This window comes from Panthera pardus, unplaced genomic scaffold (assembly GCF_024362965.1).
Source record: "Panthera pardus isolate Hobbes unplaced genomic scaffold, ASM2436296v1 HiC_scaffold_24, whole genome shotgun sequence".
Classification (NCBI taxonomy): Eukaryota; Metazoa; Chordata; class Mammalia; order Carnivora; family Felidae; genus Panthera; species Panthera pardus.
Window position 1 is genome coordinate 79,838,885 of NW_026526810.1, and position 72,089 is coordinate 79,910,973.

General features: G+C 37.6%; 1 pseudogene; it reads left to right on the forward strand.

Annotated features, from left to right (window-relative positions):
- The first annotated feature begins 6,405 nt into the window (after positions 1-6,405).
- On the forward strand, positions 6,406-58,575 carry LOC109253279 (heterogeneous nuclear ribonucleoprotein A1-like 3; annotated as a pseudogene).
- Positions 58,576-72,089: the final 13,514 nt, after the last annotated feature.

The window sequence follows — 72,089 nt, forward strand, 5'->3', positions numbered from 1 at the left end:
AATTGATCATAATATTCTTTTATTATTGTTTTTATTTATGCTGTGTTGGTTGTGATCTCTCCTCTTTCATTCTTGATTTTACTTATTTGGGTCCTTTCCTTTTTCTTTTTGATCAAACTAGCTAGGGGTTTATCAATTTTGTTAATTCTTTCAAAGAACCAGCTTCTGGTTTCATTGATCTGTTCTATTGCTTTGTTTTGTTTTGTTTTGTTTTGTTTTTTTGGTTTCAATAGCATTGATTTCTCTTCTAATCTTTATTATTTCCTGTCTTCTGCTGGTTTTGGGTTTTATTTGCTGTCCATTTTCTAGATCTTTAAGGTGTAAGATTAGGTTGTGTATCTGAGACCTTTCTTCCTTCTTTAGGAAGGCCTGGATTGCTATATACTATCCTCTTATGACTGCCTTTGCTGCATCCCAGAGGTTTGGGGCTGTTGTGCTGTCATTTTCACTGGCTTCCATGTACTTTTTAGTTTCCTCTTTAGCTTCTTGGTTAGCCCTTCATTCTTTAGTAGGATGTTCTTTAGTCTCCAAGTATTTGTTATCTTTCCAAATTTTTTCTTGTGGTTGATTTCAAGTTTCACAGTGTTGTGGTCTAAAAACATGCACAGTATGATCTTGATCTTCTTGTACTTGTTGAGGGCTGATTTGTGTCCCAGTATGTGATCTATTCTGGAGAACATTCCATGTGCACTGGAGAAGAATGTATATTCTGCTTCCTTAGCATGAAATGTTCTGAATATATCTTTTAAGTCCATCTGGTCCAATGTGTCATTCAAAGCCATTGTTTCTTTGTTGATTTTCTTTTTAGATGGTCTGTCAATTGCTGTAAGTACGGTGTTGAAGTCCCCAACTATTATGGTATTATTATCAATGAGTTTCTTTATGTTTGTGATTAATTGATTTATATATTTGGGACCCATAACCAGTAAAGAAGTCAAATTAGTAATATAAAATCTCCCAAAACACAAAAGTCCAGGGCCATATGGCCTTCCAGGGGAATTCTACCAAACATTTAAGTAAGAGTTAACACCTATTCTCTTGAAGCTGTTCCAAAAAACAGAAATGGAAGGAAAACTTCCAAACTCTTTCTATGAAGCCAGCATTACCTTGATGCCAAAACCAGACAGAGAACCCACTGAAAAGGAGAACTATAGACCAATTTCCCTGATGAACATGGATGCAAAAATCCTCAACACGATATTAGGCAACTGGATACAACAATACATCAAAAAAATTATTCACCATGACCAAGCAGAATTTATACCTGGGCTCATTCAATATCCGTAAAACAATCAATGTGATTCATTACATCAATAAAAGAAAGGACAAGAACCATATGATCCTCTCAATAGATGCAAGAAAGCATTTGACAAAATACAGCATCCTTTCTTGATAAAAACCCTCAAGAAAGTAGGGATAGAAGGATCATACCTCGAAATCATAGAAGCCATATATGAAAGACCCAATGCTAATATCACCCTAATGGGGAAAAACATATCTTTCCCCCTAAGGGCAGGAAAAAGACAGGAATGTCCACTCTCACCACTGCTATTCAACATGGTATTGGACGTTTTAGCCTCAGCAATCAGACAACACAAAGAAATAAAAGGCATCCAAATCGGCCAAAGGGAGGTCAAACTTTCACTCTTCACAAATGACATGACTCTATCTGGAAAACCCAAAAGATTCCGCCAAAAAACTGCTAGAACTGATTCATGAATTCAGCAAAGTTGCAGAATATAAAATCAATGCACAGGAATCGGTTGCATTCCTATATGCCAACAATGAAGCAACAGAAAGAGAAATCAAGGAATTGATCCCATTTACAGTTCCACAAAAAAACCATAAAACACCTAGGAATAAATCTAACCAAAGAGGTGAAAAATTTGTAAGCTGAAAACTATAGAAAGCTTATGAAAGAAATTGAAGACACAAAAAAATGGAAAAAGATTCCATGCTCCTGGATAGGAAGAACAAATATTGTTAAAATGTCGATACTACCCAAAGCAATCTACATATTCAGTGCAATCCCTATCAAAATAACACCAGCATTCTCCACAGAGCTAGAACAAACAATCCTAAAATTTGTATGGAACCAGAAATCACTCCAAATAGCCAAAGCAATCTTGAAAAAGAAAACGAAAGCCCGGACTTCAAGCTGTATTACAAAGCTGTAATTATCAAGACAGTATGGTACTGGCACAAGAACAGACACATACATCAATGGAACAGAATAGAGAACCCAGAAATGGACTCAGAAACATATGGTCAACTAATCGGTAACAAAGCAGGAAAGAATAACCAATGGAATAAAGACAGTATCTTCAGCAAGTGGTGCTAGGAAAACTGGACAGCGACATGCAGAAGAATGAACCTGGACCACTTTCTTACACCATACACAAAAATAAACTCAAAATGGATGAAAGACCTCAATGTAAGAGAGGAAGCCATCAAAATCCTCAAGGAGAAAGCAGGTAAAAACCTCTCTGATCTTGGACGCAGCAACTTGTTATTCAACATGTCTCCAGAGGAAAGGGAAACAAAAGCAAAAATGAACTATTGGGACCTCATCAAAATAAAAAGCTTCTGCAAAGAAAAGGAAACAATGGATGGAATGGGAGAAAATATTTGCAAACGACATGTCAGATAAAGGGTTAGTATCCAAAATCTACAAAGAACTTATCAAACTCAACACCCAAAAAACAAATAATCCAGTGAAGAAATGGGCAAAAGACATGAATAGACACTTCTCCAAAGAAGACATCCAGATGGCCAACCAACACAGGAAAAAGTGCTCAACATCACTCATCATCAGGGAAATACAAATCAAAACCACAATGAGATATCACCTCACACCTGTCAGAATGGCTAACATTAACAACTCAGGCAACAACAGATGTCGGTGCAGTTGTGGAGAAAAAGGATCTCTTTTGCACTGCTGGTGGTAATGCAAACTGGTGCAGCCACTCTGGAAAACAGTACAGAGTTTCCTCAAAAAATTAAAAATAGAACTACCCTATGACCCAGTAATTGCACTACTAGGTATTTATCCAAGGGATACACATACGCTGTTTCAAAGCAATACATATATCCCAGTGTTTATAGCAACACTATCAACAATAGCCAAAGTATGGAAAGAGTCCAAATGTCCACTGATGGATGAATGGATACAGAAGATGTGGTATATATACATACAATGGAGTATTACTCGGCAATCAAAAAGAATGAAATCGTGTCATTTGCAACTACGTGGATGGAACTAGAGGCTAATATGCTAAGCGAAATTAGTCAGAGAAAGACAAATATCGTATGACTTCACTCCTATGAGGAATTTAAGATACAAAACAGATGAACATAAAGGAGGGGAAGCAAAAATAATATAAAAACAGGGAGGGGGACAAAACAAGAAACTCATAAATATGGAGAACAAACAGAGGTTACTGGAGGGGTTGTGGGAAGGGGGATGGGCTAAATGGGTAAGGGGCATTAAGGAATCTATTCCTGAAATCATTGTTGCACTAGATGCTAACTAACTTGAATGTAAATTTTTTAAAAAAGTAGAAGCCTCAACTGCAGTTAATATAACAGATGTTACGTCATTACTAGAGTAGATTTTTTTAAATATTTATTTTGAGAAAGAGAGAGAGAGAGAGAGAGAGAGAATGAAATGGGGAGAGGAACAAAAGAAGAAAGAGATAGAGAGAGAGAGAGAGAGAGAGAGAGAGAGAGAGAGAGAGACAGAATCCCAAGCAGGCTTGACACTCAGCACACAGCCCGACACGGGGTTCGATCACACATCGCAAGATCACAACCTATAATATTAAGAGTAAGAAGCTCAACGGACTGAGCCACCCAGGTGCCCATAGACTAGATTTTTAACATAGTCTCTGGTATGTCCCAATTGAGCTGGAGATACACTCTTTAATATTCCCATCAGGTAGGAGAATCAAACACAATACCTAAGAATATGTACACTGGATTAACAAAACACTATGCATTCAGCTTCATTCCTGGGCTGTTTACTCTCCTGCTTTGGGTCACAATATTCTCTTCCTTATCCTGAACAAGAAAAGATTAAAGAAAAAAAGGAACTATGGGAACTATGGTTTACCTTATCTTTTTCTTCCTATGTCATTATATTATTATTACAGTGGTTGGCTAACACAATAAAATACCATGAGAGAGAAAGGATATGATAGGGTTCTTCAGTTGTTCATGTTTCTGAGAAAACTATTACCATCTTTCTGCACTGGAAGTAAGTTCTGGTATAAACAGAAAGCATAGCCCCTTGGAGCTGTCAGCACTTGCCCAACTACTGATGTATGACGCTTACCTTGTACCCACATTGAGTCTCACTGAACTCCCATGAGTCCCGTGTCCACCCGATCTCCATGCTCATAGAACATCACAAATACTATACACAGTGGACATGCATACTGCATGTATTTCCTCTGCTCACACACATATTCCATCGTTCCATCAGACTTCAGTTACAAAACATGACTGCAAAGATAAAATTTTCAAGAATTCCAAGATGGCAGAACATTAAATCAAATTAAGACCCTTCTGAGCACTGGAGCCTCATGCAACTGCAACATGCAACACGTCACATTCCCTAAAGCCAGCCCTGCCAGAATGATGCTTGGTGGAAATTTTAATGAATAAATGCATTAATGAATCTTACTGAAAAAGAAAAAGGAAAGAAATTCAGATAGATAGGTTGATGAGATTTTTTAATCTATCAAGTTATCAAACACATTTTTTCAATGATAACACCTACAGTTTATGTATGTGTTATATGTGTATGAACACATACACTTTATGTTTGAAGGTACATAAAGTGGGAACTATTACACCACACTGGTGGACCATTTCTATGTTTCTGCTGTAAAGATTCTTAGCAGGGTTCACATTCTTTAACAATGCAATTCTACTTATGGAAATCCAATCTAAGGAAATATTTCAAAGTTTCAAACTTGAAATGTATATTTAATCCTAAGAAGGATAAATTGGAAACAACCTTAATGCCTAAGAGTGGGAGACTAAATAGAAAAAGTTTAATATGTTTATATAAAAAATAATAGGTTATCATATAAAGCACCTGTATTAAAAATATTTGTTGCTCTGTAAATACTTCATAATATTTAATGAAAGGATAGAAAATTATATACACATTATAATTCTGTTTTAATAAATATATGTAATAAAATATAAATATATAATATATAATAAAATAAATGTAAATATATAATAGTTATTTATGATAATATTAATATGTGTTTATTAAAACAGAATTATATATTATTTATATAATATATATTATATATCACATATGTTTTTAAAATTAGGAATCCAGGAGAACACTAATACTGCTGACTATAGCGGTGGGATTACAAGTGATTTAGCTTCTTTATATGTTTCCTACTTCTTCCTTGTACCATCCTTAGCTTCTTTTGAAATTAAACACATACACACACACACACATACACACACATGTTAAATATCAGAGAATTTTAGATTCAACGCATTTTAGAACTTTATTAATAGCATAAAATGCGTGTACCTGTCTCTGGTACATTTTTCATAATTTGTGTTTCTCTCTATCCTTTCAATTTCTCTGTGAAATCAATTGCCCTTAGTTCATGCTATTAAGCCTAAAAGAGGGAGATAAAATAGTGTGAAGGTAATAATATTTATATTGGCAAAAAAAAAAAAATCCAGACACTCAAACAGCCTGTATCTTTACTATTTTTACTTATGTACAGAACCAAAATTTCAACTGATCCTTGAGGCTTTAGCACAACACTTCTTATCCTGTCTCTCTAGGAGATGAACTCTGGCACGACTGATATAGCCAGGCACTCGAAACACTGTAGAAACAGCCTCAAGGATGCTATCGCTGCTGTTGTACGTAATTATTTCTTCTGTAATTGCCATTATACTTTCATAGAATTAAAAAAAAATTAACGCTTATTTATTTTTGAGAAACAGAGAGCTAGAGCATGAGTGGGGGAGGGGCAGAGAGAGAGGGAGACACAGAATCTGAAGCAGGTGCCAGGTTCTGAGCTATTAGCACAGAGCTAGAGGCGGGGCTCGAACTCACAGACCGTGAGATCATGACATGAGCCAAAGTCAGATACTCAACCGACTGAGCCACCCAGGCATGCCTATGTTTTCATAGAATTTTAAACAGTATTTATTCTTTTACATTTTCTAGTTTTGCTTATGTTTCATGGTTAGGAAAAGAAATAAATTATATCAGTACCATAAAGTGATCAATAGTTGAATATTCATGACAAAGATACCCACACATACATTCTTATTCATCTAAGTCCAAAGGGTTGCTTTCTGTCCATGGACATCACGGAGCAAGCATCATTAAAAGTCTCCCCTTCCACTTCTGTCATGTCTAAGTCAGAGTCTCCTAAGTCTTTTCTCCTAAGAAAAGCTGCAGAAGCTCTTCATCAGAGGTTTGAGCTTTGAAACAACTAATGAAAGTATGAGAAGCAATTCTGAGCAATGGGGAACGCTTATGGACTGTGTGGTAATGACAGATCCAAACACCAAGTGCTTCGGAGGTTTGGGTTTGCCACGTATGCTACTGTGGAAGAGGTGGATGCAGCCATGAATGCAAGGCCACACAAGGTGGGTGGAAGAGTTGTAGAACCAAAGAGGGCTGTCTCAAGAGAAGATTCTCAAAGACCGAGTGCCTTCTTAACTGTCAAAAAGACTTTTGTTGGTGGCATTAAGGAAGACACTGAAGAATATCATCTAAGAGATTATTTTGAACAGTATGGGAAAACTGAAGTGACTGAAATCATGGCTGACTGAGGCAGTGGCAAGAAGAGGGGCTTTGCTTTTGTAGCTTATGATGACCATGTCTCTGTAGATAAGACTGTCATTCAAAAATATCCTACTGTGAATGGCCACAACTGTGAAGTAAGGAAAGCCTTATCTAAGCAAGAGATGGCTGGTGCTTCATTCCAGACAAAGAGGTTGAGGTGGTTCTGGAAACTTTGGTGGGGGTCATAGAGGTGGTTTTGGTGGGAATGACAACTTTGGTCATGGAGGAAACTTCAGTAGGAGAGGTGGCTTTGGTGGCAGTAAAGGTGGTGGTAAATATGGTAGCAGTGGAGATGGCTATAATGGATTTGGTAATGATGGACGCAATTTTGGAGGTGGTAGAAACTATAATGATTTTGGCAATTACAACAATCAATCCTCAAATTTTGGACCCATGAAAGGAGAACATTTTGGAGGCAGAAGCTCTGGCCTCTATGGTGGCGGTGGCCAATATTTTGCCAAACCATGAAACCAACACGGCTATGGTGGTTCCAGCAGCAGTACCTATGGCGGTGGCAGAAGGTTTGAATTACTGCCAGGTAACAAATCTTAGCAGGAGAGGAGAGCCAGAGAGATGACAGGGAAGCTATAGATTGCAGCAGATTTGTGAACTCAGCCAAGCACAGTGGTGGCAGGGCCTAGCTGCTACAAAAAAAAAGGGGATGTTTTAGATATTACTTGTGTGTATGGGCAAAAAAACTCAAGGACTGTATTTGTGACTAATTGCATAACAAGTTATTTTAGTTTCTGTTCTGTGGAAAGTGTAAAGCATTCCAACAAAGGGTTTTAATGTAGATTTTTTTTTGCATGCATGCTGTTGGTTGCTAAATGTATAAATGTGTCTTTAAAAAAAAAAAAGAAGTCCAAATGGTCATTTCTACTTTCTATTTAATTAATAGGAAAAGCAATGAATCTAAGCTCTTAACTTATTCAAGCCACTGTGAGCAACTGCCTACCGAAAAACAGTTTGTAAATTATTTTGTAATGAGCTTTAAGTTGTGTTTGAACTTTTTAGTGAACAGAGAATACATCATCTCCTTTTCCCTAAATAGATAAACATTTCAAGTGACTCAAACTGAAAATGTTTAGGTCATGATGACCTACCTTTTCCTGGACTGATTCAATTAATAGAAAGTTTATATCCTCACAGAAGAGCATCTTCCTGTGTTGCCTCTCCACACATCAAGCTTAGGAGGTTGACATCAACCTAAGATTCTCAAGGTTGAATATAATCCCAAAGGTCATTGGGTCCATCGGTTCTCAAATGGATCCACTTAATTCGTGGCTCTAGTAGTTCTTTGTGAAACAAGTAAGATAAAGACAAAATAATGCATTTCATGAAGCTGATTTCATTTAATTCAGATTCGTGTCCTTTAATCTCAGAAAATACCCCTTCTACTTTTTTGGCATTAAAATACATTTTTTAATGAAAAGGTAATTAAAATTAAGCGGTTGTCTTTTCTTCTTTTTAATGTTCTTATTGAAAAATATATGACCCCGCATTAGTTTTCTTAGGAAATTCTGTTTCACGTCTAAAGTCCAAGATCAGGCAAACAAAGAGCTTGTTTCTGCCCCAGCCTGAGGCTGCTGGTGAACAAGTACCTGTGGGATATGATGGGCAGTGAACAGCTTTGGAGGCAAAAGGAGTAAGATTTGAAGTCTGTGTAACTTTAGAGTAATGACTTAATCTAGTTGAGTAATTTCTTTGCCTGTATCAGTTGAACTAATGTTACCTTTGTCTCACATTGTTGTAAAAATTAGAAAATGAGTGGTTGGCTGTCTCTCTGATAGTTCATTGCAAATGCCACCTTTCAAACAGGACTTGCTTTCTCTACCCTATCTAATGTATACCCTCTTTGTATCTCCTCACCCAGCCATTCTCTGTCCCACACATCAGGCTACTTATCATTCTCTGGATTCACTTTCTTTTCCCAACCAGAATATAAGATTCGTAAGGGAAGGGACTGAGTCTGTCCCATCCCATTGCATTCCCAGAATTTAAAACATATGGCCAAAACATGGTAGCACTCAATAAATATTCATTGAATATTGGATGAATAGAAAGTGTCTGACACAAAAAAGACTCAATAAATGTTAGTTCCCTAACTTTGGATTGAGGGGAAAAAAATCCACCTCCCTAATATGTTACATTGGTCTTCATCCCCTGTCAGAACCCATCCAAACACAAAAGGTATATCTCTTTCCAAACATATATTCCCAAGTGGGAAATAATTCTTTAGGTAATTGTTATTTGATAAGGTCATCTTTATTGGAACTGGCTACAATAAGAATGATTGTATGATAGTAACTTCAAACTGGGCTGTGGATGCATATTTAATTTAGTGAATAAAGAGAATGCCTAATCTTTGGGATTCACACAGATTGCCAGGGAAATGTCATTTAAAGCATTCCATTTTAAGAGCATGTATAATATCTGGTAATTGCTTGTATTAATTTGCATTTAAAATCAGTATTGAAAAGTCTCACCAGGCAGCCATCTTCAGCTAAATTGTCTTGTTCTGATAAACGCTATCATTAAAGAGTAAAATGTTTAACTTAACACAAACATGCTAAATACTAATATTAAAAGGAGAAGGAAGGAAGGAAGGAGGGAGGGAAGGAAGGAATGATGGAAGGATGGGCAGAAAGGAGAGGAAACAGGTTGCCATTAAGTAAAAACAAAACCATAAATAAGAAAATTAAAGGCTCTCTACATCTCAGCAACCAAGACCTCAGGGAAGGTCCTATATACCTGAGATGCCAGAAATGGACTTTCCTGAGGAGGCTGAGGGTCCAGCCCAACAGAAATGGGTTTTTGGCCATGATGCAAATACACACGTCTGGAACAAGGAAACAAGAAGCTAAGTGAGATAATCCCTGACTTAATCTTGGTTGTCATCCATCACTCACTGTTAGTACTAAGTTAGTACCTATATTTCAGAGTTTGTCAGTCATTAGAACACAACTTGCCAAAGCTCCAAATCTTTTCCTTTGGCAAGAAGATTGTCCTACGCAGCTGTGGGAAGTGGTGGCAAAATGGGCCAAGTAGCAATGGTGGAAACACAGCCAAGACATGGTGTGCTGATGCCTGTTTAATGCAGTGCTAGATACTGTAAAAGATATCTAGACTTCCAGTTCAGGATCCAATGTCTTGAAAGCTTGTAAATAATCAGTTTCATCCTTAGGAAAAGCTAATATTAAACTTGCTGAAAATCAGTGACTTTTCTTCAAAACATCAAAGAATGAAGATTGTAGGACAAACCACCATGCCAAAACCTGGAGAGCAAGAACTGAGATTTGCTCTTCTGGAGCAGAAGACAATGGGGCCAAAAATTGTAGAAACATTTAAATGGAAATTTTGATGAATTTCTGGAGGCTGAGTATGGACTAGCCTGACAACGAGAACATCCTGAGGCCTGCAGGTCTCATAGGACCGTCACACATTCATGGACTTCACCTCCAGGAACACCACCAGGTTTCCATGGTAAAGGGCCAAGAAAGATCACCTCATGGCTATGGCAAGGGGAAGACAAGAGTAACCATTGTGAAATATGCCCAGAGTGTTCTCCATAACCAAGGCCTACTCTCCAGAGCCTTATCACACACAGAGGTAGGGCATTTCTCCCACTGCAGTCTCCTCTAACCTTCCTCTCATTTAAAGGAGAGGGAAAGGAAGCTAAGAAACACATGTTAAGGTCTCAGCCCAGAGACACAAGACCACTGAATGACTAGGATTTAATCATAAGATTGTAGAAAGCTTCCTCTTTTCCATACCTTACCATCATACCAATACTATAATAACAGTGGATTCAGGAAAAAACTGCAAGACTGAGACTCTGCTTAAGAATGCATTCTTAAGGAACCCTGGGTAGCTCAGTCAGGTGAGCATCTGACTCTTGATTTTGGCTCGAGTCATGGTCTTGTGGTTTGTGGGATTGAGCCCCATGTCAGGCTGTTGGTCTCTGTGCTGACAGTGTGGAGTCTGCTTGGGATTCTCTCTCTCCCTCTCTGTCTCTGCCCCTCCCCTGCACATGCATGCTCTCTTTCCCTCTCAAAATAAATAAATAAACTTAAAAAACAAAGAAAGAATTCTTAAGGAAACTCAAAGACAACAGAGTTAACAACACAAAGGCGAGAGAAATGGAAGCTTTTGCTACTGACAGCTTTAGCAAACATGAAGCACAGTCCAACTACTAGCCAAATTAACATAAAACCTCACACAAAAGGCCTATTTACCTTAGTTCAATATATCATGACCAGCTCTCAATAACAAAAAATAAATTACAAGGTATATTAAAGGTGAGAGAGAACACAGTCTGAACAGGCAAAGTAAGCATCAGAATCATACTCTGGTATGACACAGATGTTAGTTTTATCAGGCCTGGTCTGGAATTTCAAATAACTATGATTAATATGCTAAGGGCTCTAATGGAAAAGGTAGGCAAGAACAGGTGAGTAATATAAGCAGAGAGATGGAAATTCTAGGAAATAATCAAAAAGAAATGCTAGAAATCAAAACCACTGTAATTGAAATAAAGAATGCTTTCATTGGGCTCATTAGTAGACTCGATGTAGCTGAGGAAAGAATCAGCGAACTTAAGGATGGGTCAATGGAAACTTTTAAAACTGAGATATAAAAAGAAAAAAGAATGAAAAAGGGGGAGAGAAATATCATCCAAGGACGGTGGGATAATTTCAAAAGGTAAAATATACAAATAATTGAAATGCCAGAAGGAAAAAAAAAAAAGAAAAAAGAGAAGGAGAAATACTTGAAGTAATAATGGCTGAGAATTCCATAATTAATGATACCAAACCACAGATCCAGGAAGCTCAGAGACCACCAAGCAGGATAAATATTCAACTACATATTTATATATGCATTTATATGTATGTTATATGCATAACATATTCAACTACAAAAATTAAAGACACATAAAAAGTCTTGAAAAACGCTGGGGTGAGAGGGAAAAAAATCACCCTTACTTACAGAAGAACAAGAATAAGAATTACAGTGGGCTTCTTGTTGGAAACCATGCAAGCAAAGAGAAAGAGTGGCACAACATTAATGTTAAAAGAGGAAGCCATCAGCCTAGAACTTTACATCCAGTGAAATTATCCTTCAAAAGTAAAGGAGAAATAAAGACAGATACCGAGAAGAATGAGCATCTGCTCCTGTTATTGCAGTGGCTTTTAGCTCCACTCACCTTCAAAAGGGAACAACGAAGGAGTTGGAAGCTGATCATCTTTACTGGAAACATCAAGCAGAGGAAGTAACAGAGATCAAGACTACCATTAGGAAAGATAGTCCCTAAGACAAAAAGGTCAAAATAAGAGAATTGTTGGTAGGGGTGGAGAGTTAATGCAGTGACGGAAACCAAGTGTGCTACACTAAGTATGCAATTTACAACTGGTTCCTTCTATTGCTAGACCTCATTTTCTGCTTAAAAGTGAGAATACTTTCCAAACACCATTTGGACTTAACTCCATCCTTTAAAGAATATTAAATCTATGATATCCAGACAAATACATGAATAACAACAAAACATCATTGTAGTAGAAACTAAAATGCTAAATGGTGAGCTATAAGTAATAATCTTTCAATCAAGTCATTCAAGAAATATTTATTAAGTTTCTACTTTGTCAGGGAATTTTCATTTAAATAGTAGAAACTAAAACACAACAAATAAATAAATAAGAGAGATATAAACAACACACAAAACCTAAAACCAGCAGAAGGAGGGAAATAATAAAGATTATAGCAAAAATAAATGATATAGAAATTAAGAAAGCAATAGAACAGATCAGTGAAACCAGGAGCTGGTTCTTTTTAAAAAATCAAATTTGAGGGACACCTGGGTGGCTCGGTCAGTTGAGCGTCTGACTTTGGCTCAGATTATGATCTCACAGTTCATGAGTTCAAGCCCCACATCAGGCTCTGTGCTGACAGTGCAGAGCTTGCTTTGGATCCTCTGTACCCCTTCTCTTCCCCCTCCCAGGCTCATCCTCTGTCTGTCTCTCTCTCTCTCTCTCTCTCAAAAATAAATTTAAAAAACATTAAAAAAATAATAAAATAAAATTTGATAAACCTCTAGCCAGATTCATCAAGAAAAAGATAAATAACTAAAATAAATAAAATCAAAAATGAGAGAGAGGAAATAACAAACACCACAGAAATACAAACAGTTATAAGAGAATATTATGAAAAACTATATGCCAACAAACAGGACAACCTAGATGAAATGGGTAATTTCCTAGAAACATATAAATTTTAAAAAGTGAAACAGAAAGAAACAGAAAATTTGAACAGACCAATAACCAGCAAAGAAATTAAAACAGTAGTTAAAAAAAAATCCCAACAAACAAAAGTCCAGGATGAAAGGACTTCACAGGATAATTCTACTAAATATTTAAAGAGTTAATACCTATTTTTCTCAAACTATTCCAAAAAAATAGAAGGGGAAGGAAAGCTTCCAAATTCATTCTAAGAGGCCACAATTACCCTGATACCAAAACCAGATAAAGACACCACTGAAAAGGAGAACTACAGGCCAATATCTCTGATGAACATAGATGCAAAAATCTTCCACAAAATACTAGCAAACTGGATCCAACAATACATTTAAAAAAGTATTCACCATGATCAAGTGGGATTTATTTGTGGCAAAGAGATTCAATAATTGCAAATCAATCAACATGATACATCACATCAATAAGAGAAAAGATAAGAACCATATGACCATTTCAATAGATGCAGAAAAAGCATTTGACCAAGTACAACATCCATTCATGTTAAAAACAAACAAACAAAAACCTTCAATAAAGAGGATTTGGAGGGAACATACCTCAACATAATAAAGGCAATATACAAAAAACCCACAGCTAACATCATACTAAATGTTGAAAAACTAAATGTTTTGCTACTAAGGTCAGCAACAACACAAAGATGTCCGCCCTCACCACTTTCCTCAACATATTCCTGGAAGTCCTAACCATAGCAGTTAGACAGCCAAAAGAAATAAAAACCATCCAAATTGGTAAGGAAGAAGTAAAACTTTCAGTTTGCAGATGATATGATGTTATATAAAGAAAACCCAAAGACTCCACCAGAAAACTGCTAGAACTGATGTACTAATTCAGTAAAGTCTCAAGATAAAAAATCAGTATACAGAAATCTGTTGCATTTCTATACACCAATAATGAAGCAGCAAAAAGGCAAATTAAGAAAGCAATCACTTTTATAATTGCACCAAAAATAATAATATACCTAGGAGTAAGCCTACCTAAAGAGGCAAAAGACCTATACTCTGTAAACTATAAAATACTGATGAAAAATAATTGAATATGACACAAAGAAATGGTAAAACATTCCATGCTCAAGGATTGGAAGAACAAATATTGTTAAAATGTCTAAGCTATCCAAAGCAATCTACACTCCCCATCAAAACACCAACAGTGGTTCGCCTGGGTGGCTCAGTCGGTTGAGCCTCCAACTCTTGATTTTTGCTCAGGTCATGATCCTGCAGTTCATGGGTTTGTTCCCTGCATAAGGCTCTGTGCTGATGGTATGGAGCCTTCTTGGGATTCTCTCTCTCTCTCTCTCTCTCTCTCTCTCTCTTTCTCAAAAATAAATAAATAAATATTAAAAAAAAAAACCCACCAACAACATTTTTCACAGAACAGAACTAAAACAAATAATTCTAAAATTTGTATGGAACCACAAAAGACCCCAAATAGCCAAAGTAACCTTGAAAAAGAAAAGCAAAGCTGGAGTCATCACAATTCTAGACTTCAAGTTATATTACAAAGCTGTAGTCATCAAAACAGTGTAGTACTATATTAAAAAAAAAGTATAGTACTGGCACAAAAATAGGCACACAGATCAATGGAACAGAATAGAAAACCCAGAAATAAACCCACAACTGTATAGCCAGTTGATCTTCGACAAAGCAGGAAAGAATATCCAATGGGAAAAAGATAGTCTCTTCAACAAATGGTGTTGTGAAAACTGTACAGCAACATGTAAATGAATGAAACTGGACCCTTTCCTACACCATACACAAAAATAAATTCAAAACTGGGGAAAGACCTAAATGTGAGACCTGAAAACCTAAAAATCTTAGAAGAGAACACAGGCATCAACTTATTTGACTTCAGCCAAAGCACTTTTTTTTCAGATAGTTCTCCTGAGGCAAGGAAACAAAAGCAAAAATAAACTATTGGGTCTACAACAAAATAAAAAGCTTCTGCACAACAAAGGAAACAATCAACAAAAGTAAAAGGCAGCTTACTGAATGGGAGAAGATATTTGCAAATGACATGTTGGATAAAAGGTTAATATCCAAAATATCTAAAGAACTTGCACAACTCAACACCAAAAATAAATAAATAAATAATCCAATTAAAAATGGGCAAAAGACACAAACAGACATTTCTCCAAAGAAGACATACAGATGGCCAACAGACATATGAAAAAATCCCTAGTCATCGGGGAAATGCAACTCAAAACCACAGTGAGATATCACCTCACCCCTATCAGAATGGCTAAAATCAAAAGCACAAGAAACAACAGGTGTTGGTGAGGCTGTGGAGAAAAAAGGAACCCTATGCACTGTTGGTGGAAATGCAAATTGGTGCAGCCACGGTGGAAAACTGTATGGAGGTTCTTCAAAAAGCTAAAAATAAAACTACCATTCAGCAATTGCACTACTGGGTATTTACCCAAAGAATGCAAAAATACTAATGGAAAAGGATACATGCACCTCTATGTTTATAGGAGAATTATCTATAATAGACGAGATACAGTAGCCCAAGTGTCCATCGATTGATTGATGAATGGATAAAGAAGATGTGACACACACACACACACACACACACACACACACACACACACACACACACACAATGGAATATCATTCAGCCATAAAAAAGAAAAAAAATCTTGCCACTTTCAATGACATGGATGGAGCTAGCGAGTATTATGCTAAGCAAGACAAGTCACAGAAAGACATATACCATATGATTTCAATTATATGTGGAATTTAAGAAACAAAACAAGCAAAGGGGAAAAAAGAATGACAGAAACCAAGAAATGGACTCTTAATTGTAAAGAACAAACTGATGGTTACCAGAGGGCAGGTGGTAAAGGGATGGGTTAAATAGGTGATGGGGATTAAGAAGTGCACCTGTCATGATAAGCACCAGGTGATATATAGAATTGTTCAATCACTATGTTGTATACCTGAAACTAATATTACACTGTATGTTAAGTAACTAGAATTTTTAAAAAAGAGATATTTACTGGCACAAGTTATGCAGAGAATTAAAATTAGATGATGTGATTGATAAGAGACAATAGATGACAAATGGATAAATAGATATGTAGCTGATAATGATGTACAGACACTATATAAGTTGAAACTTAAGTAACAAGAAGAAACTAGCTATGAAAAGATTGGGGATTATGTTTCAAACACAGGGAACAATTTAATTAGCGAGATGTGAAGTAGGAAATTGGATATGTAAGCCTGGATTTCAGGGCAAAGGCCACAACTGGAAATACAGATTTGTGAGGCATATGGATGGTATTTAAAGCCAAAAGACTGGTCGTGCAGAGTAATTATATAGAGTACAGGATTGAGGTCTTGCATACTCTAAGTTTTCAAGGTTAAGCAGCATAAATACCTGCAAAGACATCTGTGAAAGCATAGTAAATGAGGTAGGAGGAAACCCCATTTTAATTCTACTCAACAGAAACCTAAAGAAAATGTTTCAAGAAGAACTGAATCATTGTCACTGAAACATGAAGGAAAATGAGAACACAGAAATGACTTTTGATACTGACAACATGGTGGTTAAGATGGACCTTGACTAGGGTGGTCCTTGTAGCATAATGAGAACTAAAAGCCTGAATGGAGTCAGGTATGGAAAGAAGTGAAGTGAGGCTGCACAGATGGTACCTCAAGAAGTTTTGCTATGAGATAGAGTAGAGGGATGGGCAGTGTGGAGTAGAAAGAAAAATCTATTCAAGTTTAGAAAGCCTCATGGTCAAGACAGTGCTTGAGCCAAACCAGTTGAGGACTGTTTGAGAAAAGACAGAAGACCTATTCGAATACAGCCAGCCTCCCTCTGTCTCCTCCCTGCAGCTTCGGGCTGGAGCTTCCTTCTTCTGAGGGGGTAGTGTGGTCCTACTTATGGGAGAAGTTGTGAGCCATCATATTTGTTTCTTAATTTACATTGTGGAGAGGGCACTTTTCCTCCTAAACATTAGGCTATCTAAGCAAATGTAATGTAAAATTTGTGGTAACAACTGAAGTTTCATTACTAACATCAATAAATGATTTCAATATCTGGCTTCAATTCCCATTTGGGGAAATTGGGGGAAATATGGCATCCCATCAGCAGTAGCAGAAGAATCTAAAGAAAGACCCATTTGCCTTTCTGGAAAAGCTTCCCCCAACCTCTTTCAGCCAAAGAAACATCACAGACTCTCCATATAATTCTCTGCCTAAACAGGAAAATAGCAGGTAGTAATGGGTTAGTGTCTGCCATGCCCCAAATTCTTAAACTCAGGAAAAAGATCTCTTCGGCCTCTACAAGCTGTGTCTCTCATAAAATCAGTATTAGTCAGGGTTCTCCAGAGAAGAAAAAAAACCAATAGGATGTATAGGTATATAAATGGATAGGTGGATAGGTTAGATAAATGATAGATTAGATAGATAGATAGATAGATAGATAGATAGATAGATAGATAGATAGATGATAGATGATAGATAGATAGATAGATAGATAGATAGAGATAGAGATTTATTTTAAGAAACTGGGTCACAGGATTGTGGAGGATGACAAGTTCAAAATCTGCAGAGTAGGCCTAACCCAGGGAAGAGTCAATAATACACTTGAAGCCCAAAGGCAGTCTGCTGGCAGAATTCCCTCTTTCTTCAGAGAGGTCAGTTGTGCTTCTATTGCGGTCTTCAACTGATTACATAAGTCACACTCACATTACTCAAAGCCTAGTGATTTCAATATTAAATGAAAATATGCTTTCACCCAAAAAATGCTTTTTTTTTCACCCAAAAAATGCTTTCATTGATACCTGAAACTAACGAACATTGTGTGCCCACTATACGCAAATAAAAAAAAAAAAAAAACTTTAATACTTTCACTGAACCACCTAGAAACTGTTTGACTATTTAGTTACCAAGGCCTAACCAAGCTGACACATAAAATTACTACCACAAGTCCACCCCTTGTCAACTTGGCACCCAAACAGATCTTAAATCATACTTAATCTCCAAATAAAGATAATAGCAGGGTCACATTTCCACCTGTCATGATACAACTATCCTGCATACACCAGAAACACACTAACATTTTCACCCAGAAGAGGATGCAAAATCCTCGGGTGAAGTGCTCATTCTGCCAGCAGATTTCAGTTCTCAGAACAGTGCCCAGAGAGGATCCCCAATAAAAAGACTAGCAATGAACACATGGTCTCCCAAGAATGTCAATTTTATGGCTGCTATTTTAATTACTTGTCCTTTAATTACTTGTTTTCTGGGGCAATTGGTTTGCCACACAAAACTGTTTCTTTTAGCTGGTGAATTTTCTAACTTAGATTTTATTTCTGACTTTGATATAAATACTATGTAAAAGAATAAAAACAAAACTCATGAATTAGATTCAGAATTCATCTTGCATTTTCTTCCTTTTTCCATGTGATATTTTATCCCTTAGGGAGGAAGAGACAGAAATTTGTATTACACAAAAGATATTTTGTGCAAATAGCATTAAGTATTGATAACTGATTGGAGGCTTGGGAAAAAGCCAAACAGTTAAGTTGATATCAACGAATGTTCCACTTTAAAGACTCTGGTTTAACTGATAATTTAAGAACCAGTTTCTCAGAAGAAACTTACCAAAAAGAAAGGTACAGTGTTGACAATTTTGCACTTTATCGATCATAGATTTGCCTTCTGTCCTGGTTCACAAATGTTTTTTTGCCATGTAAGATTTTCAATATCCAAATCACTTGCTTGGTAAATGTAAGTTCTAATATCGTTTTTAAAAGAGTGTTTAGGGGCACTTGGGTGGTTCAGCCAATTAAGTGCCTGACTTTGGCTCAGGTCATGATCTCACAGTTCATGGGTACGGGCCCGCATAGGACTCTGCGCTGACAGCTCAGAGCCTGGAGCCTGCTTTGGATTCTGTGTCTCCCTCTCGCTCTCTGCCCCTTCCCTGCTCATGCGTGCACACTCTCTCTCAAAAATAAACATTAAAAAATTTTTTTAAAATAAAATAAAAGAGTGTTTAGATATTCTCTATCCCTTGCAAATAGCAGGTGCAAGACATATTTATGGAATAAATATAAGAAATAAGATAATTAGAAATAACAAGCGTCAGGGGCGCCTGGGTGGCTCAATGGATTAAGCTTCCAACTTCGGCTCAGGTCATGATCTCACAGTTCGTGGGTCGAGCCCCACGTCGAACTCTGTGCTGACATCTCAGACCCTGGAGCCTGCTTTGGATTCTGTGTCTCCCTCTCTCTCTCTGCCCCTCCCCTGCTCACACTCTGTCTCTCTGTCTCTCAAAATAAATAAACATTAAAAAAATTTTTTTAAATACTTTAAAAAAAAATAACAAGTGTCAATGAGGATGTGAACAAAAGGAAACTCTTGTGCACCATTGTGGGAATGTAATTTGGTGCAGCCACTACGGAAAATAGTATGGAGGTTCCTCAGAAAAGTAAAAATAGAACTAGCATATGATCTAGCAATTCTACTCCTGGGTATTTACCCAAAGAAAATGAAAACATTAACTCACAAAGAAATCTGTACCCCCATTTTCATTGCAGCATTACTGACAATAGTCAAGATACAGAAATAACCTAAGGGTCCATCAATGGATGAAAGAATAAAGAAAATGTGATATACAGAGAGACATAAAATATTATTCAGCCATAAAAAATAAAGAAATCTTGCCATTCACAACACAGATGGACCTTAAGGTCATTACGCTAAGTGAAATAAGTCAGAGAAAGACAAATACTATATCATCTCCCTTATATGTGGAATCTAAAAACATGCTTTCTTAAAAACCTCATAGATACAGAAAATAGACTGGTGGATACCAAAGACAGAAAGTGTGGGGTGTGTGAAATGGGTGAATGGAGTCAAAAAATGCAAACTTCCGGTTATAAAATAAATAAGTCATGAGGATGTGATGTACACCATGGTGACTATAGTTAATAATACCTTTTGTATATTTGAAAATTGTTAACAGTAGATCCTAAAAAGTTCTCACTACAAGAAAAAAAAAAACTTTGGTAACTATGTATGGTAACAAATGTTAACTAGATTTATTGTTATTATTTTGCAGCTTAAACAAAGATTGAATCACTATGTTGTTCACCTGAAAGTAATATGTTATTCATCAACTGTACCTCGATTTAAAAAGTCATAACCACAATAAACATGTAAACATAAATATTTTTATTTTTTTAATATTTATTTATTTTCTGAGAGAGTGCAAGCAGAGGAGGGGCAGAGAGAGAGGGACAGAAGACCTGAAGCAGGCTAGGCACTGATAGGCCGACAGCAGCCAGCCCAATGCGGGGCTGGAGTTAATGAACCGCGAGATCATGACCTGAGCTAAAGTTGGATACTCAACTGACTGAGCCACCCAGGTGCCCCTAAATATTTTTATTTTTAAAAACTATATTTAAAGAAAAAGAACAACAGGGATGCCTGATATTCAGTTGGTTGAGCGTCTGGCTCTTGAGTTCAGCTCAGGTCACGAACTCAAGGTTTGTGGGATCAAGCCATGTCTGGCTCTGCACTGACAGAGTAGAGCTTGCTTGGGATTCTCTCTCTCCCACTCTCTCTCTCTGCCCCTCCCCCACTCATGCTCGCACTCTCTCTCAAAATAAATAAATAAACTTAAAAAGATAGAAAGAACTATAGATTCTTCTTTCTTAACCCACAATCACTCACGGAATGTGCTTATCAAGTGTAATGGCAGGTAACTTGCCCAATTTCTCCTGTTGCCATACCTCATTGAATGTGGAGACATTCACTGTAATACCTGTAATTTTATTTACTATTAGGAAATTTTAAATGCTGTCAATTAATCTATGTCCTGTCATCAGTTGTAAGAAGAATCCCAGTTTTAGAAATATTAAAATCTGTCTCTCAGAAACAGTGGTACCACATTGACATTAATAAATCCAACTGCAAGATCCTCAAAAGCAAGGAAATTCATGTTGTGTGCCCTGCAGAGCCTTGTATATAGCAGACAATAATCAGGAAGGAAGGAAGGAAGGAAGGAAGGAAGGAAGGAAGGAAGGAAGGAAGGAAGGAAGGAAGGAAGGAAGGAAGAGAAATTAAATTTGTAAATTACAACCTCATACCAAAAGTAAAACTAGAGACTAAAAAAGGAACTCAAAGTTGCTTCATCCCAGAACTAGAGTGGTAGAGTGAAGTAGATTCAGGTCTAAGGCTGGAGGAGAGATGAACTGAAGGCTTGTTAGGTTCTCCAAACCTATAGCAGCTGCCACGTCACAAGGAACTCCCATTCTTCACCCAGTCCAGTGAGGGACCGCAAACTGTAATAGTGACATGCCGGTCCAGAAAGCAGTCTGCAGAAGTGGTGTTTTTAACACGTAAAGCTTGTTGGTTCTGTGCTGGAAGCTATCAAACCAGCCTGAGGGCAGGGCCTGGGCGGTGGATGGATTGGGACTGCGTGGCGGCCCACCGAAAGTGAAGCCGCATAATCATGCATCCCTACATCCAGCCCTTGCCACCCCCTATAAAGACTCCTCTACCTAAAGGAAGGATAGCCCCATATATTTCCCAGCCAAGGAGAGGGACAAATGGGTTCGAAATCCCCACTCCGGCAACAAAGGAATGTATCTATGGATACAAGTTACTCCAACCCCTAGGCCCACTTGGCCCCCAGGAGGCATTCCAGATGATAACTGGACCTAGTGGGTTAAGGTACAGAATGGTTCATTAGTTCCTAGGTATACATTGTCTCTTGGGAGCACATAAGGTGTGAGTTCCCAGGGCCTTCTTGGCTCCCTCCCGGCACCCCAGACCAAAGCAAATACTTTTGTTCTTTGTACCGCAAATGGTTCAAAGGGACAATTAAGAAGTCACGTCCCTGTAAATGTTCCACTTCAGGTGTTGAGAGCTAGATGACCTTGAAAGGGCATGAGGGAACGTTACAAGAAAATAACTATGTTGTCCCTTAATGGGTGATTACATAAAGGAACATTTTTAGAATTAGGTAATGCCAGAAAACATAGATGATGCACGGTATAAGGAATTTACTAACAAATATAATGCCACGCTTGCCACAATAAAGTGGCCAGTCTAACACACTGCTGTTGTCTTGTGTCCATTTGTTACTTTCACCAATGCCGTTCATCCTTCGGGAACCCCTGGACCTGCTAGACCTGGACTCTGGCAGTTCTGGCCCTTATTAGTGTTTGTACTGGGGTGAATTGTGTTCACCCATAATTCAACTCATTCCAGAACCTCAGAATATGACCCTATTTGGAAACAGGGTCTTTGCAGACATAATTAGTTATGTTAAGATAAGGTCATGTGGGATTGGAGTGGACCCTACATCCAATGACTGGTGTCCTTATAAGAAGGATATGTAAAGATATAGAGAAGAACAGAGGAAAAGGTCATGTGAAATTGGAGGCAGAGATTGGAGTGATGTATCTACAGCCAAGGAATCCAAGGATTACTAATAGGTACTAAAAGAGGCAAAGAAGGATTGTTTCTTAGAACCTTTGGACGAAACAGGGCTGTACCTCCATTTCAGACTTCTAACCTCCAGAACTATGAAAGAATAAACTTGTTTTATTAAACCACCCAGTTTGTGGTAATTTGCCATAGTAGTCCCAGGAAATTAATACAGTGTTTTTTAAAATAATAATAATTAACAATCAGAGTCTATAATTTTATTGTTTTAAAACTATTTACTAGGTTTTTTATTTATAATAGTAATACAGACTCAATCTAACAGATTAAAATATAGAGATTTATAAAGTTAAAAGCAGAAGCCTTACCTTTTTACCCTATATCCAGCCCCTGTGTAATTACACATTTTACCTTTTCCATGAATATACACATAAGCACTATTTTCTTTACAATAAATGGGATCATCCTACGCATGGTGCTTTTCAGCTTGTTTTATTTTCAGTAACTATATTATGAAACACATGGGCATATTTACACATCACTATGTAGAGATCAATATCATTCCTTTAAGAGGCTGTATAATATTCCATTAAGGGCACCATCTCATAATTCACAACAACCTATCAATACATATTTAGTGTCAGCTCTGAGCTAGGCATGGAATCCCTGCCTTCAAGGAGTAGAAGAGATAAATAAGTAAAAAGGAAATTATATTATAGTGTGATAAATGCTTCATGGGCACAAGCAAAGAGGACTGTGAGGGGCATGGAAAGGTGCTCTAGGCAGGAGGGGCAGAGTGTACAAATGACAGGAGATAAAAAAGAATGATCTCTGGGGGTAAAAGAATAATTTTTGGGGCAAAACAAGAAGCATCTCATCATTCTCACAAGTAATTGCAAAGAAAGAACCATCCACACAAGAGCTCTGGAAGGTTAAACCTAGTCAATTTTCCAGGTTTTAGATAGACTCATTTCAAGAAGAGAATGCAAAATTATTTAATGATCAGTTGGCTTAACACAATGCACTATGTGGCCTGAGTACTTTATCAGCGTAAGCAAGTATGATTTGTTCTACTGGTGCTTTAAAAGATGTGTACTTCATTATCATATGGGTCTTGGCTGCCGGCACATGGACCCTAATGAATCATCGCTTAAATTTCTAGGAAGCTTTTTCAAGGATGTGGCTCTGAGATGAGGCTCCAGACAGGTACCATCTTAGCAAATGAGGCCAAAGAGCACAGCTAAAGTGATCTTAATAGTGTTGAAGAATTCTAAAGGCAAAATCCTCAAGCTCAATCTAAATGAACCCCATAGAAGCATGATTTATTACAAAAGGACAGAGGAAAATGATGAGCCTTAATGAAGCACCTCGTAGTTTATGCAAATTGGATCTGATTCACCACTGATCTTGGACTCAAAATTCCCAGTGACTTCAAGCTAATCAACTTTAATCACTGGCATGCCTAATGGGTCTTTTGTCTGAGGTCTTGATGTACTGCCTGGCTTTATTATTAGCTGATGGGGTGGGAGGGCATATGCCTACAATCAGGAATGAAGCGGGGCAGACTAGATGCCAGGTCACTTCCCTTTGGAAATACCCGAAAGCTTCCTTCCACTTCATCCTTCTGAGTCCCATCTACTTCAGGGGGAAACAGATCTAAATTCTCCACCTCCGCTAATGAAAAAGGGCTCAATTGCATCAGGAAAGATTAGGACAGATCCCCCCAAATCAGTCCTAGAATGTAAAAGCTACTTGATAATCTAAGGGTTAATACAAATAGAATACCGAGTTCTTCATTTTACAGATCTTTGGAGTAAAACTGGCATTATTAGAGACTCAGGCTAGCATAGGAAGGAAAAGGAAGAACCTGGAAAGTACCTTTCAGAAAATTTTAGCTCACCTGATTTTTGTTTTTTAATCTGAGATAAATATGTAATGGGAGGAGTAACTGTGTTATGACGTATAAATTATCATCGGATTATTCCCTCAGAAACTGTTTGGGAAATGCTTGCAATAAGGGTGTGTGCGTGAGTCCTGGCTGAATGCTATCTGCTCACCCACATGGCAGTCAGTGAAAGTGTCTGCAGCAATGGAGTCCTGACTAGGACCAACATCTCGTCCAGTTCCCAAAGCAGTTTATCAGCTGCAGGCACAGAAAAACTTCCTCAGCTAGTTGAGAGTTGCCTTACAATCTCTCGTTCCTAGTCTTAGAATGTTTTCCATTTAGCAGATTCTGCTTCCGGGCTTTATTGCTGAATCAGGGAATAAGAACTAATTTCATGTCTCCTTTGAATCCTGTCAATCTGACTTATTTTGAAGAAGAGAAAATGGGAGCGTCAGTCAAAGCAGCACATTTCACAGTCCCTTAGACAGCTTAGCAGGAGGAATTCAACTAAATTACATTCCATTCACTGGGATGGATATTTAATTCAGTGCAGCAGCCAGGGGACCTGGGTCATGAAGAGGAGCTGGCCAAGCACATGCCCAAGGATTTCCCACACTGCAGGTTAAACCTGGCTTTAGGTGCAGTTCTGCCATGGTTGTCTCTGACCTCAGGCTTTGGATTCTATGAACAAATAAAAATTTATTAATTTTTAAAAGCTTATTTATTTTGAGAGAGAGAGAGAGTGCTCAAGCAGGGGAAAGGGCAGAAAAAGAGGAGAGAGAATATCCCAGGCAGGCTTCACATTGTCAGCACAGAGCCAGACATGGGATTCGATCCCATGAACCATGAGATCATGACCTGAGCCCAAATCAAGAGTCAGATGCTTAACTGACTAAGCCACCTAGGCATTTATTTTTTGTTTTTTGTTTGTTTGTTGTTTGTTTAGAACAAATAAAAATAATTCAAATGCCAATTTATATTTACCATTTTTTAAAATTTGGCCTGGTTTTAGCAAATTAAAGAAAATCACCTGCCATCTACTATGGCTATCATTTCAGAAAAGGACATTTTTTTAAATAATCAAACAAGAAGTTCTTAACTAAGAATTTTTCAAATTGAAGCAGAAAACTAACATTATGAAAACCTCACTACGTTGTCTTTATTTTTTCCATTTTTCTTCAAATGGGTAGAAAATTTCTCACACTAAAGTACCCTAGGGGACAAGACTAAATGTTTTCCTCCTGACTCAAAGAAGACAAATAAGGAGGGAAATGCAACAAATGAATCAGTTTGTAAGTTTGTACACCAGCCTGTCTGAGCCCTTCTCCAGCAAATGCTCCCAGGCATAACCTGAGAACTTTTCTGTCCTATGACCAGGCATTATGTCCCAACCCCCACCTCAGGACCCCTTCCGAAAGTCCATAAAATCCCACACTCCACACTGTCTTTTTAATAAGTATCATTTATGATATTCAAAACAGAAAACAAATTTTGAGAGAAAAATTCTATTTGCAAACCAATGTATACAAGACACAGAAAGAAACCTTAATCTGCTTCTAGTTCAAGAAATTCACACTCCATAATACCTGTTTTATCTCAAATTAATGTAAAGTTTTCTTTAAAGGTTTGACCACTTCTGGGGGAAGATGGCAAAGTAGGAGGATTCTAAACTTACCTGGTCAGTCACACAGATACAACCAATTAATACCCACGTGGGAAAAATGACACGAAGACTGGCAGAACAGACTCTCCACAGCAAAATGTAGAGAAGAGGCCACACTGAAAAGGGTAGGAAGGCAGAGACTCGGTGGAGAGTCAAACTGACCCATAGGACTGTTCACAGAAGAGAGGGGACTCTGTAGGCACAGAAAAGGGAAAGGAACAGACCCATACCGGGTACCCCAGACAGAGGGACACTCATTGGGAAGACAAATCCTTTTAACATTTGGTTTTGAGAACCAGAGAAACCTAACCACAAATTCTTATGATCAGTAGGGCTTAACACGTGGAACTTTAAAAATCGGTGGACTCAGCTCTGGGAGAGCCAGTCGGGCAATAGGGAACTGAGTTCGTTATTAAAACTTAAAGAGACCACCTTAAAGAGACAGCACAACAGCCCCACAGAGATATAGCACAGAGGCAGCAGTTTTAAAAATACCTGCGGTATATGGCAAGGTTTATTTAGTAACCTCAGAATATGTGCTGGAGGGGCAGGGATCTTTGACAGACTTCTTCAACAACAGAAGGGTTGATGGGCATGATTTCCCTCCCCTGCCCCCAGCCTAGATACATGGAGACCCGCAGCAACCAGCACAGCAGGAACACTCTTTACTTAGCTTGCTAACAGCCTGCCCCACCCCTGTGCACTTGTACCAACTGGCATTCCCCAGCCAGGCCTCTATTCCAGGTCTCCTCCCACAGCAGACCCTTGAAAACCTTGCTAATATCATGTGTCCTGACTCTGTGTTCTTCTGCAAACTTGTCCCATCCAGCCAAGCTAAGATAGTTTTCTAAAGTGGCTACAGGTCCCTTCACACAGCACACTAAAGCAGACCATACTGGCACCAGGCGACCTACCCCCACCTTCTCATGTGGAGCCACCCTCAGCATTTTTCCAAGCTACAGGTCCCTTCCCACAATGGAATGGTGCACATATTGTTAACACTGCACACCCCACCCTTGGGTTCTCCTGCAGACCTGCCTTCAATAGGAGTCCATCCAAAGCTGTGCCAAGCCCGGGAGTGAACAAGCAGCACTGACAGAGGCCAGCACCACTCGAAAGTGACACCTGTCCTAGGGACAGAGGATAATAACAACACACACCAGTCTGACTGTGGCCCCAGTAGTGGGCTGAGGGCAGACATGTGGTCTGACTGCAAGCCCCGTGCACCAATGAAAGCTTCTCAGGGTGGGGAGAGCACCTTGCAGTTCAGTGTTACTACAGCTCTGGCAAATACCTGGTCTGACTCAACTGAAGGCCAAGGAGGCCCCAGACTGGCAACAAGCAAAGAGAGCCATTACAGATAATAGTACTGAAGGCAAATATGGCTCCGCCACAATAGGACACAAACAACACACACAGGAGATACCCATGAAGCACCAGGTTCTGATGAATAGGGGACATTGCACCTAATGGTACTAAAGGGAATGGCCCCCTAAGGCCATTATGTTCAAGAGTAGGAGATATAGTTGACTTTCCTAACACATAGGCAAAGGCACAGAGTTAGATAAAATGAGGAGACAGAGGAATATGTTCCAAATGAAAGAATAAGACAAAATCACAGCAAGAAAGCTAAATGAAACAGCAGTAAGGAATATGCCTGATAGAAAATTTAAAGTAATGGTCACATAGATACTGGCCTTGAAAAAAGAGTAAAGGACTTCAGGGAGACTCTAAACAGAGATTGAAAGCACAAAAGAGAACCAATCATACATGGAGCACTCAACTGAAATTAAAAATACACTAGAGGGAAGGAGTAGTAGACTAGAAGAATCAGAAGAATGGATTAGTAACCCAGACGACAGAGTGATGGAAAGCAACCAAGCTAAACAGGAGAGGAAAAAAAAAAAAAAAAACTAACACAAAATGAAAACAGATTAAGAGAATTCAACAACACAATCAAGCATAATAACATTCACATTATAGAGACCCCAGAAGAAGAAAGAAGGGGTAAAAAATTTATTTGAAGAAATAATAGCTAAAAACGTCCTGAATTTGAGGAAGGAGACATAAATCCAAATCCAGGAGGCACAAAAGCACCCAACAAATCAACCCAAGGAGTTCCACACCAAGACACATAGAAATTAAAATGGCAAAAAGTAGTGGTAGAGGTTTTTAAAAACAGCAATAGAAAAGAAAACAGTTACATACAAGGGAAACCCCACAGGGTTATCAGCTGATTTTTCATCAGAAACGTTGCAGGCCAGAAGGAAGTGGCATGAGAGGCGCTGGGGTGCCTCAATTGGTTAAGTGTCCGACTCTTGGTTTCAGCTCAGGTCATGATCTCACAGTTTGTGAGTTTGAGCCCCATGTCGGGCTTTGCACTGACAGCACAGAGCCTGCTTGCAATTCTCTCTCTCCCTCTCTATCTGCTCCTCCCACACTTACATGTGTGCACCCCTCTCTCTTTCTCTCTCTCACTGTCTCTCAAAAATAAATAAATAATTTTTTTAATTAAAAAAAGGAAATAAGGAGTGGCATAAAACTGTCACCAAAGTGCTAAAAGAAAAAAAAAAAAACCTGCACCAAGAATACTCTATGCAGCAAGGCTATCATTCAGAATAGAAGGAGAGATAGAGTTTTCAAGATAAACAAAGGAATTCATGACCACTAAATCAGCCCTACAAGAAATGTTAAAGGGTACACTATGAGTGGAAAGAAAAGACTGTAAGCAGGAATAAGAAAAGTAGAAAGCAAGCACAAAAGCAGTAAAAGTAAGTATATCTATAAAATTAGTCAAGGGATTCACAAAACAAAAGGATATAAAGTATTACACCATACACCAAAAATGTGGGGTGGAGAGAAGTAAAGAATGCGTTCAAATTTAAGTGACCATTGGGCACCTGGGTGGCTCAGTCGGTTGAGCGTCCTACTTCAATTCAGGTCATGATCTCGCGATTCATGGATTTGAGCCCCGCGTAGGGTTCTGTGCTGACAGCTCAGAGCCTGGAGCTTGCTTCAGATTCTGTGGCTCCCTGTCTCTCTGCATTTGACAAAGTACAACATCCATTCATGATTAAACAAAAAACAACACTTCAGCAAAGCAGGCTTAGTGGGAACATACCTCAACATAATAAAGGCAATATATGAAAAACCCAAAGCTAACATCATACTAATGTTGAAAAACTAAATGCTTTGCTGCTAAGGTCAGCAACAAGACAAAGATGTCCACCCTCACAACTTTTATTCAATATAGTTTTTGGAAGTCCTAGCCAGAGCAGTTAGACAGCAAAAAGAAATAAAAGGTATCCAAATTAGTAAGGAAGTAGTAAAACTTTCACTATTTGAAGATGATATAATGCTATATACGGAAAATCTAAAAGACTCCATGAGAAAACGGCTAGAACTGATATACAAATTCAGTGAAGTCACAGGATACAAAATCAATATGCAGAAATCTGCTGCATTTCTATACAGCAAAAATGAATCAGCAGAACAGAAATTAAGCAAACAATCCCATTTACAATTGCACTAAAAATAATACCTAGGAATAAACTTAATTAAAGAGGTGAAAGACCTGCACTCTGAAAACTATAAAACACTGATGAAAGAAATTGAAGATGACACAAATGGAAAATATTCCATGCTCATGGATTGGGAAACAAATATGGTTAAAGTGTCCATACTACCCAAAGCAGTCTACAGATTTGATGCAATCTCTATGAAAATACCAACAGCATTTTTCACAGAACTAGAAAAAAAAATCCTAAAATTTCCATGGAACCACAGAATATCCCAAATAGCCAAAGCAATCTTGAAAAAGAAAAACAAAATTAGATGTATCACAATCCCAGATTTCAAGAGATAACACAAAGCTGTAGTAATAAAAACAGGGTGGTAATGGCACAACCATAGACACATATATCAGTGGAACAGAATAGAGAACCCAGAAATAAAACCACAATTACATGGTCAATTAATCTTCGACAAAGAAGGAAAGAATATCCAATGGGAAAAAGAAAGTCTCTTCAACAAATCTTGCTGGCAAAAACTGGACAGCTACATGCAAAAGAATGAAACCGGGCCACTTTCTTAAAGTACACACAAAATAAACTCAAAATGGATTGAGACCTAAATGTGAGACCTGGAAATATAAAAATCCCTGAAGAGAACATAGATAGTAGTTTCTCTGACATCAGCCATAGCAACATTTTTCTAGATATATGTTCTGAGGTAAGGGAAACAAAAGCAAAAATAAACTTGGGTCTATATCAAAATAAAAAGTTTCTGCACAGGAAAGGAAACAATCAACAAAACTAAAATACAATCTACTGAATGGGAGAAGATACTTGTAAATGACATTTCTGATAAAGGGTTAGTATCTAAAATATATAAAGAACCTATACAACTCAACAAAAGAACCCCCAAATAATCCAATTAAAAATGAGCAGAAGAGATGAACAGACATTTCTCCAAAGAAGACATACAGATGGCCAACAGACACACAAAAACATCACTAATCATCAGGGAAATGCAAGTCAAAACCACAATGAGATATCACCTCATACCTATCAGAATGGCCAAAATCAAAAGTACAAGAAACAACAGGTATGGTGAGGATGGGGAGAAAAAGGAACCCCATGCAATGTTGGTGGGAATGCAAACTGGAGCAGCCACTGTGAAAAACAGTACAGAAGGGCCTCAAAAGTTGAAAATACCTCAGCAGCAGCAACTTCTTACTAGACATATCTCAGAAGGCAAAGGAAACAAAAGCAAAAATGAACTATTGGGACCTCATCAAGATAAAAAGCTCTGCACAATGAAGGAAACAATCAACAAAATTAAAAGGCAACAGACAGAATGAAAGAAGATAATTTGCAAATGACATATCAGATAAAGGGTTAGATAAAAGTTAGAATCTATAAGAACTTATCAAACTCAATACCCCAAAAAACAAGTAATCCAGTGGGCAAGAGACATGAACAGACCCTTCAAAAGAAGACATCCAGATGGCTTACAGACACATGAAAAGATGCTCAACATCATTCATCATCAGGGAAATACAAATCAAACCACAATGAGATACCACCTCACACCTGTCAGAACGACTCAAATTAACAACTCAGGAAATGACATATGCTGGCGAGGATGCAGAGAAAGGGGATCACTTTTGCATTGCTGGTGGGAATGTGAACTGGTACAGCCACTCTGGAAAACAGTATGGAGATTCCTCAAAATATTAAAAATAGAGCTACCCTACGACCCAGCAATTGCACTACTAGGTATTTATCCAAAGAATACCAAAATGCTGATTCAAAGGGCACATGCACCGTAATGTTTATAGCAGCACTATCAACAATAGCCAAATTATGGAAAGAGCCCAAATATCCATCAACTGATGAATGGATAAAGAACATGTGGTGTGTGTATATATATATATATATATATATATATATGTGTGTGTGTGTGTGTATATATATATACATATATATACATACATATATATACATACATATATATATACACATATATATACATACATATATATATACACACATGCACACACACACACACATACAAACCTACATACACACACACTACAGAATATTACTTGGCAATAAAAAAGAATGAAATCTTGCCATTTGCAACAACATGGATGGAACTGGAAAGTATTATGCTAAGCTAAATAAGTCAGTCAGAAAAGATAAATATCATATGTTTTCACTCAAATGTGGAACTTAAGAAACAAAACACATAAACCCAGGGGAAGGGAAGGAAAAATAAGACAGAAACAGAGAGGCAAACCATAAGAGACTCTTAAATACAGAAAACAAACTGAGGGTTGCTCGAGGGGTATTGGGTAGTGGGATAGGCTAAATCAGTGATGGACATTAAGGAGGGCATTTGTTGGGATGAGCACTGGGTGTTATATGTAAGTGATGAATCACTAAATTCAACTTCTGAAACCATTATTACACTATTTGTTAACCAACTTGGATTTAAATAAAATTTTTTAAAAAATTAAAAATAGAATTACCATATGATCGAGTAATTCCATTACTGGGTATTTACCCAAAGGATATGAAAACACTAATTCAAAAAGATATATGCACCCCCTATGCTTACTACAGAATTATTTATGATGGCCAAATTATGGAAGCAACCCAAGTGTCCACTGATAGATAAATGGATAAAGAAGAGGTGATATATATATACACATATACATACATACATATATACATATATATATACATATACATACATACATATACATACATACATACATATATATGTGTATAGATAGATACACACACACATACCACGGATACTAGTCAGCCATTGAAGAGAATTAAATCTTGTCATTTGCAACAACATAGATCTAGAAGATATAATGCTAAGTGAAATAAGTAAGAGAAAGACAAATACCATATGATTTCATGCAAATGTGGACTTTAAGAAACAAAACAAAGGAACAAAAGAAAAAGAGACAAACCAAGAAACAGACTCGACTACAGAGAACAAACTGATGGTTACCAGAAGACAGGTAGGTGGGTGGATGGGTGAAAATAGGTGAAAGGGATTAAAGAGTACACTTAATCATAGTGAGCACTAAGTAATGTATAGAATTGTTTAATTCTGTATTGTACACCAGAAACTAATATAACACTGTATGTTAAATGTGCTGGGATTAAAATTTAAAACCAATAAAATAAAATAATAAAAAATTAAAATGAAATAAAGAAGCTTTGACCATCCATTGCTGATATTCATCACAGACAACTCTGTCACAAAGCCACCTGATGTGGTTCATCAACATGTTGTGCTACCACCACATGAGTTATTTCAATCATTTCCCACATTAGGCTCTGTGGGGTGTGAAAGAAGATTCCCAAGTGAGGTAAGCATTGTTAAAAGAGGTGTTCAAAATAGGATTGGGAGGATACTGAGGAAGCACAGCCTATACAAGTCTTTTGTTTCAAATTTTGGAACACCAGGGACTTCTTATTTTTGTCAATTGCAATTTGTCAGTCAATTGCACCTGAATTGTCCTCTGGAACACATTCTTCTACTTTGGATTGAAATAGAGATAATGTAACATCTATTAACTAAATAGCCTATAGCACATTATACAGTTTAACTCTGTCAGCACCAATCAGATTTCTTTCAAAACAAGTCATATAACTGTAGTTTTTGTGTTTATAAGCCTGCACTGCCCACTTGCAATTTGGAGCACACTTTCCATTTCTGTCCACTCTGTGTCTTTGAGATTGCAATCTCTAAGACTCCAAATAAGTGCTTTTGGTTGCTTTACAGCCCCTTCTTCCCTGTCGACAGCAGTTAGGAGAGTAAAACATCATAAGCTCCATGAGTTCATCCTTTGGATGTTACTAAATGTTCTGAGACTTTTTGATCTGTAATGTGGAGATCCAAACCTTCTCAACTCAGAGCATTATCGTAAAGATTAGATAAGACCAGTAAAAATACTGTGAAAACTGTAAAATTATCTACTCATACGAGGTATTATTGATGCTGCTTTTTAATGGAAAGAAGCAATAAAAAACAGCAATGATATTTCCAAAATAACCTCCAGAGTAATGATGATAATGTTGACGATGATGGCAACAAAAAGTTAACAATAAGAAAACAAAAATATTTCTCTAGGGCTTTTTTTGTGCCAGGTTTTATACTAAGAACTTTTCATGTTCTTTTTTTATGTAATCCTCACAACAATCACATGAGGTAAACACTGATGTTATCACAACTTAAAAATGAGAAAACTAAATTCTAAAGAATTAGGTAGCCTTGCCAATTTCACACAACTAACATAAAGTAGAACTGAGATCGAAGCTCTTGGTTCTGTCTGATTCTATACACTCTATGGGTGAGGCTTAGCAAAAAATTCTAAAGCCACCAAAAATACCTTAAAAAAATAAACATGAAAAACCTAGACTTAGGACAAAGAGAAAAAAATAAGCAGAGCTTGGCCTAAATCTTAAAGCAGATGGTATAACATTAACTCATGGCAGAAAAAGAATAGAAATATTCAACTATCTCCCTATACATGCCATCAAGAAGACTAACTGTCAAACTGGAAAAAGAATAATAAGTATTATCCTTAATAAGTATCATTTAGAAAACCAAAACTAAAATAGAATTGAAACTGGAAGGAGCCTCAAAAAAAAAAATGAAAGAAAGAAAAGAAAAGAAAACATACAGCCCAATGTTTTTGGTTTACAGATAAAAAAGCCAATGGGATTAAATGTCTTGCTCAAAGCCACACGTAAGTCCAAGGCAATGTTTGGATACAAGTGTCTTCCTGGCTCCGGTTTCAGTGCTCTTCCCACCTCCTGCATTTGAGGGATAATAATGAAGTGCAAATCCCTGCATTTAAATGAATCAAATCACACAGGGTACTGAAAAACAGAATTACACAATATCTGACGGTAATTTTTGAAATCATGGGAAATGAGAAATGTATTAGAAGGTAGTATTGTGCTTAAACTGTATAGTGACAAAAATAAGCACTATTAATTCAATAAAAGGTACTGTTTACCTGGTTTGGTCACTGCACCAAAATGTTTTCTTGAGCAGTAAGGAGAGTTTAAAGTTCATTTAGCTATGTATCAGTACCTAGAGAGTTCCTTAAATTTAAGACGCTATAAAAGTGAATTGAAAATGGGTACTCCTTTACTAAAGTTAAGAACTGTATGCATCTTATTATAGATATACTTAGCTATATCACGGGCCATGATTAAAAGAATCATCAACAACTTTTAAATAGAGTTTAGCAGAAATAATTAAAAATTAATGTTGATATTTTAGTAATTCCCTATAATTGTAATAACTATATTATGGTCAAAATAATTTCCAATTTTGTAGTAAATTATTCAGCCACCACATTTTTTGATGTCCAGGGTACAAATGAATAAATCCATATTACTGCCTCATCCTGGAAACATACATAAAGCTGCCCCTGTAAGAGGTCGTTCAGTGTAAGCATCTGCCTTTTTGACTTCCTAATAGTCATAACTAAGCGGATTCTCTCTAGAATCTGCAGATATTTGCAAGAAAAGATGTTCAATGGAATTGATGTTCTCCAAAGCCAAGCTATCACCAAAACTTATTGAAATGCAGAGGGCTATACCACTGTTGGTCTTTTTTAATTGTCTAGATTCTAGATGTTATACTCTTAATGATTTCTTTAATCTGTTGTTGTCTCCATGTATTGTATTCCAATGTGATTTTAGCAGTGGAACAATATGTCCATTTAGGCCCAGTTTTACATTTCAAACCTTATCAGTGGGGGGAAAAGCCCAGAAACAAAATAACATAATTGATGTGAGGTTCACTATTTGTTTTCTTAGTCAATAGCTTTCAGTAGATATACTGTGTCGTTATCAACAGGCAGCCAAGCATACCTGTAGATGGACTTTATTATACTTGCCTATGGAAAAGGAAAGCTATGCTTCTCTTAATTTTTAGTATGTTCAGTTGCAGGTTTCTCCCCCCAATTTCTCCCAAAAGTGAATTCTGGAATGCTATTTGGCCTCTTTTAAGTCAAACAACTGCAGTATTTACAATGGTTATTGTATGGTTATCCTCCATATTTGGTGAAAAGCCATCCAACTTTTTTGGTATTCTGTGGAAACAGACAATTTTATTTCAGACTGCAAAGCATATGATTAGAGTTCTAGTATAAATATACAATTCTTCATCCTGAGGAAAGGAAAAAATTTTATCTACTTTTTTAGATTCTTCTGGCTGTCCAATAATTAAATTGATTGGAGACCAATTAACAGGAGACAACCTAATTATGCACATATGTGCATGAGAAAATGAAATGCACAGTCAGGCAATTAAGGCTTATTGCCATTCTGAGCTAAGAAAAGGGGTGTGGGGGACCAGGACTTCAAAGGGAAGAAAGACAATTCATAGAAAGATGGGAAGAGCAAATGTTTGGGAAACTAATGTTTGTGGTGCCATGAAAAGACAATAGGACGCAGAGAGGACTTTGAACAAACAGGCCTTGCTGAGTTCCCCCCAGTCTTCTACTCCTAGCCCATATTCTTTATAGTTACCTCTGGTGATAGCTCTCTTCCTGGACCAGGCCATCTACCTAAATTCTTTTAGGCAGTTAAGGGGAATGTAAAAGCTCTTCTTAGTCTTTTGGGCTTTGATTGTTTTCAGCTTAAAATACTCTGCATGTCAAAGTGGTACATTCTAGGGATACTCATTCTGAATCCCATTAGGTCCTTCCTCTAAAACTTCCCTGGAGGGTTCCTATATTTTAAAAGCTGTGCTGGTTGCAGTGGAGAGAATTGGGTTAGTAGTCAAGAGGTAATAGATCTGCAAAGGGAGAAGTAAACATAGAGTAGAATGAGGATAAACAAACAGAAAAGAGCAAATTGAAGCACATTTCCCTACACACTATTAAACTAGCCTCCTGATCCTAGGAATAGATCAGTCCAAAAATGTGTCTGTGCTTCATTTTTCTCATGGAAAGTATTAACATTCTCTTTTAATACATGTAAGTTAGACACTATTTGTTCTGTTTGATTTAAATAGAAGCAGCATTTTTCAGCAATAATTGCACAAGCTCCTCCTTGCTGGGCAGTTGGGGTATCTAGAGCATGACAATTTTGGAGTACAACAGAGGCTAAACTGTTAACTTCTGACTGGAGTAGTTCCAAAGTTTGCATAGTGCTGTTGAACTCATGTTTTATTACCATGGAAAAAGATTGCCTTTTCCAATTCATAATTTCCAAATTTTTGGAATAATGTCCTCAATGCTGAAAAGAACTTGGAGTGGTGATACACAATTAGATTTTCTATGGTTTCTCACCAAACACATTTATATGAAACAATTTTTTTTAAGTTTATTTATTTATTTTGAGAAGGAGCACCAGCAGAGTGAGAGGAAGAGAGAAAGAATCCTAAGCAGACTCTCTGCTGTCAGCATGGAGCCCAACAAAGGGCTAAAACCCACGAACCATGAGATCATGACCTGAGCCAAACAAAGAGTGAGATGCTCAACCAACTGAGCCACCCAGGTGGCACAATTTTTTTTAAGTAGCCTAAGTTTGTAATTTAGCTTGCATTTAAGATAAAGTATCTTGTGACAGAAAGAGCCAGGCACCCGTCAACATCATTCTGATCACTTATGTGGGGACTTTTAATATACCTTATCACCACATAAGACAAGTGTGTTTCAAAGATAGGGTCAGAGTGGAATCTATAATTTCCCAGATCTGGGACATTCCATAACATTTGCTACTGTAACTGTTAGCATCCATACATCTATATTTTTCATGCAGTCCTGTCACTTTGAAAGAGAAAAAAAAGTTGCAAAGCATCTGATACAGGAGGCCTGCAGTCTGGCATTGGCAGCTGTAAAGCTCAGTTTTGTCACCTGGCTAAGTTAGTCCAGATTTTATGCCAACACATACATACTTGGGGTACCTGTCAGTGTAACCAGGGGAGCAACTGAGATACCCCAAGTCATAACAGTGATGGCCTGTGAACCATCCAAAATAGGTGGTGATTTGGCAAACATCTGCACTGTTTAAGGTAGTGCTAGAGTCATTTTTAATTTTGACAACTTCAAAGATGCCGTTTATAGAATCAAAACACAGAGTTTGATCGCAATATTGTCTGGTATATAAACCAGGAAAAGTCTAATGGCATGTCTGTTTTCAATACAAAAAGAAAATTTTTCATCTATTGTCTTTATCTGGGCAAGAAACAGTCCTTGGGCTCCTACAGACGTTTTCCTGGGCCCACATATCTTAGAAGAAGAGGTAGAGTGATGTTTTTCTATTCATGGATACCATACCCTGTTTTTCATCCATCTTCCATACTTAGTCTACCAGGTATTCATATCAGAAGGAACAAAGACTAGTTCAGATTCTTTTGTACAATCTAGATGTTGACATAACCAACAGTAAGACTGATTAGTTAATGTGGACAGGGTTTGGTAAAGTGGCACAAGGGGTGTTTAATCTGTGCTGAAAAAGTAACGGTTGTTATTTTTTAAGTTTATTTATGTATTTATTTTGAGAGAGAGAGAGAGAGAGAGAGAGAGAGAGAGAGAGAGAACAAGTGGAGGAGGGGCAGAGAGAAAATCCTAAGCAGGCTCCTCACTATCAGTGCAGAGCCCCATGTGGGATTTGAATTCACAAACCATGAATCATGACCTGAGCTGAAATCAAGAGTTGGACACTTAACTGATGGAGCCACCCAGTCACCCCAAAAGCAATGGTTATTAAGAGCAAGACTCAGTTGAAAAAGATCCAGTAGTGGAAACCTAAAGAAAGGAAGTAGGTAAAATACAGACAAGAACTCTTTGGTCAGCCTTCTAATAAATGATTAATAAATGTGGGGAAAATGTTCATTAATAAGAGAAGGTAGATTTCTGCTTTTTTGTTTCTGGCTTTTGGGATTTTTTTTTAGTGTATACATATAGGGAGTCTTTTAAAAGGGCAGAAATAGGTGGAAAGCAAAGTTTCCTAATCCATGCCCTTGGGTATGAAAGGAACAGCTTTGAATCCAAATGACAGCCCCGCCTTAGTTTAAAGCTAGGTTCTCTTTTCTGCTTATTATGGATGTTTGATAAAAAATACAATTGCTGAGAAGTTTGTTTTGCTTGCTGTTTACTATGAGCATTGTGAGACCTTTCCTGATTGTAACCCACTGTAGAATGGGCTGTAAAACTTCCTAAATGTAGTCTGATATGTAATGGAATGAGTGATTGTATACAAACTAACCAGCATTTCTCGCTTCTGTAAACCTGCTTGCTTAGCACATTCCTCACCTACCCCCTTCCCCCTTTCTTCCTCTCGCCACAAGTAAAAACCTCCCCTGTGCTATTTGTCTCTGTCTATAAAAACGCTATACCAACCCTAATCGTGGCCTCTTGTGTCACCGGCGACGAGTGCGCAGAGGACCAGGTTCGAACCTGCAATAAACGACCCTTGCCGCTTGGCTTTGACTTACGACTCTAGTGGTCTTTTGTGGGAGGTTTTGGAACTTCAGGCATTACAGGTAAAGCTTTTTACTTTTAGATGCTGGCTGCTTCTGGGTCCTGGGAATTGGCCCTGGAAATCCTTTATTTAAGGTCACTTGTAGGGATTGTCTCCCAGTTATCTTGAGAGTGATGTTCTGGGTCTATTTTGACATGGCTTGTGTGAATCCAAGAGGGCTTTTATTTTGATGGTAGTATATGTGGTTAGCAGTACTTCGTAAGTTCCTTCCCACTGAGGTGACAATGAGTACTTTCTTCTAAAGATCTTGATGTATACCAAGTCTCACTGAAAGACATGCCAAGACTTATCAGTCAATGGGGGCCATGCCTCTTTCATCTGATGGTGATATACTAGTTAATTCCTGTATATTGTCAGTCATAGTATCAAACAGCTCTCATGATGCTCACGTAACCCATGAACAGGTTTAGATATGCCAGTAGGCATTAGATGATCAAACTTTATTTCAAAAAGGGTCAATCCTTGTCTCTTATTTGAAGTATCCCAGATCTTTCTAAAGAGTAGGGGTAATGCTTCTGACCACTTAAGTCCAGTTTCTTGACAGAGCCTTCCTAAAGTCCTTTTTATGTCTAAAAATTTTATATTTCACTTGCCCTAATGATTGAGGATGATATGGGGTATGAAATTTTAATGAGTACCCCAGAGTTTTTGCAAGCAAGTGGTTTATCTCTGCTATAAAATGAGTTCCTTGGTCTTATTCAATCCATAAAAGAATGCCAAAATGAGGAATTATCTCAGTTATTAATTTCCTTACCACTGCTGTAGCACTGGCCTGTCTGGTCAGAGAGCATTCAGTCCATTCACTAACATGCAGACAAAAACTAAATAATGATAATAGCCTAAAGCTCAGGGCAAATCTATAAAATCCATTTGGAGTACTGCCAAGGACAGTGTGGGCCTAGGAGAACTTCCTGATGCATACTTATTTCTTCCAAAAAGTTGGTGAGATTTATAAGTAGTGCACTGAGAAATAATTTGATTAGAAATTTTGTGGATGTCAGGACAAAATAAACTGTCTTTTAGTTCCTTAACTATATACCCCATCTGGATCTATGTCCCTTTTGATGGGAGGTAAGTACGCATCAAAGAGTACGCATCAAAAGAAAAGGGGCTACAGGAGTCTGTTTGGCCCAACATATAATTCATTTGATAGTTGTTTGGCACACTTTTGTATCCATTTGTCTCTTTCAGATTGTGAGGCAACTGCCTGATAGTTAATGATAATCAGTCTGGGATAAAGGCAGGTTTAGAAACTGGGCAGAGAAAGGATAGGGTGGTTCATTTTGGGCTGCTTATGTAGCAGCCTTGTCAGCCCTATCATTTCCTAAAGATACCATATCAGCCTTAGTATTGGATGAACGGTGAAGAATAGCAATTTTGTGGGCACCTGGGTGGTTTAGTTAGTTAAGCATCTGGCTTTGGCTCTGGTCATGATCTCACAGTTTGTGAGTTCAAGTCCCGAATTGGGTAAGCTCAAGCCCCACTTTGGGTGAACTTGAGCCCCACTTTAGGTAAAAAAAGAAAACACGAGCCCCGCTTCTCTCTTTCTCTCTCTCTCTCTCCCTCTCCCTCTCTCTCTCTGCCCCTCGTTCGCTTGCACCCTCCCTCTCTTTCTCTCTCTCTCTCTCAAAAAAAAAAATAATAATAATTTTAGAAAGGAGCAGAATATCTTGCAATGGGGCAGCAATTATATGTCAATTAGTGATAGGAGTTCCCATGGAAGTTAAGCATTCACAGGATTTCCTAATTGTGCCCAAAGGATGACAGACTCCAAAAGCATATGTGGAGCCTATGTAAATAGTGGCAGTCTTCCCTTTTGCCAACATGCAAGCTCTAGTAAGAACTATTTGTTCAGAAGCTAGGGCTGATTTTACAGTGAGCAAAGAATATGTTTCAAGTGTTTCAAGTGGGGAAACTACAGCATAACCAGTTATTACGTTTCCCTGGAAATTTCTTTTACAGGAGCCATGGCAAAATAGAAGTAAATCTGGGTTGTCCAAAGGGTGTCTAAGAGATCCTCTTGTGGCTTTGAGACCATTTCTATAATTGCTAGGCAATCATGTGGAATGGAGTGCGGCTCTCCAGCATCAGGAAGGGGTAGTAAAGTAGTTGGATTTGAAGTGTTACAATGATGTGAAATAATGGAAGGGTTAGTCAAAAGAGCCTGTTCGAAAGTGATCTGTTGCCACATAGAGAAGTGCTATCTTACGAACGTGGAAGAGAGCAAACACAGCATGGGAAACACAGAGGTGAATGCGGGCGCCTGACACAAGATCAGTGGCCTTGTCAATTAAGGTGACAGCTGTGGCTACTACACACAGCATGGGGGCATACCTGAGGCCACAGGGCCTAATCGGCATGAGAAATATGCTAGACAATGTATTTGAGAGGCAAAAGTCTCTCCTAGAACACCTGTAGCAGTCTCAGTATTTTCATGGTAGTATAGATAAAAAGATTGTCAAAATTAGGTAAGAATTGGGAGTGTTGACAATGTTAATTTCGAGGCTTCAAAGGAGGTTGATGCTTCTAAAGGCCAGATAATGGGCCCTGGGATATTACCTAGTAGGAGAGGATGCAGAGGTTTAGCAAGGTCCCTAGAAATTTATATAAATGTTTTTTCATTTGGGGAAGAGGGACTGACAGAGTTGACTCAAGACATTTTGAGGTGAGCTTTTGAGTGCCCTGAGATACCTCATGTCCTAAGTATGTACCAGGGCATTGCATCCAGTGAAATTTAGATTAGGAGGCTTTAGTGGCCTTGTTTAACTAGTGCCTTTATGAGAATGAGGGGGTCTGTAAGAGCTCCCTGTTTAATTTGATTACAGAGCAAAAATTCATTAATATACCGAACAAAAGTGGAGCCTTGGTAAAGGCTACAGAATCCAAATCAGCTTGAAAGACTTGGAAAAAGATTGAAGAAGACTCACAATATCCGTGAAGTATGAGAGTCCACGTTAACTGTCTTCTAAATATAAATGCAAAAAGACAGTGAGAATCAGGATGCAATGGGATGAAAAAGAAAGCTGAGCAGAGGTCAATTACTGTAAACCTGGCTTCTTCAGCAGGAACTTGAGGTAAGACTAGTAGCTGAATTAGGGACTGGGGGGGCAAGGAATCGGAAGCGTTTATGGCCCTTAGGTCTTACACAGATCAAGAGATTTCATTCCCATCTGAATCAAATTTATCTTCTTTCTTTATTGGCAATATTGGAAAAGTTAGAGGGTGAGGAAGAAAAGAAAAGTACACCCTACTGCAAAAGAGTCTATTAGAAGTTCAACTCTTCAAGAGCCAAAGCATGAGAGACTCTTAAAAACTGAGAACAAACTGAGGGTTGATGGGGGGTGGGAGGGAGGGGAGGGTGGGGGATGGGTATTGAGGAGGGCACCTTTTGGGATGAGCACTGGGTGTTGTATGGAAACCAATTTGACAATAAACTTCATATATTGAAAAAAAAAAAAAAAAGTTCAACTCTTCATTCCACATCTCTGGAGAGAGGGTATGGGACCACTGATGGTAATAGTTTATTCTTTTTCCAAGCAAGGCACACAGACTCTGCGCTCAGTAACAATCCACCATTATTTGCATGTGTAGCCCAGAGACTAATTGGGACATCTTTTAAAGAGTCGGCCTCTTCAGAGGAATTTAAATCAAGATGAGTTTCCAATAAGGAAAGTAGAAATTTAAAGTTTGGTCTCAGGACAGCAAAATAAAAATACCTTATTCATTGCAGGTTATAGTGGCATTAAATTTACATTAAAACATCTCTACAGGGGCGCCTGGGTGGATCAGTCGGTTAAGCGGCCGACTTGGGCTCAGGTCATGATCTCGCGGTCCGTGAGTTCGAGGCCCGCGTCGGGCTCTGTACTGACCACTCAGAGCCTGGGGCCTGTTTCAGATTCTGTGTCTCCCTCTCTCTGACCCTCCCCTATTCATGCTCTGTCTCTCCCTGTCTCAAAAATAAATAAAACATTAAAAACAAAATTAAAAAAAAAATTAAAACAAAAAAATAAATAAAACATCTCTACCAAAAAAGTTGCTGGCCAGGAGTTGGACAGTAGAAAGCCATGATGGGTGTTAAGAGGGCCTAAGGATATTGGGGTTGGCTGAGATATGGTCAGTGAAATGGGTTGCTCAGACATTCCAATAACTTGAATAGAATCAGAGGTGACAAGTAAACATAAATCCTGAACAGATGATAGAGAAAGTCACACCAGTGTCAATTAAGAAATCCAGTTCCCAATGCTCTATGTTAAGTTTAATGGTGAGCTCCAGGGTGCTACTGAGGGTCAGTTAACCATGTCATTTGTGGGGGAACTGTCCCACAGGAGAACGACAAACCTGCTGGGGGTGATGGAGTCTAGGGGGATTTTTCCTTAAACTTGCCTTTCTCTTAAGTGCAGGACAATCTTTCTTCCAATGTCCTGATTTTTTACAATATCTGCAATTGTCTGCATAGAGGGAGGGATCTGAGTGGGCCTTAAGTTGCTCTCAGAGTCATGCTTTTGCCTTTCTAAAGAATCAAGCTGCAAAGCAAGAAGTCTTGCTTTTAACTTTTTATTCCTGCATTCCTATAATTTTCAACAATTGAGTCTCTGCCTCTATTAGGGCACTGGTGGTTAGGGCTGGACCACCCAAACATGGTATTTTGAATTTGTATACATCAGGGAGAAAATTTCCCACAAGAGCAGAAATTAAAAGGTTTCTATGTTCTGGAGCTTCCAGGCTCAATGCAGTATACCTTTAAAAAGTCTGTATAAAGTGCTCAACAAAGACTTTCAGATGTTATCTTTCTTTCTAAGTGCAAAATTCAACCTTAGACCAATTTACTTTCAGGAGGAAAGCCTCTACTATTGCTCCTATCAAACCCTGAATACCCGCCTGCAACTGAGCTATTTCCTGGTCATTTGTTGGAGGACCCGGGAGAAATTATAGCCATCTGTTTTCTCTGTGAAGGCGTTTTTTCCCCATGGGGCCATCTGACTTGTCTGATAACCACAGTATAACCACGGACAGGAAGAATACCTTGTAGCAGCCAGTCTAGATCCCTATGAGTGCAGTTGTGAATGGCCACTAATCTTTCTAACCCTTCTCTAAATTTGGTAGGATCTTCTGAAAGTAGAGGTAAAGGGTTTTATAATTTAAAAGATCTGCTGCTGTCCAGGGGATGTGAATTCTTTGTGGTGGAGGTCCAGGATATACCCACAAAGGACATTTCATAGGAATGCCTGAAGCTGGTAAAGGCTGATTGCGGAGCCCTGGAAAGTAAAAGGAATTGTAAGAGACAGCAATGCAAGCCCTACTGCCTGCCTTGGGTACTTTTGCTGAATTCACTTCCTGGCTTGTAGTAGGTACATGAGTAACCTGTATACCTCAAGCCTGGAGATCATGTCTGAGCACCGTCAGTGAATCTTGTTTACAAAAAGGGAAGTCAAAACAGGCATCTGGGTGTTTAAGGGATTTTCTGGGGAAATTGGAAGAGTTCTAGAATCTAAGGAAATTGGCTGAGAAGATGGAGCTGGGTTTTGAGAGGGGGTTTTAGTCCAGGGGCCCAGAGATCCAAAAGATCTTCTGCAAGGTCAAGGACAGACAGTTGGGAATAATGGGCATATAACAGGGAGGAGAAAGGAATTTATGTTAGATGTGGCTTTAGTTTTTTGTTCTGAGTCTAATTTCTTCTGTTCTTTCATCTTACTGAGAGCATCCCTAAGGCTAGCCATTATGTTTCTAGTATCTTTTCTTCAATTCGATCTTCCCATAGGTACCAATAGGATAGGTATTTAGGATGAGAGCTCTTTAAACATTTTTTCAAATATGGAAGTTTTTCCAATTCAAAAGCTCAATCCTTTGGCTATTGACAAGTAAGATCTTCAATGGTATATTTATTCCAATAGCAACTCCATTTAATAAGCCTTTTCATTGAAAGACCCAGAGGTAACTTTCCAGGCTTATAATAAATCTTTACTAAGGATGCAAGAGGCATCCCTGGAATGGGTGCAGAGGATGCTGCTCCCATGATCCAAAAAGTTCACTCCCAAAGATAGTCCAAGAGAGTAAAAGTCCTCCATTGCTACAGGTGGTAAGAATGGGGTAGTAAAAACAGTACCTCTGGTTTGCCATGAGAACACGAGACACCTCCAGTTTCAAACTTACTATTCTGTACCAGCAGGCAAGGTCTGTTGGAATGGGATTTCTTCCAGTACTAATAAAGCAATGAAGGTTAAGACAACAAAGCCCCTCGTGGACTGGGATCCCTTATGACAAACTCCCCTGAGAGCTGGCACAGTTGGACAAAGAGATTGCAGCTTGTGACTTCACATTTCAGAACCCCAGTCTCTTCAACCGGCCATCAGGACACATGCTGGTACATGCACCTTCCAGCTGGTGGAGACCAAAAAGAATGTTCTCCCTGGTCACAAAGCCAAGCTCTCAGGACATGTAACAAGAAACAGGAAAACCTCATGTAGTTTTTCTTATATGCACCTTAACAGCTTTATCTAAGCCTTGGGTCTCTCAGAGCCAAACTAATACTCAAGAAGAATGTGCTTCGGGGTTGGGAATTGTGTGCTATATTAATAATATACCTCACTGCACAAAAATTTTCTTAAGGTTGGCAGATGACCTAGTGTCAGTCTAACCCAATTTCTGACCAACTTACCCTAACACAGGAGTCTTTGGGTTAGGAAACAAGCACTTAAGTGCTTAACCTGTGTGCTCATCAATTTTGCCACTTTGGCTTCAAGATGTCCCTTAGCAATAGCCTTTACTTCATGGGCACATTAATCCACAGCAAAGTTTGTTTAAATAGATACTGGTCTGATGAGAACCATGAACTTATGTGAGGCCAGCTCAAATAGCAAGCTTGTAGTACGGATGCCTGAGTTTTGCATATGATTTCCCTCCCTATGACAACGCAACAAATAAAGAGAAAGAAAAACAGTGACCATCCCTGCAGAGAAAAGGATCAATAAAAATCAAGAGTACTCATAACAAATCTTTACTGAAGTCACTACACCCAAGGAACCAGTTCCACAAATAATTTTTCCTGCTAATTTAAATTTAGAAAAGAAAAAAAGTGACTCTCAACACTCTTGCTTCCACTGGACCCTGCAGGCAGAGATCCAGGAGACCGTTATGGTGAGAATTTTTACCTTCTGCCAGCTTTTTGCTAGAGGTCCCCAGATCTCTCAGCTACAGCAGCCAGTAAGGTTGATCCTGCTGACTAGGCCGACTGGAGGAGAGGAAAATTTTTCCTCTAACCTTCTTGGGTTTTCTGGCTGGCCTAATAATTAAGTTGATGTGAGACAGATTAACAGGAGAAGATAAATTTAATTATGTATGTACAGGGCCCCATAAGAATATAAGGCCTGTTGGTAGTCAGACGATTGAGACTTATATGCCATTATGAGTTAAGAAGGAGAGGATAAGGGTCTGGGACTTCAGTCTATAGGAAGATGGGAAAAGCAAATGTTTGCGGTGCCATGCAGAAAAAAAGGACACAAAGAGGACTTTGAACAAACAGGCCTTGCTGAGTTCCCCCAAGTTTATCACTCCTAGCCCATATCCTTTATAGTTATCTTTGGTGAGAGCTCTCTTCCTGAACCAGGGCATCTACCTAAATTCCTTTAGACAGTTAAGAGGAAGCTAAAAACCCTTTCTGAGCCTTGTGGGCTTTCATTGTCTTCAGCTCAAAATAGCCTGCATGCCAAAGTGGCGCGTTCTGGGGAGACTTGCTCTGAGCCCTGTCACTCCAAAAGGAAGTAGTGACAATCTTTAGTAATCTGACTTTTGTGGTTTAGTTTGGATTCTTCTATTCATTAAACATGTTCTACAGATTTTTCTTCTTCATGTCCTATGCTGCTCTTTTCAAGCCATCTATCTGTCTTAGGATATTACTTTCTTAGTTTGGATGATCATTGCTTTTTAAGGAAACTCACCAATTTTGGCTTATGATCCCATCTAAGCTAATGTTTGACCAATTAATTTCTATCAGTTGATTTCAGGATATTGCTACATAAACTCCCAAAGCAACTATCCTCTTCCCAATCACACGCCTCACTCTGCTGCTGCTGAGGCCTAGGGTAGTTTTTATTTCAGGCCCAATACTGGGATTACAATCTGATTTTCAAAAAAAAGGTAACAAAATGACTTTTGAGTTTTTTTGTTATGGCTATTATACTGATTAAGCAATAATTAACCAACTAATGTAAAAATTGATCAAAAGGCATAAAAATAGTGCATCTTAATATCAACAAGGCATTTTTTAAAATTTTTACTTATTTGAGACAGAGAAAGGCGGCGGGGGGGGGGCGGGTGGGTAGACAGAGAGGAGAGAGAGAGAATCCCAAACAGCACAGCCTGATGCAGGGCTCATTCTCACGAACCATGAGATCATGACCTGAGCTAACATCAAGAGTCGGAAGCTTAATCAACTGAGCCACCCAGGCACCCCAACAAAGTATTTTTTAAAAGTCTTATATAGTAACTTTAAAAAAAAAGATAGAAACATTTGGATAATAAAGCATCTAGGTAGATTCTTGCATAGTTGAATGACTCTTCCCAAATGGTGTTGATCCATGACCTCTAAGTTCTGCCACTGACCCAACTCTACTAACATGTTTAATTAATAATAATATGTAACATATATTGAATCCTTACTCTGGGCTAGGGCTAGGGACTTTAGGCATTTTGCATATTAACTGATTTACTCCTTACACAAACCCTATGAGGTAGGTACTATTACATCCTCCATTGTAAAGATGAGGAATTAAGGGTGAGAAAGGTAAGGGCACCCTTTCAAGATACACAGCTAGTGTGTAGAGCCAGGATTTTTCCCAGACTGCCTGACTCCAGAGCCCAGGCTTATTTCCACTCAGCTTCCCTGCCTCTCTAACCAATTATGCATAGATCCAGAAGTCAGTCTTGTTAAATCTGCACATAGCATAAGACCAAGCGAACTGGCTAATTTTTTGAATGACAGAATTGAGACAAGTGAAAACTAATAAGACAGAATTCAAATAGGATGAAAATGTTAAGCCTGCATTTAGATTTAGCAAAATCAATAGCATGCATATAAAAATAAGTCCTTTTGTAATAATTTATGTAAAAAAAATACTGAGTTGTCTCAGTTGACTAAAAGCTAAATATAAATCAACCATTTTCCTATAAAGAAATTTACGCTTGATGTGTTTTCAGACCAAGGGAAATAGCACTGTACTTTTCAGTGGTCAGATCATCTCTAGAGGACCGAGTTATACTCTGATATCTCAATTTAAGAAAGATCCTTGGCCATCTGGGATGTGTTCAGAGAAGCATAACTAAAATAGTAAGAAATCTTATCAAAAGCCTGATGGTTAAATAAAATATATTATGTTTGATGACAAAAAGTTTTGAGATGGACAGGGAAGAAAGACAGATAGCATTATCCACAGAAAAGAATTTAAATATTTGCTGATTATAAGATAGTCTTATGAAAGAGAAGTTATTCTGCAATGTTCCAAAAAGACAAACTAGGGTCAATGAGCCAAATTTACATAAAGCCAGTTTTCAGCATAGTACTCAAGAAAGAAGTTTCTCATAAGTAGAGTTGTCTAAAAATTAAATGGTTGACAAGTAGTGGGTAAAAGTAGTCTTTATGTATTGGACACACTTGCTAGAATATATATGAGCTTAATAAGTTGATGAATAGGATTCGCTTTAAAATAGTACGGCAAAGAAAATGTGGATGGGAGATAGCAGAAATAAGAACAGAAAAATATTTGTTTTGTTTGTTCATCATTGCTGAATACTCAGAGCTGACTCATACAATTCTTTCTACACTGCGTATAATTGAAATCTTTACTTATACAAAATGAACGCATTGCCTCAGTGGGTAGTGAGGTCCCATTTTTGTATATGTTCACATTAGTCTGGATGTCCACTTGAACAGGATATTGCAGAGTATACAGAATGTTGGACTTCAGGGGTCTTTCTAAGATTCTGATTCTGGAAAGGAAGGTAGCAAAGATGTGTGAAGTAATTCAAAGAAGATAATCCCTAGCCAGCCTCTTTTATTATTGACAGATTTTTGCTGCCAGCTCATCCTGTCTCTTACATGCTACCTTATTTTGCTCTCTGGATTACCTATTGCACTTCCTGATGGTTTGGATGCTGTCAAGGCCAATTACTGCACAATAGAAATTCTCATAGTAAACCCTATAGCTAAAAGACACTAAACTGCCAAACAGCCTTCAACTGACAACTTTCTCAAACATGAAACTTTCACACACAAAAATAGATTATTCTTTGAATAGAGAATCAAAATATTTTACCTCCCTTATAACTACTCTTTGAAATCTACTACTACATAATCACAAGAGGTCTCAAAATGGAGCTCCAGTGCTATCACATGTGAATTTGAGAGGATCACATTTGATCCACATTTGAAAGGATTTCAGAGGATCTTCCTGAAGAAGATAAATGAGTACCGCATTAGCCTACTTGTGACAACCTAGATATATAAATAGGTGAAAGTGGTTAGCCAGATATTTCAGTTTCTTAGGCATTTGGCAGTATTGTACTTCCTGGTCCTCATATGGTAATGGGGTCATGTAATTCTGGCCAATAAATTGAGAGTAAAGCATTGTCAAAGCAAGACCATCCAGATCTCTCTTTTCCCACTGGCATGGCCATCAGCAATGTTCAAAAGGCAAGTGTCCCATCTGTATAGGTCCCTGAATGAAAACTATGAGCAAAGCCCCTTTGAAATCCCATGCTGGCCATAGAGCTTGAGTGCAAAATAAGCCTTCATTGTTGTAAACTACTGATACTTTGGAGGTGCTTGTTACTACAAGTGGTAAGAAACTTTTAAAATGGCCCCCTGATCCCCTCCCCTTGAGTACGGGCAAGATTTGTGAATATGGTGAAATATCACCCCTATGATATGGCCAGAAGAAAGTTTGCAGATATGATTATGATCTTTAATCAGTTGACTTTGAGATAATCAAAAGGGAGCTTATCCTAGGTGAGCTTGACCTAATCAAGTGATTAGGTCCCTTAAAAGAGATAAAAAGTACCAGACATTTCAACTGGCTTGAAATGTCATTAATTGTCTATGGACAAGAACAGATTTAGGAGTTGAGAGCAGTCCCCAAATGACGATTAGCAAGAAAATGACTTGTAGTCATGCAGCTACAAGGAAATGATCTCTAACAACCAGTGAGCTTGGAAGAGAACCTCAAGCCTCAGATGAGATTATAGCTGCCATCTTGATTTTCAGGTTGGTGAGAGTCTGAAGAGAGAACCAAACAAACCCATACCCAGAATTCTGACCCACAGGAACTGAGAGATAATAAATTTGTATTGTTTTGTGCTGCTAAACTTGTGGTAATTTGTTACCACAATAAAAACTAACATGTCACAGCATATCTGAGTCTATCCTGGCTGATAAAAGGGAGAAATTAACTACCATGTTATGATTATTATGGTACTGGAAATATTTAGGAAAACAGAAAAATCAGATTGATGAATAACACATCTGTACCATGGAATACCAGACAGCAATTAAAATGAATGATGTAGGTCTATATGTGTTGTTATCGAACAATCTTTGACATATTTGTCCAGTGAAAACTAAGGTACAGATCATGTATACAACATGATCTCATTTGTATTTTAATGGGTATATAATTGTACATCCACAGACAATTTCTGGAATAATAAATAAAGAATTATTAACAATGACTATAGGGGGGTACCTGGGTGGCTCAGTCAGTAAAGTGTCCAAATTTGGCTCAGGTCATGATCTCATGGTTTGTGAGTTCGAGCCCCACATCTGGCTCTATGCTGACAGCCCAGAGCTTGAAGCCTGCTTCAGATTCTGTGTCTTCCTCTCTCTCTTCCCCTCCCCTGCTCGCACTATGTCTGTCTGTCTGTCTCTCTCTCTCTCTCACTCTTTCTCTCTAAAAATAAATTTAAATTTTTTTAATAATAAAAAAACAATGACTATATCAGAGAAGGGGAATTGGAAGCCCAAGGTAAAAGGAAGAATGACTTTTCACTGTATAAACATTTGCACTGCTTGAATTTTTATCATGTGCACACATTGCACTTCCAATTTTTGGAAAATGGATATAAATGAAAAACAAACTAATCAACCCACAGTTATTGAATATATACTGAATGCAAACCACTTTCCTAGGTACAGAGTTGCACAAAAGATGATGGAGTAGCTGTTTGTTTGGCAATGCATTGAATGAGTCAAGTTTGTAAAAGCTAATGGCAACACAGAGAATTATAATTTCTGTGTAAAACTGGGAAAACAGTCTGGCAGTTAATGAAGTCCCGAGAGGGCACAATAAGAAAGAGGATGCAGAGGCTGCAAGTATGGAAAAAGCTAGGCTTTGAAGGAAGGGCATCATCTCTGACATTGCAGAGTCAAAGTTGCCATATAAAGTGCTTTGTCCTCCATCCAAGCAAGTCTGAATCTGATGAGTTAGGTGCTTCGGGAGGTAAATTGGGTTTGTAGCAGACCTTGCTTGAGGCTTGAGTTCATCTGCTTGGGCCACCTCTGTTCCATATATCTTACAGCTTCACACTTCATGAAACCTTTCCTTTTCTGCTTTAGGACCTTTTACCAAATCTGTGGGAAGCCAGTGTCTGGAAGTGCTGGGAAGTTATTATCTCTGAAGGTTACCCTCAACCAACGACAATGGAAGCCACTAGATAAACGCTCCCACCAGGCCTAAGGGAGAATTCTGGATGGTATTCTGAGTTGAACCCTCATTGCCTACAAATAGAGAATTTAGAATGCAGCCTTTTTTTTGGCTTTTCCTTCTCCCATCTCACTCCTCCCTCTTTTACTCCTACTTCCTGAAACCACTTCCCAAATAAATTATGTGCACTAAATCCTTATTTGAAGCTCGAGTTTTGTGGGTACCCAAACCATGAGAGTGTTTGTTAAAGAAGGGGAAAAAGCATGCAGTTTTAAATGGTTGACAATGAAAACAACAGAATAGAGAATTGCTTTTTGCAACATTATTTCTAGTGACAGCCTAAGGTAGTTTTAAATCGTCATTAAAGATGTTCACAGTGCCTCTCTGGAAGGATTCTACAGTGAAATGGACGACATTCAATCCCAGAGAAAGCCTGTTGTGTTAAATCAGGCCTGTTCTAAGAAGGCTAACCTGTAGTTGCTCCTGGCAGTAGGCATTTCAAATACTCACTAAATTCTCCTTTCTTTCATTTTACCTCATTATGCTTCATTATGCCCCAAGTAACAGCAAATAATTCCTTTTGGCCCTTGCTATTTACTGCTTTCCAAGTACAGAACCAAATGCTTACCATTCTCTTCCTCATTGTCTAGCCAAACTTACTGATCGCCCCTGTTAACTTCATTTTGTTCAGTCATTCTAACTACCCTTCTGTGAATTCCTTCTTGCTGTTTACATGTTCTAAAGGCTCCAGGTAAAGGGTCTCATCTCAGAATTAAGGTACCTAAGACAAGCTTTGAAAAGACTTCAACTTGAATAACAACAACAAAGAAGAAAGCTCCTTTTTCCATCTTCAAAATCCTGGCTACTACATGCAAAAGCCAGTAGAATTTGTGACCCATTTAATTCCTCAGGGGAAATTTAGGATTCTCAGATTCCTCTCCATCAGAGCAACTATTACTGTAGATTTTCCTCAGATAGACCTGATCCCTTTGTGCTACTCCTTTTGATGTAGGTATAATTAAGTTGATTGCAGCCCCAGGAGGCCACTATATCTAAGGAAAAAAACCAGTAGCAATTCAAAATGATTGCTCTAACCTCCTACTTTTCTCTCTGCCTTGCTCACCCTGAGGATGGTTGTATGGCTTCAAGGCTCTCGCTGTTAATATTAGATAAGACTTTATTCTTTTATAAATCTTCATGAGCCTCTTCCTCTTTCTCCAGAATGGCTTTTTTGGGGGGCCCAACTGGTTTCTTTTGACAACCATCCTTCTGTCCTAAAGTTGCTCAGAACACAGAAAACCTGCCTGTCATCGTCCCCCACATTTGTTCCTCTGATCACCTCCTCTTTCATGTGTGCTTCCTCTCTGAGGCAATTTATTTTCTGAAGCTTACTAAGCAGAGGTCAACTTTATTGTAAATTATGTCCAGATCTGCAAGTTAACTAAGTAAAAGAAATTTAAGGGGAAAAAAAATCTTTAATCCTTCCTTCTAATTTTTAACTTCAGGGAAATAAAAGGACACATTGTAGTAAGTCTGGTGTCGCCAGATTTAAACAAAGGACTTAAGATAGTTTTTCTGAGTACATGTGATCGGGCTAGGACTTCATGTTAATACTTCAATCCGTATTTGGAAATTTTGTGACATATTATGTGATAATTTCTGAGAGCTCAGTTGGAGACCACTCTGCACACTGTATGAAAAGAAGTAGGATACGGAAGTAATGTTTGTGAAGTGGCTCTTCCACACCAGACACTTTTCGCACATGTTGGCCCTTTTGATTCCACAACAATCTACATCCTACAGATTATCAAATTTAGGATAAGTGACCTTCTCAATTTACTAATTACACTGACAGGTGAAAGAAAATCTATCCACTTTCCACTTCATCACACTGCTTTCAATAACAGACATACTTTCTCAATTGTTCTATGTGCTCACCATCATCACAGCCACCATACATAACTCAGCATATATAGAACACCTTCCTATTCTGTAAATGTTAGGAATATGGCTGGTTGAATAGGCAGAAAATCCAGACCTTCAACACTTGTCCTCTTTAGGGGAATGATAGGATATAATCTCTTGCTTCTTGCTAATATCCCTGTGATATAGGGAACTATCTTTCACAAACCCTATTAGAAAGCTGTGGAAGACAATGCTTGTTGCTTGGTTGTCATAACCATTGTTTCCAGTCCATTATTCCTAACCATAATCAAGTAAGTGGGCATAGAAAATCCTTGTGGCTTAGATACATGCCAGAGTTGGCTAAGGGATTTCTGGGAAAGCTTTTTCCTTCCTAATACGGATGACACACATTTCCTCTCACCTTATTCTTTTCTTAAATATGGATATAATGATTGGAGCCAAAGTAGCCACCTTTCAACCATGAAAGAAACACTAAGAAAATCAAGGAGATATGAGCCCTGACACTATTGAAGAGCTGAATCTACAATAAGAATAATAAACCCTCCTTTGTTTAAGCCACTGTGGTTGAGGGTTTTTTTTATTTACAGCCGAATACATTGCTAAGTGATACAGAAATAAAATCTTTTACAGTGCAAGTTTGATTCCATTAAGTGAGAATGTATTTTATCGATTGGTATCTATATGAAAAATAATCTAGATCAGTGTCATCCAATAGGCTTTCTGTGATAAGGGAAATGTTCTACATCTGCGTTGTCAAATATGGTAGCCACACATGATTGCTGAGCACCTGAAATATGGCTGGTGCAATTGAGGAACTAAATTTATATTTTATTTAATTTTAATTAATTCAACTTCAAATTTAAATAGCTAGTGGCTAACACTGGACGGTGCAATCTAGGCATTATGAGTCATGACATGTATGTCACGTTGGTGTTTGGGATGAAAAACCGAAAACTTGCACAAACCTACCTGAGGCAATTGAATTATCTGTTACTCAGCCTGAACATGGAAAAATATACAGTGGGGTGCTTGGATAGTTCAGTCAGTTAAGCGTCCAACTCTTGATTTCAGTTCAGAACGTGATCTTACAGTTGTGACTTCGAGCCCCACATAGGGCTCCACACTGACAGCACAGAACCTGCTTGGGATTCTCACTCTCGCTCTCTCTCTGCCTCTCCCCAACTTGTTCTCTCTCTCCCTCTCTCTCAAAAAAAAAAAAAAAAAAAAAATATATATATATATATATATATATATACATAAATACAAATATACAGCAATAACCCAATAATTGTAAAAAGTAGCCAAGTATTATATTGTAGTGTTTAGTAGACTGTCTCTATTGCCAGAGAGAAATTCTTTAGCTAAAAAGTTGCTTGTAGTCTAACTAAAACACAGTTAAGGTATATGTCTTCTGGATGAGAGAAAACAGCAAATTCTGAGCCTGAAAACACAGAATGCTGTTTCATTTTTCTGACAAGGCCTCTAAAGCACTGATACAAAGGAGTAATAATATTAAGAGACATCATAAGTTAAGTTCATTTCTTTTCATCCAAGTCATTACCTCTATAAGGACAGCAGTGAGCACAGCCTATGCTCAGCAAAGGGTGTCTTCTGGATGCCCTAATCCACTTCATTGGCAACTCTCCCTTCCAGACTTCATACCTGTTCCTCCAGTTATATCCATCTCCACTTTGGTGGTCTTTATTCCCTTATTCCTACAGAATGCTGTAAGTGAATCTTTCTAGAGTCAGTACATTATGGGCTGAATTATGTCTCTTCCCAAATTCACATGTTAAAGAACTTACCCCTGATAACTCAGAATGTGACTGCATTTAGACATAGTGTGTTTAAAGAGGTACTTAAGTTTAAGTGAGGCAATGAGGGTGAGACATAACCCAATATGATTAATGCCATTAGAAAAAGAAATGTAAAAAACAAAAAAGAAAAAACAAAAAACAAAAAACAAAAACAAAACAAAACAAAAAAAAAACAGATAACATACAGACCCAGAAGGTAACATATGAGGACACAGTAAGAAAGCAGCCATTTGCAAAGCAAGGAGAGAGGCATCAAAATAAACTAAACCTGCTGACATCTTCTACTTGGCTCCTGGCCTCCAAAACTGTGAAAAAGTAAATTTCCGTTAGTTAAGCCACCTAGTCTGTGGTATTTTGTTAGAGCATCCCTAGCAAATTAATATACAGTATCTGCCAACTTTCTCACGATCTAAAAAGAGGTTCTATTTTGGGAATTTCAGGCAATGTTAGATAAGGCACGAACATGGTGGCAATCTCACGGAGGACATATGTTTCATCATTGGAATTTTAGAGGTCTGCACAGTTCACATGTATGAAATTAGATCTTCAGTTAGTCAGATGTGTATGTGGGTAGCAGGAATGCATAGAGAGGGGATGGTAAAGAGAAATGAATCGCCTAGAAAAATCTAGAACTTAGACAGTTGAACACGAATTATTTCATACAATGGTATGTCTGAAAGAGACACTACAGATAATTTAGTTCAACACTTTCTTTGTATAGGTGACAAAACTAGGCCCGGAAAGAATAGCAGTTTGCCCAAAATCACTCAGTGGTTGGCAAAACTAGGATGGGGCCCAGGTCTCTGGTTCATGGCTCTTTCTTTGATTCCTTCCCATTTCAAGACAAGAACATACTTGTTATTTTCTTATTTTTTTTTACTAGAATTAAATTGCAAAATGCTTATAAATTAGAACTTGTATTTAAAAAGTTACAGCACACCTGGGTGGCTCAGTCGGTTGAGCGTCCGACTTCGGCTCAGGTCATGATCTCGCGGTCTATGAGTTTGAGCCCCACGTCGGGCTCTGTGCTGAGAGCTCAGAGCCTGGAGTCTGCTTTGGATTCTGTATCTCCTTCTCTCTCTGCCCCTCCCCTGCTCATGCTCTGTCTCTCTCTCTGTCAAAAATAAGTAAACATTTAAAAAGTTAGCTCAGTGTCTCAATTTTAAATCCACCATTTATCAGTTTATGTCCTTAGGCAATCATTTAACCTGTTGAGGACTCGGGTTTTTTTTAATCTGTAAATGATGATGATAATGGCTGCCCTTTCTATGTTACAGGACTTCTTAATTACAAACAAAAACATAGTGCATGAAAATATGCTTTGAATATCACAGTGCTTTATCATTTTAAGGTATAATAATATTATAGCTTATTATAGCTGAAGGTTAAAGTCTATTTTTTAGTACTCATGATGGCTTTACTCTTTAAAAAGTCCATGGTATCAAAATAGATACTTTAAAAATAACTTATTTTAAACCCAAACTGAGCACCAGAACTAGTCATCTCAAGGGCAAATATCCATGAACTCTGCAAGAGGTTTCAATGGAATGGTCCCCTGCATCTGCGTTTATGCTGCTGGAAGAAAGTCATTGCCTCTGGCAAAGAAATCAGGAAATCTGTCGCTCATTTCCCCCTTGATTACAAGATGATAGATAAGTGTTCATATACAGCTGTCTTTGGGGGCTTCAGATAAACATGTACTGTAAATCCAAGCCAAATGCTTGCAAGCTATTTATAAACAAAGTCTAAAAACTCAGAAACCCCAAAATCCTACACTCAGAAACCGCTCAGCCAACCTGGCCTTCCTCCTTGGGAAACTGGCCACACAAACAATACTATTTTATTAATTCCCCAGCTTCCTTATGAACAGTCTGTGAGAACTGAGCTCTTTATATCCAAGTCCATTTTTGGTTCTTCACTAAAGAATTTGTACAAGAACTTAAGTGGTATGTGGACCAGGCAATTACCAGAGAAGTCATATAGTGAGATGTGCCCTACAGAGCATCCATCTGCTGTATTTTTAATATTTTACTATTAAGTTATACATATGTATAAATTTATGCCACATATTAAAATCAATAAGAACAATAAAATCTTGCTGATAATCCACAGTTGAAATCAAAACAGCAGTTAAAAGAATTTTATCAGCTTCTGCTTCCAAGTTATTTTGCATTTAACTTTATATTTTTTAAATCACAATTCACAGGTATGAGTAGTATAGGTGATAAGAGTATGAGTTGCAATATCATGATACACATTAGCTAAAATGCCTCCCCAGTAAAATTTATTCTCCGGAGGGCAGGGGCCCTTTCTGTCTTATAGGGTGCCAAAGCCACAGCATAGGTGCTAACACATAAGCCTTTAAAAGAACAATTATTGGGGCACCTGGATGGCTCAGACAGTTAATTGCCCAACTTTGGCTCAGGTCATGATCTCATGGTTCACGAGTTTGAGCCCCGCATCGAGCTCTGTGCTCAGAGCCTGGAGCCTGCTTCCGATTCTGTCTCCCTCTCTCTCTCTGCCCCTCCCCTGCTCATGCTCTGTCTCTATCTCAAGAATAAATTAAACATTAAAAAAATTACTTAAAAAAAAGAGCAATTATTTATTAAGTGAATCCACTGGCCTAAAGAAATTATTGGGAACTTGTATTTTCAGAATTAATTTTCTATTAATGGCTAAACACTTCTTATACTTTTTCTTAAAATAAATTAGTCAGGAAGCTCCAACAATTAATTATATTACTCACTAAGTTATCGTCTCTCTGTTTCAAACCCTCCCTTCTATACTCTTGTTTTCTGATGCCAGGCCAGGACTCTGCAAACCCTATTTCTGCATTGCAGATTGGATCCACATTAGGCCCTTCCCACCTAGGGCACTGGAGAGAGGATGCAAGTCTCAAGGAGGAGGAAGAGACTCATCTTGCAGTTTCCTATAAGCATCCTATCCTCCCAGCCCAGCTTCCTCACCTCAGCAGTGAAAACGGCGGTTCCTTCCTGCAGCGGCAGTGAAGCAGTTTGCAGTTCTTCCAACACTTGCAGAGTTAGCGCCACTCTCTCCCCCCACCCCCAGAGAAATCACTATCCAGAGAATTGCCCTGTCTTCAGAGGTGTGGGTCCCAAGCCCATGGAGAACCTCTTCGGAACTCAGATTCCAGTACTACCTCCTCAGAGGTCTGAATTTCAGCTCTGCAAAGTCTCCTGCTCTGAGCTTCTAAGTTGTAATAATTACAACCTCTTCCTTTTGTTCTTTCAGCAAACCTAGAGATGGTTCCTGCTCCTCAAACTTGAGCATTCCTCAAAATCACCAGGAGGGCTTGTAAGTCACAGATCCCTGGGCCCTTCTCCCGGAGATCCTGATTCAGTATGTCTGGGGCAGGACCTGAGAATTTGCCTTTCTAATATGTTCCCATGTTGAATTCCATTTGGATCATGTCTTTCGACTTCAATGTACTATTGAATTCCTAGCCAAAGAGAAATGGGAGGTGAAAAATCCAAGATACACATGGTGACATTAATACTTAAGCAAATTATCAGCTCTAGATGAGTGTGATAGAGTTCTGTGGGGGCTCAAGCAGCTGTTGCACTTGACCATTAGGTCAATATGTCAATGGAGATAATTACGAAGACAGTAGTATGAGCTGGATTCTTCTGAGGTCACTGACTTGCTTTTAAAAAAAGAGAAAAAAGACCCTTAGGTCTTTAAACTCTCATTTCAAGTCTGTCATAGAAGTAAAAAGTTTCTATGGCAGCCCTAAAAGAATCTCTTATGTCTTTTATCCATAAGACCAATATTGCTGAAAAACAAATACAAAATTTAATTTTTTGATTTACAGGATTCACAACCAGTTAATGTCTCCCTTGAAAGTTATGATGCTGGAGGTCAGTGGACAAATAGGGGCATCTATTTTCACTTAGATGAAACTTAGAATTTTGAAAACTCAAGTAATTCTGAACCTCTTTTGCCAGTGTAAGAAGCTTGCTCTGCTATGATCTGGGGAGCCTTCCCTTGCTTAAAAACATTATATTAACCTCACCAGAACAGCTGTCCAGGCAGGATGCCCATGTTTCTAGGGCTTATCCCCTCAAGGGGGAAATCCATTATCCCAACAACTTATTGTCATTAGACTCATAACTAGAGTCAGATCTCTGCATGGAGAAGGGGGACATCCTTATTTAATTTAGTCTGTTTGGTAATCACAAGGTCAGTATAAGAGGAAGGCAGGACAGAGAGAGAGAGAGAGAGAGAGAGAGAGAGAGAGAGAAAGAAGAAAATAGAATGAATGATGACATCCGAAATCAGAAAGAGAGAGATTGAGAGAGAAGAAAAGAAAGAGAGACAAAGAGAAAAAGATTTGAAGATGCTATCTGTTGGTTTTGAAGATAGAGGAAGGGGCTTTCAAGCTAAGAAATGCAGGTGTCCTAAAAAAGCTGAAAAAAACCCCAAGGAAATGGATTTCCCCCTAAAGTCTCCAGAAGGAATGTAGCCATGCCAATACCTAATTTTAGGACTTCTGACCACTATGACTATAAAATAAAAGATTTGTATTGTTGTAAGACACCAACTTTGTGGTAATTTGTTATAGAAGCAATAAGAAAGGAATACACTGGTCCTTACATTGTTGACATTATGCTGATTGGATCTGATGAGCAAAAAATAGCAAGTTCTTTACCTTTATAAAACACATGTGAATCAGAGATTTGGAGATAAATCTCATAAAAATTCAGGGCCCATCACCTCATAATGTTTTAGGCAATTTTAAGACCTAACTGTAGTACTTATTACCTCAGCTGGGATATTTAGATATTTAGAACAAAGTATTCTCTAATTTTGATCTCTTCTGAAGTGACTTGGTTTCCAGAGTCTCTTCAATAAAAATACATTTGCTTATTTCCTGCTTTCATAGAACTTGACATTTTATTGTCAGAATTTTATTTTTAGTATCAAAATGACATATTCGAACACAGATTCAAGATGTTTCAAAATTTTGAGCTTAGAAACTGTCACCAAAAATAATAACTATATTTTTATAATGCTAAGTTTAAAACATAAGGTAAATTAATAATGTAGATATTAAATTTATAGATATAATATTATAGATGTATCTTTCACACTAAGAAATAAAAGAGATCCAAAGTGCTGCACTTTAAAAATAAATGTCTTAATGTACACCTCCATTTGCTAAGCTTTTGTAAAAGTGTTTTTGTTAAGAACAAAAAATGCATGGCAATATAAAATCAAAATTATAATTACTTGCTAAACATATAATATGTACTAAACCCTCTAAGATGCATTCTATTAAATGTAAAGTTGGGGGTGCCTGGGTGGCTCAGTCGGTTAAGCATCCAACTCTTGGTTTCTGCTCAGGTCACAATCTTATGGTTCATATGACAGAGCCCTGCATTGGTTTCTACACCAGCAGCATGGAGCCTGCTTGGGATTCTCTCTCCCTCTCTCTCTGCCCCTCCACCACTCGTGCTGCCTCTGTGTCTCTCAAAATAATTAAATAAGCTTAAAAAACATTGTGAAGTTGGAAAGGTCATGGCTTTCACCCTTTAAAAGCAATCTGGAGCTTATATAAGGTATCAAAATGCTAAAAGTCACATAATAATAAATAACCACAGTGTAAAAAAAAAAATACCTTGTAATGACATTACTTGCCAAAAGATTTGAATAGTAATGTAAAGGAAGCTAAAGAGATCATTACATTTGGAGGAACTGAGACTTGAGCAGAGTTTTCAAGGAAAGAAAGGTGAAGAAAAGAGGCAGAGTATTCTAGACAAGTGGAATGTTGAACAAATAGCTTGAATTCTCATAAGACAAAAGGACGATTTGTAATACTTCATTTTAAAGATGGGAGTTTGAGTCTCAAAAAGGTTGTATCTCTCAAATGTCAAGATGTGTTCCTAAAAGGCTTCAAAGATTCAAGGATCCTCAAGTCTACAAGGTTCAGAGATGTCCAGTGCAACAATTTCTACATTCAGGTGGTAACACATGAATTGACTATAACATCTGTAGAAAAACCAAAATCTAAATCAGCAAGGATGCATTAAGGATACTTATGTTCCCTAAACTTAATGGATAGCCATTGTGTTTTACATTTTTTAAAGAGAGAAAGCACAACAGTGGGAAAAGCTAACCCAAAGCTAGGAGACTGAACTATGTGATTTCTAAGCCCACCAGCTCTAAAATCCAATGGAAATGTGAAAGTTTTGTAGGTGCTAGGCTAAGATAAAAACAGTTAAGCAGAACAATATTCTTCCAATTCTAATCCTAATGCCGTATTTAGGTTAACTTCTGTCTTAAAACTAATTAAAATCACTGGCTCTTTTAGGACAAGTTGATCTGCATGTCTGACTCTTTTTCTTGTAGTGGTAGAAATGGAAAGAAACACAAAGGAACTCCGTTCTGAGTCCACATGGCCCCATCTGTATGCAAATCACCAAACGGAATGCAAAACACTGAACACCAATAATGTCAGAGTTATTAAAGCAAGTAATTTCCTTTTCCTGACACCATTTTCATGAACCTTGTCAAAACAGTCTTTTGCAAGTAACTTAAGGTCTAAAAGGCTTTTCCAAAAAAATAGCCTCCCACGTTAATGCAAATTCCTTCCAGTTTTCAGCAGAGAAGAGCTCACGGGGAGAATCTCTCATGGGAACAGTAACCATACAAGTGATCTTTACTCACTTCTGAAACTTCACCACCTCCTGAGAACTTTTTCACTGCCATTACCATTACCTTGCCAGGACCTCAAGGATACACCATTCCCCTTTTTAAATTCTGGCCCAGATTTCAATTCAAACAAAAGCTCTTTTCCTTATCTTCTTTAGGGCATATTAAACTGCTATTTTGAAAAGGGCTTTCTGTAAAAATTGAAAGAAAACAATCAAAAGGAAAAAATCAAAAGGCACAGCCTACTTTTTGAAGTGTACATTTCTTCTCCTGAACTAGCTAATTCATTAATTTATTCATCACCTGTGCCTACTCCATTCTATTCCTGTTGGAAGCACAAAAATCACCTTTGAACCTCAGGTTTACCTCTTCCTTCTGTTCCATTCTTGGTCACCTCTACTCCCAAATCATGGTGTGATGTCAGAATGTTAGTTACTCAGACCTTCTGAGGAAATGAATGGGTTTGATGTGTAGTGCAACTTTCATATTCTATTAAGAGCCCAGCGGCGAAGACTGGGAGCTTAATTCTCTATCCTTCATTCCCCAGCGACCGGAGCTCCTTCCTCATAACTCCATTATTTTAGTCTTTTTGATTTTGCAGCCAAAACAAAGCACCACCACAACGACCAATAACAACAACAACAACAAAATCCCTCAGGAAATAACTACAATTATACAAAGTAACTTTTTAAAGTTTCATTGATTTTAAAAATTGGGGAACAGTCACCCCTCCTTTCCCACTGCATCCCAAGGCAAGCAGTGTGCCTCCCAGCCCCTCCTAGAAGTCCTTCATGTTTTCTCAGTCATCACTGCCATGCTGCACAGATATTGCCGAAGGTGCAAGCTTCTCTTAAACTTAAGACTCAAACATTCATTGTAGTTACTAACCCTTCCTCCAGTCTGATGCTGGGAATGACATGTGACATTAATCTCCTCTTCCCTCTAGGGCTTGCCAAAGATCAAAAAAGTCTTTTGACTATAAATGGCTTTCAGCATTGATACATCCTGAAACCATCTGTGTACATCAGGAAAGAAGGAAAGCTCGTTTGCTTCTAAGAAAAAAAAAAAATCATGTTTTTCACACTTGAGGCCTTACTCCTGAGAATCAAATTGGAAAACACCATTTCAAAAGGCACATTCAAAGACAGGGACAATCTGTGAAGGCAAAAATATAGCTGCTAGAAACAAGCAAACAATTCTATACTTTGGATCTTTGAAAACAAGATAAAAGTACTTTACAAAAAAACAAAATCTAAGAAACTCAGAAAGAAGTTAGTTGTGAACCTGATATGCTGATACTCTTTTCATAAGAAGCTAGTGCTTTGTTGTTTTTTTTTTTTAGGTTGCCTTGACCATTATAAAAGAAGCAGTATTTTAGTTTTTTTCCTTTATAATATACTGATAGGAGCGTCATAATATACTGATAAGAACTTTGTAATATACCGATAGGAATATTTCCTTCACAATATACATTGAAAGCAATTTCCCAATGCCTAAAGAATAAAGGCCAAAGCTTGTCATGACTTGGTCTCAGCTCAACTTTCTGGTCATATCTCCCCATAATCCCATAGGCATCCTTTGTTACAGCAATACTGAATATTAGTAATTTTTCACATTTGTCACATTCTCTCAGGTTTCTGCATATATATCCCTTGCTACTTTTGGAATGCTCGCCTCTCTCACCCCGCTGTCTAGTTAACTTCTATTCCTGCTTCAAGACTCAATATAAGTGTCCTCTACTAGAAGTCTCTGATTCCCAAAGAGTGAAAAATGTCCCTCTCTGTTCATATTGTCTTCTGCATTCATTATGTTAATGTCCAGGGTGGGTGAATTTAGGTGAGGGAGTCCTCTAATGGCATAATGATTGTAATCCATTTTCCCTCATGGACTGAACTTATAAAAAGATTTTTAAAAACTATATCCACAGTAGGTATTTGAAAAATATGAACACCCAAGAATAGCTTTGTAAAGAAGATATAATTTCAAAGCATTAAATAATAAATTTCATGTATGTTTTAAATTATTCTAAGGTTTATATTCTTCCATGTGTTTGAAGCAATCCATTTTATTTACTTGTAATTATTGATTTATAAGTACATAGAGATTTCACACTGTTGGAAACAACAGTTCCCAGTTTAAATTTTTATAGCTTCCAAAACATATAAGCTAACATTTAAATGAATCCAATGGTGAATCAAATTTATACAAGTAATCATAATCTTATTTTTTTATAAATGTTTGTACACTGTACTTTTTTAAACAAGGCATCTCTGTATAATCAATTACAACTAAATAATATCATCACAAAAAAGCTTCAGGAATGACTGGAGTAGCATTAAAATGGACATACGTCTTCTCTCAGGTGTATTTTGAGCAAGGGTCAGAAGAAGAAGAGGATATGAATTTTTATGGAAGATACTAAGTAATAAATACTGCACAACAGTGTGTCTGTATGATCTTCTGTAGATGAGTGTTTGGTGAATTATATATGTCACTGAATTTTGCTTTGCTAAAGTAAAGAAATATAATACTTATGTTTTGCTGAAGTAGAAGTTAGAAACCAAGAAGTAGTAGGAGAGGAATCCAAATGTGAGTGGAGAGGCTGGGAAAAACATGTGGGCTTGGGGGGAGTGAGATTCTAGATGACAGTTGAAGACATTTTTAAATTCAGAGTAAAGGCCTATTTGGTTGAATTAAGCAACTGGCAGGCCCCATGGCTTCTAAGAAAAAAAATAGACCAAGATAATTTTTTTTAACTGTGAGAAGCAGTGTGGGGAAAGAGAGAGGTTAATAAGGGATTGTTTAGAATAAAGTCCTAATGGAGACAAAAGGGAAGAAGAAAGAGAAGACCTGAGAAATAAGGAAATGGCCAAGGATAGTTCCATAGTTCCACTTGAAGAAGCTCAGGAATATACTGGTCAGCAACACTAAAAATAGGTCAAAGGGAAGGAAAGCACCTACAACATGTACCTTCAATATTTTAAAATGTCAATCTTTCTCAGAGTAGTATATGAATTTATTTCAGATCAAATAAACTCCCAAAGGAAATTTGGGGAAGGGGGTGTAGAGAGAAGAGAGGTGATGTGACAAAGTGATTCTAATGATTAGCTGGAATATAAATGGACAGAAATAGCTAACAAAAATGTCTAAGAAATAGTGAGAGGGAAGTTTTTTTTCTAATTACTAGAGGTTTTTATAAATGCTAAAATAATAAGAATTAAAAGCAGTGTGCTATCCATAATAAGATGGATATGATTACACAAAAGATATGATTACACAAAAAAAGAGAAAGCCTAGAAATAATCCACAGTGTATGTAAAAACTCAGTGTATGATTAGGCGGTATTTCAAATCATTAGAGATAGATAAATTATTCAGCAAGTGATACTGGAATCATTGGTTAACTATTTTACAATAAAAAGTGAGATTCCTTCCCTATATCATATACTGAAATGAATCCCAGTTGGATTAAAAAGTTAAATGTAAAACACACACATACACACACACACACACACACACACACACACACACACATAAGAATATACAGATTAAATTATTTTTGTTTGAAAAGAGAGACAACAAATTTGAGAAAATTTTAGCTAAAGTGACTAAAATAGAAAAGACTCAAATTACTAGAATCAGAAATAAAAGCAGACATTACAATCAACTTAAAAGAAATGAAAGGCGGGCACCTGGGTGGCATCTGACTGTTGATTTCAGCTACAGAGCCTGCTTGAGACTCTCTCTCTCTCTCTCTCTCTCAAAATAAGTAAACTTAAAAAGAGAAATGAAAAGGATTATAAAGGAATACCATGGGCAACTGTATGGCATAAATTAGATAACTTAGATGAAAATGATAAATTTCTAGAAAGACACAAACTGTCAAAACTGATTCAAGAAAAATAGATATTATAAATAAACCTGTAACAAGTAAAGAGATTGATTAGTAAACAAAAAGTTATCTACAAATAAAAGCTAGTCTCAGATGGCTGCTGAATTTTACTAAACATTTAAAGAAAAATGAATATTAATACTTCACAAAGTTCTAAAAATTAGAAGCAGAGAAAGTACTGTCCAACTCATTTTATGACACCAGAATTACCCTGGTATCAAAACCAGGCAAATATGTCATCTGAAAAACAATTAATGTAATACAGTCTATCAACATAACAAAAACAAAAACCACATGGTCATCTCAATAGAAAGTAGAAAAAGAATTTGATTAAACTCAATACACTTTCATGATGGATACATTCAACAAACTAGAAATAGAAGGGAACTTCCACAACCTGATAAAAGGCATCTATAAAAAAATAATAATAATAATAAACAAAACCTACAGCTAACATAATTCTTAATGGTGAAAAACTGGACACTTTCCTTCTAAGATGAAGAACAACATAAGAGAAGCACCTGGCTGAATCAGTCAGTACAGTATGCAACCCTTGATATTGGGGCTGTAAGTTCGAGCCCCACATTGGGTGTAGAGATTACTTAAAAATAAAATCTTAAACCTACAAGGTAAGAATGTCTACTTTCACCACTTCTATGCAACATCTAGACAGGGGAATTAGGCAAAAATAAATGAATAAATAAAATTTATTCATATTGAAAAAGAAGTAAAACTATCTCTATTCACAATTAACATTATCCTGTATATAGAAAATCTAAACAATCCACCAAAAGTTCAGCCAGTTTGGAAGATATAAAATCAATATACAAAAATCAGTTATATTTCTATATACTTGCAATGAGCAATCTGAAAATTAACTTTTAAAAAAAAGAATAAAATGTTTAGGAATGAATTTAGTAAAAATACAAAACCTATGCTAAAAACTATAAAACATTATTGAAAAAAATTAAAGAAGATTTAAATGAATAGAAAATCATCACATGTTCATGAATTAGAAACAGTGTTTTTTAGATGACACTATTCCTCAAATTGACCTACAGATTTAATGCAATCCCTATTAAAATGTCAACTGACTCCTTTGTTGAAATTGGCAAATTGATTCTAATATTAATATGGGATTTCAAGGAACCCAGAATAGCCAAAACAATTTTGAAAAAGAACAAAGTAGGAGGACTCATACTTCTCAATTTCAAAACTTAGTATGGTATGGTACTAGCATAAAACTAGACATATAGACCATTGAAATAGAATTTAGAGCCCAGAAATGAACCCATATGTCTATGGTCACCTCATTTTCAACAAGGGTAGCAAGATCATTCAATGGGGAAAGACTAGCCTTCTCAACAAAGTGTTCTAGGACATCTGGATAGCCATATGCAAAAGAATAAAGTTGGACCCTTACCTCAAGGCACTTTCAAATATTGAATCAAGATAGATCAAAAGCCTAAATATAAGAACTCAAGCTATAAAATTATTAGAAGAAAATGTAAAGGTGAATCTTTATGGGCTAAATTTGGCAACATTTTCTGAGATATGACACCAAAAGCAGAAGCAATTAAAAAAAAACAGTAAGTTGGATTTCATCAAATTTTTAAAACTTTAAAAAACATTTTTTTTTTAACATTTATTTATTTTTGAGACAGAGAGAGACAGAGCATGAACGGGGGAGGGTCAGAGAGAGAGGGAGACACAGAATCTGAAACAGGCTCCAGGCTCTGAGCGGTCAGCACAGAGCCTGACGCGGGGCTTGAATTCACGGACCGCGAGATCATGACCTGAGCCGAAGTCGGATGCTTAACTGACTGAGCCACCCAGGCGCCCCTAAGACTTTTGTACATCAAAGGATACTGTCACAAAAGTGAAAAGACAATCCACGGAATGCAAGACAATTTTTGTAAGTCATATATCTGAAAAGAATTTAGTATCCAGAATATTGAAAGAACTCTTACAACTCCATAACAAACAACTTGATTAAAAAATGGGCAAAGAACCTGAATAGACATTTTTTTTTCAAAGATATACAAATAACCATCAAATACATAAAAGGATGTTTAACATCATTAGTAATTGGGGGGATGCTAACCAAAACCACAATGAGAATCCACCTCATGCCCGGTAAGATGCCTATATATAAATTTTTAAACATGAAAAATAACAAAGTGCTTACAAGAATGTAGAGAAATTGGAACGCTTGTGCATTGCTGGTGTAAATATAAAATAATGCAGCTACTGTGGAAATCAGTTTGACAGCACACCGAAAAGCTAAACATAGAATTACCATACAACCCAGCAGTTCCACTCATAGAAATATACCAAATAATTAAAAACAGATACTCAAACAAATCCATGTGCATGATGTTCAGAGCAGCCATATTCACAATAGCCAAAAGGTAGAAACAATCCAAATATCCACCAACAGATGAGTACATTTAAAATTTTTGCTATTTCCACACAATAGAATATTATTTGGCCATAAAAAAGAATGAAGTACTGCTACATGCTACAACATGGATGAAGTTTAAAAGCATTATGTTAAATGAAAGAAGTCAACCACAAGAGACCAAATATTATAGGATTCCACTTACATAAAGTATATGCAATAGGCAAATCTAAAAGTGGTTGCTTAGAACTGGGATGGAGGGGAGTCACCAGTGAAAGACAAAGGGTTTGAAGTTTTTGCTGCAGTGATAAAAATATTCTAAAATTGACTATGGTGATGGCTGCACATCTCTATGACTATATTAAAAAACACTGAATTGTATAATTAAATGGGTGAATTGTACAGTATGTGAATTATATTTCAATAAAGTTGTTTAAGAAAAAGAGAATCAAAAGAGAACTAGAGGAATAGACACCAAAATGTTAACAATAGTGAGATTATGAGCAAGCAAATACAGTTCCCAAATGGCCAGTGGCTCACATTTAGACTTTGTGAAAACTTCAAAGAAAAAATAATTTTAAGGTTACTCCAGTTATGGCCAAATGGAGTAAATGGGACTAAATTTATCTTTCTCTTGAAGCAGCAAAAAAAAAAGAAAGAGAAAGAAAGAAAGAGAGAGAGAGAGAGAGAGAGAGAGAGAAAGAGAAAGAAAAAGAAAAAAACACACGTAAAAGCCATTTTCAAGGCATCAGATATCAGATAACAAATGACAGTGATCTCCAAGGAAGCAAACAAGGTGAGCCCCAAAATTGTTCCAGTGTATTGTATTGAGTTTCCAACCATGCTGCAGGGAGGGGGAAACCAAAAAGTGCCCAACAGACTCCTTGAGTTGAGAACAAAGCAGCTAGAATTCTCAGGACAGAGTTCCAGAAAGGAGAAAACTGCATAAAAGTGAACTCAGAGGCCTACAGAGAGTCTCTGAAGTTTTCAGCTGACTACTGATCAATACATGTTCTTGCAAAGATTACCCAAGGCCAAGGAAAGAATGACTGCACACAATTATAGGTAATGGTGCCTGGTTTTCACACGGGTCCAATAGTGCCTGTTCCCACCAACCAGACAGGAAAACCTCATGACTCACAGGGAACTGAGTATGAGTACAGAAGGGTCTTACCTCAGTATTGGGGATAATTAGTCCAAGACTGGGCGCTCTGATCCCACCTAACAAGTCTTAAAAGTAAGAATAGCTACAATATATAAAGAATATATATTCCAAAAACTCAATAACAAGAAAAAAATCCAATTGCAAATGGAAAAAACCTGAACAGACACTTCAATACAGAAGATATATAGAGGCCAAATAAGCACATAAAAAGATGCTCATCATCGTAAGTCATTAGGAAAATGCAAATGAAAACCACAATGAGATACCACCTTACACCCACTAGGGTGGCTAAAATTTAATTTTTTTTAATGTTTATTTATTTTTGAGAGAGAGAGACAGAGACAGAGCGTGAGCTGGGAAGGGACAGAGAGAGACAGACAGAATCTGAAGCAAGCTCCAGGCTCTGAGCTGTCGGCACAGAGCCCGACACAGGGCTCAAACCCACGAACTGTGAGATCATGACCTGAGCTGAAGTCGGATGCTCAAGTGACTGAGCCACCCAGGTGCCCCTGGAGTGGCTAAAATTTAAATAAATGACCACACCAGTCATTGGTGAGGATGTAGAAGAAATGGAACTCTCATATACTACTGGTAGGAATATAAAATGGTACAATCACTTCAGAAAACAGTTTTGTGGTTTCTTAACAGTTAAATAGACATCTACCACGAGATCCAACCATTCCTTCTAAATATCTACCCCCAAAAAAGCATATGTCCATATAGAGACTACAGGAATGTTCATAACAACTTTATCCTCTGTTATAGATAAAAACTGAAAACAATGCAAATGTAAATCAATCGGTGAATGGATGGTCACATTCTTACAATGGAATAATACTCAGCAATATAAAGGGTTACACAATTGATAAATGCAATAACATGAGTGATTCTCAAAATAAGTATGCTGTGTAACAGAAGCGAGACCAAAAAAAAAAAAAAAAGTATACATACTGTAGGATCTCATTTATATAAAATTCTATCCAATGCTAACCAAACTATAGGAACAGAAAGTAGATTTATGGTTGCTTGGGTACAAAGCAGGAGAAGGAAAAGGAGGGGAAGAAATGAGGGGCTATACCAAAGGCCTGAGGAAATGTGGGGTGCTGATTTCACAGAAGTATACAAACGTCAAAACTTTGCCATCAATACACCTTAAATATATACACTTTATTGTATATCAATTGAACTTCAACAAAGCTATTTGAAAAAAAAAAAAGAACATACCAAGACAAAGTTCATTATTTCCTATTATACACTGTAATTCATACTTTATACCTTGCATTTTACCTACTTTCTTCCTAAATGAGAAATAAGTTGCAAAAAAGAAATCATGGCCATTTGTAATAAAGAAACCTTAGGAATTATTTAATATACCCCCCTCTTTTTCAGCTGAGAAACTTGAACCCCAGAGAGGTCAGTCTGCCCAAGGTCACATGGTTTGTAACATCTAGCAAAGGACTTCTGTTAGCATTCTTTTTATATTCCATGAGTCATTCGGTGTTTCATATCTTATGAATAAAATGTTCTCTACGAACATACAGACTATATATGTTATTACAACTACTCCTGCCGCTCATTCTAAGTTTTCATTTGGAAGGTAAGTGTATTTGCAAATGTATACTTTTTTATCTGAATTGTTTGCTTACTGAAACTGTATTTACTTAGTGACCTTAAGTTTTTAAATGAAATACATTTTTTTATATGAATGAGCTTGACATATATGTCTGGTGCCAGGAAGCTTGTAAGATAGGTCTCATAATATTTGCATTTCCTTCTTTCCATGGTTTGTGTAAAAACCATAGACCGTATCTTTACACTGGCTATATAATCAGATGTTTATACAGTATGTATATTTAAGATAGAATCTAGGTTTATTCCCAACTGTGGGCAGTTGAACTAAAAATATTTTGATGCTAGTAACATAAAAATGTATCAAGATTGCAAATAGTCTTAAAATGTAAAGTAAGGTCTTTCGAAACAATTCTTTACTATAGAAATCTAATAACCAGGATTTTCTTTAGAATATTAATGTGGTTGTTATTCATTACAGGAATGTGGGAGACACATTCGGAGATCTATTTTTAAATAATAGGCAAGAAAACTGATGTTTTCTACTGTAGTCAGTAAATACTACAAATCTATACACTGTATTAAACTTTTCACTCCCCACATCTGACTCCTTTTGTTCTCCTTTCTACCCCAAAAATCAAAACAAAGAAACAAAAAGCAAAACAGTGTATAATAGTCTCTCTCTGTTTCCTCAATGCCCCATTTCTCAGGGACATATATTCTAACAGGGCAGTAGAAAGACTCTGAGTTGAAAAACTAAGAGACTCAATATTTATGGGCCATTCTATGGTTTACCCAAATCCAACGGTTTTAAGAGAAAAAAA